Source organism: Pristiophorus japonicus, chromosome 13 (genome assembly GCF_044704955.1).
Source record: "Pristiophorus japonicus isolate sPriJap1 chromosome 13, sPriJap1.hap1, whole genome shotgun sequence".
Classification (NCBI taxonomy): domain Eukaryota; kingdom Metazoa; phylum Chordata; class Chondrichthyes; family Pristiophoridae; genus Pristiophorus; species Pristiophorus japonicus.
The window spans coordinates 22,599,911-22,671,999 of record NC_091989.1 but is presented as its reverse complement, the minus strand read 5'-3'; the positions used below and the strand labels follow the sequence as shown (position 1 = coordinate 22,671,999).

The 72,089-nt window shown below is 45.8% G+C and overlaps 1 protein-coding gene across 1 annotated transcript; it reads left to right on the top strand.

The window, feature by feature from the left end:
• Nucleotides 1-22,622: 22,622 nt before the first annotated feature.
• On the top strand, nt 22,623-63,325 carry LOC139277962 (paired box protein Pax-4-like). The gene is made up of 10 exons (XM_070896600.1): nt 22,623-22,635; nt 24,213-24,343; nt 25,711-25,926; nt 27,301-27,388; nt 30,715-30,846; nt 33,290-33,372; nt 46,161-46,233; nt 47,674-47,771; nt 54,647-54,863; nt 63,051-63,325. The coding sequence occupies exons 1-10, from the start codon at nt 22,623-22,625 to the stop codon at nt 63,323-63,325; spliced, it is 1,326 nt and encodes a 441-aa protein (XP_070752701.1).
• The last annotated feature ends 8,764 nt before the right edge of the window (nt 63,326-72,089 follow it).

The following is a 72,089-nucleotide window of genomic DNA, read 5'->3' as shown; positions in this document are numbered from 1 at the left end:
ACAAGGTATTTCTTTACATATGCATGTTGCGGCCCAATGTCATCATTGAGATCTGACTGTAATTTTAACTCAGGCCTGAGTGGGGAATCCACCTGGAGTTAAAATCAGGACCACAAGCAGCTACCATACAATAGTAAGCAGAGAACAAAGGGAAAAGAAATGTGATGGCTGAAGTATTATTCTTTCAGAAGAATTAATATTGCAGTGATTATATGTCATTATCAAACAACAACAACAACAACTTGTATTTATATAGTGCCTTTAGCGTAGTAAAACGTCCCAAGACGTTTCACAGGAGTATTATAAGGCAACATTTTTGACACTGAGCCACATAAGGTCAAATTAGGGCAGGTTAACAAAAGCCTGGTCAAGGTTTTAAGAAGGGTCTTAAAGGAGGAAAGAGAGGTAGAGAGGGTGAGAGGTTTAGGCAGGGAATTCCAGAGCTTAGGGCCTAGGCAACAGAAGGCACGACCACCGATGGTTGAGCGATTATAATCAAGGATGCTCAAGAGGGCAGATTTAGAGGAGCGCAGATATCTCAGGGGTTGTGGGGCTGGAGGAGATTACAGAGATAGGGAGGGGCGAGATCATGAAGGGATTTGAAAACAAGGATGAGAATTTTAAATTTGAGGCGTTGCTTAACCGGGAGCCAATGTAGATCAGCGAGCACAGGGGTGATGGGTGAACGGGACCTAGTGCAAGTTAGGACAAGTGCAGCTGAGTTTTGGATGACCTCAAGTTTATGTAGGGTAGAACGTGGGAGGCCAGTCAGGAGTGCATTGGAATATTCATGTCTAAAGGTAACAAAGGCACAGATGAGGGTTTCAGCAGCTGATGAGCAGAGGCAAGGGTGGAGACGGGCAATGTTATGGAGGTGGAAATAGATGGTCTTAGTTATGCCACGGATATGTGGTCGGAAGCTCATTTTAGGGTCAAATATGACATTAAGATTGCGAACAGTGTGGTTCAGCCTCAGAGAGATGTTAGGGGGAGGGATGGAGTCAGTGGCTAGTTTGTGGCGGGGACTGAAAACAATAGCTTCAGTCTTCCCAATATTTAATTGGAGAAAATTTTGGCTCATCCAAAACTGGATGTCGGACAAGCAGTCTGACAATTTAGAGACTGTGGAGGGATCGAGGGAAGTGGGATGAGGTAGAGCTGGTTGTCATCAGCGTACATGTGGAAACTGTTTTCGGATGATGTCACCAAGGGGCAGCATGTAGATGAGGAATAGGAGGGGGCTATGGATAGATCCTTGGGGGACACCAGAGATAATGATATCAGTGAAATTGATAAGTAGGTGTCCATGCATATGCAAAAGGAATGGTATGTATCTTACATAATTTGCTAAGCTGCTGTGTGCCACTATTTTCTAGGCTCTGAAATTCCCTTCCTAAGCCTCTTCACCTCTCTATCTCTCCTCCTTTAAGACACTCCTTAAAACCTATCTCTTTGACCAAGCTTTTGGTCACCTGTCCTAACATCTTATGTAGCTTGGTGTCAAATTTTGTTTGATAACATTCCTGTAGTAAGTAGAGAGCTCTATTGCTGTCGTAGCCAAAGAATCTGATAAAATCTATACACTATTGTCAAAAAAAATTAACCCAGCATCCCACTGCCTTTTTCTGTCTGCCTTGTTTGCCTTGGGATATTTTACTATGTTGAGGGCGCTATCTAAGTTGTTGTTGAAGACTGAACATATGCCTTAATTATTAAGGATGCTGAGCTAACCTGTCAATGGGCTAGAACCTCCACTTTTGTGCTATCGCCCAAAAATGGGCATTATTTCCAGTGTGGGCTTTAAAAAAGGGTTTTCAGATCACCGGTTTCTCAGCCATTCTCAAAACACCTAGTTTACATTTTTGAAAATGGGCGTTACCGCGAGCGATATCAAATGGGCCGTAGCATTAACATTTTTTGACCTTCTACCGTAAAGTGTGGCCGTCCTTAGCAACGGCATGGCAATGCTCAATTCCTGCGATTCTGGAGGTCAAGGGTCACCATGACATGCACAGAAGAGGAGGCAGAGAGAGAGGGAACTCAGAGGGACTGAAGGCGTGGCTGGGTGTGGTGTGGCTGCTTTGGGAGGAAAGAGGGAGACTTTAGAGCTTCACAACAAGTAGGCAAACAAAAATTAGCCACATATTTGATCAAATTTGCCCTATAATGGAGAGAGAGGAGGGGGCATCTCAGCACACTGTGGAGACTGACGCTGGAGAGAGCAGTGAAGTGGGAGAGGAGCACATTGGAGGCCACAAAAGAGCCAGGAGGTTCTCGGACGAGGAAAATGCCTACCTCCTGCAGGAGATCGAGTTACGCTGGGGTGATTTTACACAGGGAGGGTGTAGGAAGTCCACCCCAAAGACATACCAGAGGATATGGACCAAGATAGCAGAGGTGATCTCGTCGGTGACCAATGAGGTGCTTGAGGGCAACCAATGCCACAAACAATGGAACGACCTTGTGGGATCCGCAAGAGTAATTATTACATTGATTTACATGTACTTATGTATTTATATAATTTGGTTTGTAACAGTCATGAGTGACTATCAGCAGATGTGAGGTCTTGCACTTTTACCGGGAATGTTTTCATGAATGCGGTCACGGTATACGTCTTTAGGTAAAGAATGAAAATAATCATAATAATCATGATTACATCTGTCGGTTATGTGTTGTATCAGTGTCTGTGACAGTACCTAGCAATGATATCACGCAATGATCTCATGCCACGTCGTCCTGTCACCTTTTACTGAAGAAGCTATCGACGATGAGGTTTGTGCAGAGGCGAACGGGTGGGGGGCCACCAGTCCCCAGCGACATAACTGAGATGGAGGAGCGGGTGCTCGCACTCATGGGGAAGCACCCCCGGACAGCCACGAACACATCTGCAGACCTTGAAGTGATGCCACGTGAGTAAAGCTTACACCACTGCGTCATGTAAATTCTATAGATGCCACACCAATCATATATGATAGATGATTTCTAAAAGTTTCATAGAAATAATGCAGGCCTAATGAAAATCATTGCAATGCACAATGTGTTGATGGTCATGAAATGTGATGTCTGCGATGATTTTGAGAGCGGTAGTGTTTTTGGCGTGCATATGCTGTGTGTAGCGCTGGACTCACCTTGTCACCCTAGCACCTCCTTCTCCTCTAATAACCTCATTTGTGTTTTGCAGCTCAGCCAGCAGCGCGGCCCGAGGCAAAACCACAGAGGCCAGAAGGTGGGGTCGTGGGGCAGGAGTCGGCAGACGATCCTACTACATCTGGTGCTGAGGAGCTCCGATTCTTGCCCGTCAATCTGCTGGGTCTGTTCTCGATGGATGAGAGCGCGGACTTCGAAGAACCTACATCACCACACTGCAGAAGCCATCCCACCCAAGGCCATCTAGTGGTCCTCTGGTCATTCCCGTCTCCACTCTGGAGGTACCGGCCCCAAGCACTTCTCCACAGGGCACTCCATTTGTCCCCAGGATGGCACCGACCCCGTGGAGGCCGCGTGGATGCAGCAGGTCTGTTCCATGAGCGCCATATGACAGTGGAGAGATGGTACAGTTGTCCAGGAGGACTGTAGACATTGGTGACCAGCTCACTGAAGCATTGGGGGGCATATCCCAACAGCTGGTCACCATGACCAAGTACATTCCACGCATGGCGGAGTCCCTGGATGCAATAGCCAGGAACACTGCTGCCACAGGCCTCCCAGTGGTCCCCGAGCATGGCACTCCACCCCTAGGTTCTGCACCACCACTGTGAACGACAGATGAGAGCAAGGACCAAGATCCTGCTTCTGCATCAGAGAATGTTGCCCCCTCGGCATCCCCCGCTCCCGTACCCGTGCAACCACCGCATCTGCCTTCATCCCCCCAATGAGGCACTGCCTGAGGAGCTCCTCAGCCAGGCGCGTGGAATGAGGAGGGGAAGGGGTAGAGGTGGGAAGAAGGAGAGGGGGGAAGGAAAGTGAGGTGCATGTGCGCAGGTGATGACGGTGTTATATCTCCATCTGGGTATATGTAATTTGTTACAATGTGTGGGGGCTGGGGACCACCCTCCTGCTTTGCCTTTGTATTCTGTGTTGCTGGACATGTTGAACATGTGATTTATGTCAATGGTGGAAAAAGTGGGGTGTGGGCAGGAGTTGGGTGTTATTGGCTATGATACTTATGATTTCAGACCAATGTTGGTATTAAACTTTTGTTATTGAACATAACCTTGTTGCGCACTGTCTCAGATAGCTGGACTGTTACACACTGGTGATTCCTTACCATGAAAGGGTTAAATACAACTTAACATCAATCAACGTAAATTTTAATTGGCACCAAGGTGATGGGCACCATTGATGTCTGAGCTGCATACACACAGCACTGTGTCAACATTGTCACTCACATCAGCGCTCTTTCAGGCAAATCTTTCAGATATCAGCTCCTCACGTAAGAGTGGTATTTAACAAATGCCAGCCACATCGCTGGCGTTCGTTTCAGTTAGTTCCACTTTTTGTGGGTGGTTTTTTGAGCGAGCGATATTCTGGGCGATATGTGTGCAAGGTGGTGAAATTGATGATCTCCATGGCCGCTAGTTTGGGTAAATATGCTCTTTACGACAAAAAACAGTGGGTGAGCATTCATATTGAATCTCAGCGTTAATTCCTTGCGGAAAGTAATGCTGGGCGATATTATGGGCGTTGATTTCGCCCATTCTGCTGATTCCGCCCAAAAAAAAGTGGGCAGGCGGTAATATTTTTTCCCGGTATTAAGCACATGGGGAAAATAATGCTCGGCGATAAGTCTCCTAAAAAGCTCATCAGTTTCCATTTTGTGCCAAAGTGGGCGATGTATGTCGTTATACGTCATTTCAGTGGTAAAATGGGCATTAAGTGGGCGTTAAGCATGCAAAAAAAGTGGAGATTCTAGCCCCATGTCTTCCTGAAGTCATTTATAGTTCTCACTGTTTGCCAAACCTCCTACTTTAGTGTCAGCAGAAAATTTGGAGATATTGAACCAGATATATAACTTCCTCAGAAGACAAAAACATTGGGTCATGAGAAACCTTCAACTGTCCTCTTACAGTAACATCTTCAGGGAAGTGTACTTGACACAAATATTTTGCTTGTCTTCATCAGTGACCCTGTAGATGTCATAAAATTGATATTGCTCCCTTTGCCGTTCTCTAAGGACTCAACTGAAAGACAAATGATAAGAAACAGCACAAGCAAACATTGGACAGCAGTTGGACAAATGTTGCTACCTTCAGTGCTGACAAGGCCAAGTCAACAACTCTGTGAAGGAAGATTGGCTGTGATGTTGCTACTCGGTTCAACTCCATCAGCCACATCTACAGGTTAACATCAAGAAAATCAGCTGCAGCAGCACCTCAACTATGTATCCATCCAGAAAGCCTATCCAGAGTACCAGCAATAAAGCGACACACACAATTCCCACCTGCGGAGCTTTTTCCCCATGTTGTCACCTGGAGTCCCATTTGCTGTGTTTGCTACATAGATTTAACCATTACTTGTTGACACAGGATCTTTGGAGTGCACAGCTGGCTATGGGACGTCCACTTGCTACCCAAGTAGACTCTTTTTGTCATCCTGGCATCCTCCAGGGTCAATTTTGTGAGACAATTGACTTTATTAAATCTGTTTCCAGCTGAATCCTCATGTTTTGCCATCTAACATTTAAAAAATAAGCATACACTGATACACACCTATAGTCAAACACATAAAAATTTAACTGACACAGCAAAATCTGAGTCGTGCTAGCTTGTGGTATAGGCACATCCTTGCCAGGAGCAGGGAGGGCCGGTAATGCTCATTTTTGTGAAGCTAGATCCTCTCTCTAATTGCCACATGCTCTGCTCAAGGAAGCTGGCAAGTACTATGATTGACTGGGGAGTGGAGGATGGGTGGGAATCACAAAATCCATCTAGGTGCCAGCTCTTAAAGGGCTACCATTCACCAAAGGCATGGGGCTTTTTATTAACATTATGTGGCGCAGATGTACAGGCACTGTCAGGACAGAGAGTGCTCGGATTTGCTTATTGTGTGCAATGAAGTCATTGAGGAGAATTCCCTCAGTATCAGAGGAATTGTTTCTGCAGGCGCTGCAGCAAAGAACAGTGGCCCTCTTTGAAGCAGCAGGCCACCTTCCTGTGTGGGTGAGGGTAGCACAGCAAGTTATTGCTCTATACCAGGATGTTGGACTTGGGAGCGAGTGCAATAAGAAGTTCACTGACATCAAAGAAATGGCAGACAAATTGAACAAGTACTTTGGTTCGGTATTCACTGAGGAGGACACAAACAATCTTCCGGATATAAAAGGGGTCAGAGGATTTAATAAGAAGGAGGAACTGAGGGAAATCCTTATTAGTCGGGAAATTGTGTTGGGGAAATTGATGGGATTGAAGGCCGATAAATCCCAGGGCCTGATAGTCTGCATCCCAGATTAATTAAGGAAGTGGCCTTGGAAATAGCAGATGCATTGACAGTCATTTTCCAACATTCCATAGACTCTGGATCAGTTCCTATGGAGTGGAGGGTAGCCAATGTAACCCCACTTTTTAAAAAAGGAGGGAGAGAGAAAACAGGGAATTATAGACCGGTCAGCCTGACATCGGTAGTGGGTAAAATGATGGAATCAATTATTAAGGATGTCATAGCAGCGCATTTGGAAAGAGGTGACATGATAGGTCCAAGTCAGCATGGATTTGTGAAAGGGAAATCATGCTTGACAAATCTTCTGGGATTTTTTGAGGATGTTTCCAGTAGAGTGGACAAGGGAGAATCAGTTGATGTGGTATATTTGGACTTTCAGAAGGCTTTCGACAAGGTCCCACACAAGAGATTAATGTGCAAAGTTAAAGCACATGGGTAGTCTGCTGACATGGATTGAGAACTGGTTGTCAGACAGGAAGCAAAAAGTAGGTGTAAATGGGTACTTTTCAGAATGGCAGGCAGTGACTAGTGGGGGTACCGCAAGGTTCTGTGCTGGGGCCCCAGCTGTTTACATTGTACATTAATGATTTGGACGAGGGGATTAAATGTAGTATCTCCAAATTTGCAGATGACACTAAGTTGGGTGGCAGTGTGAGCTGCGAGGAGGATACTATGAGGCTGCAGAGGGACTTGGATAGGTTAGGTGAGTGGGCAAATGCATGGCAGATGAAGTATAATGTGGATAAATGTGAGGTTATCCACTTTGGTGGTAAAAACAGAGAGACAGACTATTATCTGAATGGTGACAGATTAGGAAAAGGGGAGGTGCAACGAGACCTGGGTGTCATGGTACATCAGTCATTGAAGGTTGGCATGCAGGTACAGCAGGCGGTTAAGAAAGCAAATGACATGTTGGCCTTCATAGCGAGGGGATTTGAGTACAGGGGCAGGGAGGTGTTGCTACAGTTGCACAGGGCCTTGGTGAGGCCACACCTGGAGTATTGTGTACAGTTTTGGTCTCCTAACTTGAGGAAGGACATTCTTGCTATTGAGGGAGTGCAGCGAAGGTTCACCAGACTGATTCCCGGGATGGCGGGACTGACATATCAAGAAAGACTGGATCATCTGGGCTTGTATTCACTGGAGTTCAGAAGAATGAGAGGGAATCTCATAGAAATGTTTAAAATTCTGACGGGTTTAGACAGGTTAGATGCAGGAAGAATGTTCCCAATGTTGGGGAAGTCCAGAACCAGGGGTCACAGTCTAAGGATAAGGGGTAAGCCATTTAGGATTGAGATGAGGAGAAACTTCTTCACCCAGAGAGTGGTGAACCTGTGGAATTCTCTACCACAGAAAGTTGTTGAGGCCAATTCACTAAATATATTCAAAAAGATGTAGTCCTTACTACTCGGGGGATCAAGGGGTATGGCGAGAAAGCAGGAATGGGGTACTGAAGTTGCATGTTCAGCCATGAACTCATTGAAAGGCGGTGCAGGCTCGAAGGGCCGAATGGCCTACTCCTGCACCTATTTTCTATGTTTCTATCAGGAATCATGTTTTTGGGTGTGAATCCGTACAGGATGTAGGTCAGAGCAACTTTGTCACCTAACACTTTCTCAATTATCACCATCGTTGGAGCATGATGTCCACTATGGCTTGCACTCTTAACTCTCTGAGAACATTTGATCATTTCTAATTCCTTTTCTCTTCCTATGGGTTCAAACAAGCAAAAGAGCAACTTAACCCAAGGCTGATGGAAGAGGTACTTAACATAGCAGTCACTGATATGAACATCATAGATATGGGTATGTGTCTTCAGAGCAAAGATAAGACCAATCACATATGATGCATGGAGAAGTATGCACACTGTGTAGATCAGGGGCCTACAGGAGAGACAGCACAGAATCAGAGTTACGGGAAACTTGCCCATCACAACTTGCATAAAACTCTCCACTTGCCCCAATGTCTTTGCTCATTTCCTCTAGTCCTGTGATCACAAAATAAATTAAATAATCTGCTAACATCGATATTGAGTTCTCCTTTTAACACCTTAATGACCTGACTAATGTTCCCTCTGATGAGTTGGTTTTACATCCAGAATTATACTGTTTAATCTTTCAAAGGTTGTGCCTTTGGAAGCAGAGCATCCAATACTTTAAATATGGACTATCGTTGAATTTTATGACATTACAACGATCTATTGTGGTGGAGTATCAGGAATCCTCAGGATACTTTTAAACTACTCATGAGTGTTTTGAAAGGTATTCAGTGAATGGTCAAAAATGACATCTTTCCTTTTCTGGCCGAGCAAAAAGGCAGCCACCCCATGTTGCAGTTACCAATATTTACCGTATATTTTTCAGGATTAACTTTCCTCTAGTTTTCCTTGGCCAGCCGCTTCATTTGTCCATATCTTTTTGAATGTTATCAGTCTGCCTTACACTAATTAGCTGACCACAGAAATTAGGTTATCAGTAAATGTATTTGCATATACCCTCCTGCATATTGTTGCTCTTGAATAGGCACAGAGGGTGAGCAACACAACTGATTCCAACTATCAGGAACTTGTTATGAGGAGAAGTTAAAAGAAGTTCAGTTTGTTCTCTTTGGAAGCTGTCCACAATGATGAAGAGGATAGACAATGTTAATCCCGACAAATTGTTCACTTTGCCAGGGAACAGGACATACATTAGAACAATGTGTGGATTAGGTTACCAGATAAATCATCCTCATCATAGGCAGTCCCTCGGTATTGAGGAAGACTTGCTTCCACTCTTAACATGAGTTCTTAGGTGGCTCTATAGTCCAATACGAGAACCACAGTCTCTGTCACAGGTGGGGCAGATAGTCGTTGAGGGAAGGACTGTTTTGCCGCACGCTCTTTCCGCTGCCTGCGCTTGATTTCTGCATGCTCTCGGCGATGAGTCTCGAGGTGCTCAGCGACCTCCCGGATGCACTTCCTCCACTTAGGACGGTCTTTGGCCAGGGTCTCCCAGGTGTCAGTGGGGATATTGTACTTTATCAGGGAGGCTTTGAGGGTGTCCTTGTAATGTTTCCGCTGCCCACCTTTGGCTCATTTGGAGTTCCTAGTAGAGTGGTTGCTTTGGGAGTCTCGTGTCTGGCATGCGGACTATGTGGCCTGCCCAGCAGAGCTGATCATGTGTGGTCAGTGCTTCGATGCTGGGGATGTTGGCCTAGTTGAGGACGCTAATGTTGGTGTGTCTATTCTCCCAGGAGATTTGTAGGATCTTGCGGAGACATCATTGGTGGTATTTCTCCAGCGACTTGAGGTGCCTTCTGAATGTGGTCCATGTTTCTGAGCTATACAAGAGGGCAGGTATTATTACAACCCTGTAGACCATGACCATGGTGACAGTTTTGAGGGACTGGTCTTCAAACACTTTTCCTCAGGCAGCCGAAGGCTGCACTGGCGCACTGGAGGCGGTGTTGGATCTCGTTGTCAATGCCTGCTCTTGTTGATAGGAGGCTCCCGAGATATGGGAAGTGGTCCACGTTGTCCAGGGCCGTGCCGTGGATCTTGATGACTGGGGGGCAGTGCTGTGTGGTAAGGACAGGCTGGTGGAGGACCTTTGGCTTTCTGATGTTTAGCGTAAGGCCCATGCTTTCATACACCTCAGTAAATACGTCGACTATGTCCTGGAATTCAGTCTCTGTATGCATGCAGACGCAGGCGTCGTCTTGTACTGTAGCTTGACGGCAGAGGTTGGGGTCGTCTTGGACCTGGACTGGAGACGGCGAAGGTTGAACAGCTTCCCACTGGTTCTGTAATAGTTTGAACAGGCTTCAAACCTGATCGAGGATGCTACTTAGTCGGTTGAACAGCTTCTCACTGGTTCTGAACCAGATAAAGCCATTGACGTGAGCTGTAAGAGTGGATGGAAGAGGCAATTGGACGTGGGGCTGGAGGGAGAAGGCATTCGGGGATATGGTGAGAAGGTGGGTAAATTAGCTTGAAATTTATCAATAAAAGGATCAGCTCAATGGTCTCAATTATTATTTCCTGTTCCAAAAAAGTCTTATGTTGATTTTGGTCAGAAGAACAAGTATGGAAATGTGATTAATGAATTCAAACAGCCATAACTTAAGTTATTAAAAGTAATAATTATTGCTTCAGCGTCTTGTTTCCTGAATACTTACTCATTTGTATGGTCCCTATAAAGAGTTAAATTATGAGGAACTGTTTTAGGTGTAATCATACTTCCAAAAAACTATCAAAGCCGAATGATTGTGTAGAAGAGTGACTCTATTACAGCGGATTAACGTAACTCTCCCGTCCATTATTCAACATTCACTAACACTGAAGATTTCGTTTTCTGGGGTGTGAACTAAAATTCTAATTTCTATTTGCAGTGTTGGCAATAGCATAAGATATGAGAGAAAGGGAATGGACAGTGCCTGAGAGGGGAAATGAGAATGAACGATAGATCGGGAAATGGGATCAATGAAAACGATACAGGGGAATTGAGGGTAAATGATTGCTTAGGAAATGGAAAGAATGAGAGAGAGAGAGAGAGAGAGAGAGAGAGAGCAAATAGAATGTGAACAAATGAAAGGGAACTGAAAATGAATTAGATAGACAGAATGGGGAGTGACTGAGAGAAGGGGATGGATAGAATGGGAAAAGAGACAAAAGAGAGTAAATGCGAGGGAGAGTCAGAGGAGAGCAAATGCGAAAGGCATAGAAGAGAAGAGGGAATTAAAAGAGAATTGGAAAGAGTTCAAAGAAAAGAGAATGAGATAGGCGATAGAGAATGAGAGAATGGTTTATAAAAGTGGGAGTGAGTGGAAGAGGAATGTAGTAAACGAAGACATGGGTACATAACCGTATATAATGAAACGGTTATGTAATATAGAGTAAAGTAAAAGATTTAGTAAAATAGATGATCGCATAGACTGTGCGGCGGGAGTGTGCGGGGGGCGGGGGGAGGGGGGGGTAGATATATACGCAAGAGAAACATTGAGAGGAGTTTCCAAGATAATGAGAGGGAAGATAAAGGGTTGAATTTTCATTGACGGTACTTTACTGGTAATGCTCCACACTGCCAAACCAACTGACATCCACGAAACCAGGTATTAACCCATAAAAACGAAATCACAACACGGTCAGCATGACATCTATCCGAATGTGACACAGCATTGGAGGTTTGATGGTTCGTCTGTGAAAATTCAGATCACAGGGAAAGATTATTGTATGGTAGGGTGAATCCCATAAAAAACAATGACCATGAGATAACTGGATTCTTACTGTCATTATTACAAGTCATTTAATAATAACAGGACTATCCACTCCGCTCCCGTCTCTCGCTGTCACCCCAGCACTCTGTAACCCTGCACTGACCTTTGCACCGTGACCACCGGCTGGTTTGAGAATGATTTGGTTAGTTATTGATATTTAGATACATTTAAAACATGTTAATGTATTTGAATCACTGGCAATACCTGCTGCATCTCTTAAATATATTTGGACATTGTATATTCAACATGTTTTGCAATGATTGGTGTAAATAGACTGCTAATCATACAATCATATTGAAAGACAGACAAATATGGTCTCAGCCTGATATAACGGGTTATACAAGAATGAAATGTATGTTTTCGGGGATGGGGTGAGAGGGTGCAGTGTCACTTTAAGGAGCCGCCGCGCGATGCTGCCTCTGGTACCCAAGCGCAGTACCAAAGGAGGCTGTGTTTGTCTTTTAATTCCGCGCGGTCCTACAGCCCTTGGGATTCCTCACCCGCCCATTGCACACAGACTGCACACCAACATCAGGGCCAAGCAGACGCGCAATAACGGAACATCTAACCAGCAGAAACCTGTCCGAGCAACAAGTTACTAACAATCACGAACTCGTAGAAGACTTTGTTTTTTTTTACAAACATTTCAGATTTGATTGTGATTTGGAAAAAGAGAAGTGACGTGAAAACGTTTAAAATTTGCGCACTCAACTCATTCATTGTCTGGATCGGAATGAATCGAAATGTATACATTTTATTGCATGTTTTAGAAAAGGAAATTATTGAAAGTGCTAAAGAGACATGCATACATATAATGAAATGAATGTTGAAATATCAACGAAATCGTCCCCAAACAATGAGATGTTATAATGACAGGATGCTGTGTTTTTTCTGGGTGAGACTGGCAGATTGGACGCAGATGGATATGCTGAAGCCTTGAAGATGCAAATGAAACCCAGATCCTCCTGGTTAATGTATAATTTGCAACATATGGTATTTTAAAATCCAGCCCATGCTTTTCTGGAGAGGATAACTCGGTGTACGACTCGCTAATGATCCCCAATTATTCATTAACAGTCTCCAAGACCACATCTCTATGGATTTTCATTTGCTAATATTTGCTCTTCAAATATTTTGTGAAACGTTTACAACATATTTTATCTACAGACTCGGCCGAGAACATCTGTGATCGTTTTCACAGCAACATTTTATTAACAGAGAGCTCAATGGCCCATCCACCATTACCCATATTTACCTCTCATACACACACACACAAAAAACGTAATAAAACGGAATAATAGGAGAGATTTATGATTTTATCCCGTGCAAGTTCACGTGAACATATGGCAAGCGTTGTTTAGGAAAGTTCTGAGCTCTTTATCACTGGAGAGAGGAACAGATCTGAGAGTCAGTTACACTCAACATCAGCCTCTGCAACAAGGATACATCAGTCACGTGACCCGGCCCCTACAGAAGCACAGTGATGCCAATTGCACCATTCCCTTTTAAAACAGTAAGTATAAAATCCCCACCTGCCACAGACGTCCCAAGCACTCGCTAGCACAGACCTCCTCCCCCCCCCCCCTGCCGCGCCCCCACACCCAATGGTGAAATTGCACCTCTCTGGTTTCTGTGCAACGTCAAGGTGATAGATGCAGACTGCAAACTGGGACCAGAGATGCTGAGGTAATAACGGCCCAGGCCTCTGCACATCAAAAGAGGCCCCTTCAGTACCCGGCCCCTTTTATTCATCGTATTTGCTTTTTGATTTGTGACCTAGCTAGATTTGCTTTTTTGTGTGCATGTGATTTATCTGAGCATGTGATTCCACGCACCTTATCCACCGGAGAGGTTTTCGCCCAGCTCTGCGTGCTGTCGCTGCGATATCCAGACTAATGTAAAGAGAGTCTGCCTTTCACTGTTGCTTATCCTGGCTTCTTTACTGGGACATCAGCTCGCCATGAATCTGTCAGCTGTGTCATAACACCTCCTGTTCATCCGCAAATCGAATTCATCATCAGGCATGTTAGCTGCTGCCTCTCAATATAGATAGATATATTATAAGTGAACCACTTTGTTGGGATACTTGTGCTGTACAGACAACCACCTGTGCAATAACATACATTTCTTGCAGAATTATTCTGCTTTAATGTATCACTTTATGATATTATCTAACGCCCTCACGTTAAGTCACACTGTCCAAGATGAAATTCTGGTAACGGTTACATCGCGTTTGGATACCATCGATGAGTTGGTTATTTCTTGAACGATTTTGTGTCAAACCCAATATTCTTTATTGGTCCTGGAACAACAGCTCATTGTCCCTTCCGCCTGTGACCATCTAGTCAAGATCTCCGGCTAGATAGGGAACTATTTCACTCATCGTACATCACTAACAGAACAGATTGGAACCACACTTCTCCACCGGTGAATAAGGAGAGCGCACCGCCAGTGAAACGCTAGGAGTGCGCAGCACATTTCTCAAATGACAGAAGCGCTCGCCTCGCCCGTGAAAAGCAACCTCTCGCTCCCTGAATCCGAGATCAAGACGGGGTGAAGTTACATCCCAGAGTTGCTGGGCACCTCTTGAGGGACCAATTTTAACCTCGGCGCTTTGGTGAGCTGAGCTCCCCCGCCAGGTAGAACACCAATGTGGAAGTTTTATTGAGACACCACACTAGCCCCACATGTTCACAAATCTGCAGGCTGTGAGACATTATTACCCACTTGGAGTTCGCAATGGTACCGAGTTCAACATGCGCCAAATAACGACTAAATTATTTGTGTGGCATCTGCAACTCGGCGAGACCATCGGCCCCTGTCCTTCCGTGTGGTGGCCCAACAGGGCATCTTCCAGAGGAAGAGGGCGACTCGGGATATCTGGGGAACACGCAGCAACTTCACTACTTAAACCCAACCCGTCCAGCTTTCCAAATGGACCCCGATCACTCGCATCACTCATTTCATTCATTTCATTTATTGAAGTGACTCGGTTTATTACTAGAGAATAGCGTTTGATCAGTACGCGCCGACTGTGAATAAAACTTCCATCCAAAGTTCGCCCCTCGCGCTTTTCACAAGTTCACTTTTTGTTTTGGAGAGGGGCGTGGGTTATTTCGTCAATCGGCTTCAATTCCGTTGTATTTAGGGGTTCTGACTTAAGGTAAAAGCGCCGCACACCCTGACACTCCTCGGTGTTCCTGGTCATTGCTTGCAGGCGAGGCGCTCCAGGGACCAGGCAAAGCGCAGTCTGAACGCAAAGCTTCTGCTCCGCAAGGCAGGGCTTGGCTCGGGGTATTGTGCAGTTAAAACAGGGATGATATGAAGAATGCGCTGTTCTGGTTTAAGTTTAAATCCAATATATATATATTTACATCAGACAAGAAACTCCAAAACGGCTAAAGGCAAAAGCAAGAAAAAAATTTAAATGGTGTTTAATTAGGGAAAAATCAATATTGAAACTACACATATATAAATCATTTATCAATTGAAATATTAAACGGCCGTTTTGCTCTCCCAAACATTTGTTTATCTGTGTGGAATTCATAAATTACATTAACAATATAGAAACATACAGCATTTCTACAATTGCGCACTGGGACCAGATCAGAGTTCCAAATGTAACGATCCGTGACTCTGATTTGTATCAATCATCCCCCCGCCACCATATTTTATCCCCGAGGACAATCCAATCCTGGGGCTGTTTGGGGATTGCTGGACCCGGAGTGGGCTACTCCTGTTACAGCCCCTTACACCCTCCACTCCCCGCGGGTAGATCCCGGGCTCTCCCACACTTAACAGCAGCTCCCCTGTGTCATCACACGGGGGTTATCTGCACCAATTTCTTGTGATCAATGATCTTGGCCCGTTGGGAAAGGGTGGGAGCAACACTTTGAGTTCTTATTGATTTTGCTTTCAGGTTCTGCATTGTTTCTGAGAGTAATTTTCTTTCCACACCAATGATTGTACTCATCTCCCTCGGACGATACAAAGATGGGTGGGAAAGCAAATTGTGAGGACACAAAAAATCTGCAAAGGGATATAGACAGGCTAAGTGAGTGGGCAGAAATTTGGCAGATGGAGTACAATGTGGGAAAATGTGAGGTTATCCACTTTGGCAGAAAAAATAGAAAAGCAAATTTTAATTTAAATGGAGAAAAATTGCAAAGTGCTGCAGTACAGAGGGACCTGATGGTCCCTTGTGCATGAAACACAAACAGTTAGTATGCAGGTACAGCAAGTAATCAGGAAGGCAAATGGAATATTGGCCTTTATTGCAAGGGGGATAGAGTATAAAAACAGAGAAGTCCTGCTACAACTGTACAGGGTATTGGTGAGGCCACACCTAGAGTACAGTTTTGGTCTCCGTATTTAAGGAAGGATATACTTGCATTGGAGGCTGTTCAGAGAAGGTTCACTAGGTTGATTCCGGAGATGAGGGCTTGACTTATGAAGATAGGTTGAGTAGGTTGGGCCTATACTCATTGGAGTTCAGAAGAATGAGAGGTGATCTTATTGAAACTTACAAGATAATGAGGGGGCTCGACAAGATGGATGCAGAGAGGATATTTCCACTCAGAGGGGAAACTAAAACTAAGGGGCATATTCTCAGAATAAGGGGCCACCCATTTAAAACTGAGATGAGGAGGAATTTCTTCTCTCACAGGGTCGCAAATCCATGGGATTCTCTGCCTCAAAGAGCAGTGGAGGCTGGGTCATTGAATATATTTAAGGCGGAGATAGACAGATTTTTGATCGATAAGGGAATAAAGGGTTATGGGGAGCAGGCAGGGAAGTGGAGCTGAGTCCATGATCAGATTAGCCATGATGTTATTAAATGGCGGAGCAGGCTGGAGGGGCCAAATGGCCTACTCCTGCTCCTATTTCGTATGTCCTTGCAAGTGGATACCTTCTAAAGTCAAGGGAAGAGGGAGGGGGAGAGGTCCCAGGTCCCAGACCCTGCACCTGGGGGAGGGTTAACCCTAGGGCAGGCGTGCCCAGGGGAGCTCTCTCTTTGTGATCAGTAATCCCCGATCGGAGTCTCCTCCCTCCCAATCTGACCTCGGCTGCGTTCTCCTATCAGTGTCCCCTTGGCTGAGTGTTAAAAGCAACAGGAGGCAGGAACAATAGGCTGAGTTAGTTCAGGACCAGCACGCAGGAGGTTTACAAGAGAGAGAGAGACACACACGTACAGAAAAACGCGCTGAATTCACCCTACACAAGGTAACAATCCTGAACTCGCGGTGTAACTCATTCTGTTTATGTTTATAGTTATATACGCGAGAGAGGAGACGGACAAAGCGAGAGCCTCGGGTTGAAGTTACTCAGTAGATGAACCTGGGTGAACCTGTGAGCGAATTCATTTGGCAAGTTAAGTGATTTAACGTTAAAGGAAAATAAGTTTCCTATTAACGAAAGATTAATTATTTTATAAGTGCATTGGATATAAGCCTTTCAACCTTCCTATTGGTTTGCCCAGGGAGCCGAGACTTGCACCCTTTCATTTCCTTGCCCGGCTGGATATTTCGCGTCTTCTTTTGAACAAGAGCGACCCAGGAGGACCGGTTATTGCGCGAACATAGACACGGGCTCTCGCGCACTTTATAAATCGATTCCAATTACCTTTGAGATTTAGATTCTTTGTATAAAAACACGCAGGGCTGTGAAATTAGAAGGAAAGTGACAGAAATTCTGGGGTGAACTCAAATCAGAATTTAATATAAATTTCGAAGGAGATTGTGGGTCCTTCCCGTGCGCGGGGCTAACAGTTTTAAGACACTCTCACATCCGTCAAACTTCAGTGAAGGGATAATGCGTAATTCTTTAAAGCAGTGGGGTAGATCTTGACTTTGTACGATAGTGTAAAGCAGGTGAAGGCAATGAAAATAAAACCGGGAGAGATGTAAAACCGGCTAACTTTATCATAAATTTGTCGTCACCAGTTTCAATCTGTGGCGTCTTCTCTTGCTTTCATGGTGTGCTATGAAGTGCTTAGCTTTAGCATTTCTATACAGTTTGTACTTCCTATAAGGACTCCTTCATTGCTAAAGGCCCCCAAGTCTTCCCTCCTAACTGAATCTTCTGATCATTGGAGATCAGCCTCGTGGCTTTCTTTGTATGGCCTTGGCTTAAATGTTCCCCTTTTGCCTTGGTGACCAATACTGGTCTGATCGGGGCTCTATACAGCTTCAGCGGGACATGCTCCAACTTAGGCTGCACTGATTCAGCAGTATGTCGCAGAATTCGGATCGCTCTGTTGATTGCAGCTCCATACCCGCTGGACACGTTCGCTGAGCCTATTAACACCTTCTTTCAATGTTGCTGTAAGGTGGCTCAACATGAGCTGGTTCAGTGTGTAGTTGCCCATGTTGTGCTCTTCCAGTGTGCAGGACTTTACACTTATCCATGTTTAATTTCATGTACCACTGTTTCCCCCATTTGTGGATATTATTAACTCCGTCTGCAGGTTGTCTGATCAGGCTTGGTTGCTCTCATAGTTTACCAACGCCCGACGTTGCTAACGATTTGCATTGCGTTTCTAAATCCAAGTCCTCATTTTTTTGGTGCCTGTATATATTACTGATTAGCGCTATATTCGATAGATTATTGCATCCCAAGCTGCTGGTACAGATCATCAAACAGCAATTGGGATTGTTTTCAACTCGGAATGCTGACAGGGATGAAGACATTTGTAAATGTAACCGAGGATATATTTATCATGAGAAAAAGGGAAGTAACCTTGCTCAGTCAGGGTAAAGATGGGAATACTGGACATGGAAATGACACAAGGATGAGAGGGAGCTGCATGAGAAGCTTAAAGGCTTTGCTACCAATGCAAGTGTTCAAATTACAGCACTAAGAGACACATGTAACTGGTGAAAATGCTGACATCACTGATATCACAGGAACTCGCCTAAGAGCAGGAGATGCAGGAGAACTGGAGCTAGGAACAGATAGAATGATTTACAAATAATCTGGTGAAGCGAGTCAGGAAGTAATATTATTGATAAGGGAAGGCGTTTTAACGATCAAAGAGAAATGGTATAACCTGTAATTGGTAATAAGGCAGCAAAGTAGTAACTGGCAACTGTTAACCAAGTTACCAGTTTGACACCACATCGTTTAGGCAAATAAAAAAAAACTGCCCCATCCCCATATGCAAATGTTGCTAAGATTTTGGATGAGGTCAGGGGCCGTGCCGGACTTGCGGTAGAAGTTCCATTCTTGTGCCACTGCGTTTCCAACTCTGGAAAATTTCCCTGGAAGCATCCGCATCTGTCCAGAAACTGAAATTACTGAGAAACAGCTGGAACTTTTAGCTGCCCAAAAGGACTTCATTGTTTGAGAACAATAAATATCCCTGAATCCATGGAGGAACATATGGGAAATTAGAACGTGAAGCGAGGGAACATTTCTCTGAAATGTAGGGATGTGAACCAGACGGGTTCCTGTCCTGGACATGGGTGCCCTGATGGACACCACTGATGGGTCAGGTCTAACGGCACAACAAATCTTGCACATTTCTACACTTACATGGGTAGCTTGATTTGCTGCCCAAGTACCATAGTTTTGTACAAAAAGTCCCGGAGGCAGTGAAAATACTGGTTGCTGAGAGGATATGGGTGGTAACAAATCACTTGCCCTTAATAATATCATTTGCTGTGATGCACAAATGGGCAGAGGGTCCGTACCAAAGAAGACAGAATGGAAACTGAGACTGCAGCACCAACCCAGCGTGGAACGGCCCTGGCCTGTTTCCTGGAGTTACGGCAGGAGTGCGTTCTAAACCTGTGCCTCTCCGGACGCAGATATATAACTCCATCTGGAACAGCTGGCATACAATCTCGCTGAGTATTCTCAGCTTTAAAACACCCAAAGAGATTTTAAAAAGTAAACACATGGATAAAACAAAATAAAGATCACTCGTTCAGAGTTTTCACAGAAAAATGAACGGTCGTGCAATTTAATCTCCAAAACACTTGAAAAATTTGCAAAAAACCATTTAATAAAAATAGAGTGTGCTTTGTTCAGTGGCACTGATGTTATCCCCAAAGCGCCACAACCATTCTTAGAACTTCTGATTCACTGTGAGCAATGCCACTGATATCTGCTAGGCACCAACATCAGTGTCCTCGTCCAGGCGAACATCCCCAGTATTGAAGCACTGACCACACTTGATCAGCTTCGCTGGGCAGGCCACATAATTCGCATGCCAGATAGGAGACTCCCAAAGCAAATGCTTTATGCGGAGCTCCTTCATGGTAAACGAGCCAAAGGAGGACAGCGGAAGCGTTACAAGGACACCCTCAAAGCCTCCCTGGTAACGTGCGACATCACCATTGACACCTGGGAGACCCTGGCCGAAGATCGCCCAAGGTGGAGGAAGTGCATCCGGGAGGGTGTTGAGCTCTTCGACTCTCAATGCAAAGAGTGTGAAGAAGTCAAGCAGACAGCGGAAGGAGCGCACAGCAAACCAGTCCCACCCACCCCTTCCCTCGACGAATGTCTGTCCTACCTGTAGCAGGATCTGTGGCTTTCGTATTGGACTGTTCAGCCACCAGGGAGTGGAAGCAGGTCTTCCTTGATTCCAAGGGACTGCCTATGATGATGATAATCACAGCTCACTGCACAGTGTTGCACTTAGTACCTCAGGGGAGAAGTTTGAGGCATGGCAATGGATAAGCATCTTCCACCAGAGCAATGTACTTTTATATTTGTTTTCAGGATGTAGAGGATGCTGGCAAGGCTGGCATTTATTGCCCATTCCTATTTGCCCTGAGACAGTGGTGGTTGGCCTGCTCCTTGAACCCCTGCAGTCTGTGTGTTAGGCAGGGAAATCCAGGATACCGATGGAGTGATAATGAAGAAATGGCAACATAGGTCCAAGTCAGGACTCAAAGGGAAACTTGGAGGTGATGGTGTTCCCACAATATTGCTGCCCTTCTTCTTCTCAGTGGTATAGGTCACAGGGGAGGGAGTTGACCTCCGTCCCCTCTCCTCCAGAGGCTCGGACCCACTCCACATCCTTGTCACCCCTTGCTGAAAAGTGAATGTAGCTAAGGTCTGAATTTACTAAAGTCAGTGTTCATACCAGAGAGCTGCATATTGCCCAGGAGAAAGAAAGAAAGATTTGCATTTATATAGCACCTTTCCCAAAGCTCTTTACAACCAATACAGTATTTTTGTAGTGTAGTCACTGTTGTAATGTAGGAGAAAGAGCTTGGTTAATGGTCAAAGATGGAGAGGTCAGAGTGGGAAAAGGAAGGGGGAGTTAAAGTGGCAAGAAACAGGAAGGTCAGAGTCACCGGTGTTTGGTCTCCCCACTATAAATGAGTCTGTACTGTTAGCAGCAAATACAGTATACTAAATTGGAGGAAGTACATGTAAATTGCTAACTTCTGGAAAGAGTGTTTGGAGCCTTTGGCAGTGGTGTGGGAGGAGGTAAATTGACAGATGTTGCATCTGCTATGGCTGTGTAGGAAAGTACCAATGAAAGCACATCTGGAAGTTGGAGTGGTGAAAGGGTAAACTAGGGTATCTTGGAAGGATTGGACTCTTTGTAGGGATAGGGAGTGGAAAGGAAGATCTGTTTTGTGGTGAGATCATGTTGTAGGTGGTGGAGATGGCAGAAGATGATCTGGTGAATGTGGAGGTTGCTGGAGAGTCGAGATTGGTGACGGTCTAAGAAATGATGGTTTTGTGTTAATAATGGGACCATGGTGCAGAGTGAGACAGAGGGAGGAGTTGGTGTTCAACCACTGTTCTGTCTGGACCAAGTAGTGGGCTCGTGGCCTGAAACGCCTTTGGAAAGTTTAATCCCTTCCCGCTCAAACTCTTTTTTCTTCACCACCAATCTTCACTTTGTGACATCAGTCTTGAACGTTTCCCATTTGGTATCCAGGTCTCCTTGTCCTACAGTCACAGTTTAGCTGAACAGAATTTGACAGATTCAGGTTTCCCTCCAAATTGTAGTTCCTGCTCCATGCCTTACTTGCAATTCTGACCCGAATGACCAGAATTTAGCCCAACTATATCATAGGGCTTTCTAACATCCATTTAGGCCATCACTTCAAAAGGTCAAGGAGGTTAGTCAGGCAGGAACTGCCCCTTCTGAAACCATGTTGTGTGTCAGTCATTAGATTATTTTCATATAGGCACTCCTCAATTTGAGCTCTTATGGTCAATCCCATTATTTTGATGTAAGATTGTAGTTACATTCATTTGTTTACTCATCTTTCTTGTAAATAGGTAGTACCATGGCTTGCTCACAACCCATTGGCACCACCCCTCTGCCAATTTTATAGATTTTGTCTCATGTCTCACAAAGCCCCCTTAGGTATATATTGTCTGTCCCTTAGGATCTATTGGGCTTAAGCTTTTTAAACCTGTTTATGATAATCGTGCGAGTGCTATCAAAATCATTGGAGGTGAAATTGGCCTTTGGTGAAATCGTGAAAGGGGCGCTAGCTAATGGGGAGACCCTTTTACACCACGCCTGAGTTTCTTTCTCAATGTAGTAAATGGAAAAATAAAATTGGGCTCAATGTTAAAGGGGCTGCCGATTCACTATCGCCCATTTCGCGCTTTTGCCGAAGGCCAATTTGACCCCCATTTAAGTGACTAAAATGGTAATCTCAGAGAAAGTCACGCTGGTGCAGTAGGAGTTCTCTGGGATAGTAGTTAAGGTATATGGTTGGGATAATGTAGTGGGAGCTCGCCCTTCATCTAACCCATGCTATAACTCAACTGGGAGCGCATGGTACTGGTCTGGAAAGTCCTCTTCTCCCCAACACTGACATTCCTCATCTGAAGGAACTCAACAATTCAATCCAAAACAAATGAGCAAGAAGTTGTTATGATTGTTGACTTTCTTACAGAACTCGGACCAGTGATGTCAACTGAGAGAAACTGGAGTTGATGAATCTGAAACAATGTCACATAAAGGTATTTATTTACACCATTTCAATCTTAAAAGCAACAGGAAAAGTGCAATGGTTCAATTTTATTTTTTAATGAATTGCTTTTTCCTAAAGTTAACACAGACGATGCTGGAAACACAGGCGAGGTTCTGAAAGAGAAGATAGGTTAGTGGTTTCGGGTGGGACTTTTCATCTCAGATTGCCAGGAGTAGCAGCTTTTCAATTGACCTCCGCCAATTTTTCAGGTTATTGTCATTCGGTGAGAGAACAGAAAATTCTGAGAATAACTTTACTGCACGAGACTCCGAATTATTGCCGCTGCCCCTGTTAATGCAATCGGGTTCAGTTCTGGTGTGCACTATTTTAACACACGGAAGGAACTGAATCCCTGAATAATATAGTGGCGTGTGAGATGCGTTAGAGAGGTGGTGTAAAGATCTAGGTATCATTCAGTTAAATGAACATTGCTATCGTTGCGGATTCAGGACACACACACTTTTCCGTCCATTGATTTTACAATTATTTGGGCCGTGAATTGATGGCGTACCGCGAGCGCTGTCCATAGTTCTGTACAGAAATGACCGCTGGATCCTCTCAATACTCAGCGGGTGAATGCGCAGTGTGCGTCCTACGTTCAATGTCTGGTCTGTGATGACTTATACAGTCTTGGGGACAGTGACCGGGATAGCACAATTGACTTCAGTGTCATTAGGCTCAGGATGGGACCAGAGCGTCTACTCCTGACTACTACTCAGCCATGGAATCAAATAATCATAGACATTTACAGCACAAAACGGGCCATTCGGCCCATCGTGTCCGTGCCCGCCGACAAAGAGTTATCCAGCCTCCCACTTTCCAGCTCTTGGTCCATAAACTTCAAGTGCATATCCAAGTACTTTTTAAATGCAGTGAGGGTTTCTGCCTCTACAACCCTTTCAGGCAATGAGTTCCAGACCCCCACCACCCTCTGCATGAAAACTTTCCTCTCAAATCCCCACTAAACCTCCTACCAATTACTTTTAATCTATGCCACTCTGCTAAGGGAAATAGGTCTTCCTATGACTCTATCTAGACCCCTCATCAGTTTATACACCTCTGTTCCTGAGAAAACAACCCCTGCCTATCCAATCTTTCCTCATAGCTAAAATTCTCCAGTCCAGGCAAGATCCTACTAAATCTCCTCTGTACCCTCGCTAGTGTAATCACATCTTTCTTGTAATGTGGTGACCAGAATTGCACGCAGTACTCCAGCTGCGGCTTAACTAGTGTTTTATACAGTTCAAGCATGACTTCCCTGCTCTTATAATCTATCCCTCAGCCAATAAAGGCAAGTATCCCATATGCCTTCTTAACCACCTTAGCTACCTGTCCTGTTACTTTCAGGGATCTGTGGGCCTGCACTCCAAGGTCCCTCTGTTCCTATATACTTCTCAGTGCCATACCATGTTTGTATGAATAGTGGATGAGAACAGGATTGGGTGCTTTCCACAGTCAATGGGCTGCTGGTTATTCACTGTCCAGGCTCAGGCATAAAAATTGATTGCTTGGGTGTAAAGACATTTTTTTTCTCTTACTTAGGTTACCCTGCTTCTCTATTTGCAGATGTGGGCTGCGTGAATCAACTGGGAGGGGTCTTTGTGAATGGACGCCCCTTGCCCACCTGTAAGCGAAAGAGGATCATCGAGATGGCAGCAGGTGGCATCCGGGCATGTGACATCTCCAGAATTTTACAGGTAAAGAAGATTTAAATATTGCCTGAGCTCCTTAGGCTTATCAAAATACACGGCAGAAGAACCGTTCTTTCACATCTGGGCCCAGCTATGAATCCAGACCAGATAATGGGATGAATGTCTTCCCTGTCTGCTGGATGTAATGGTCCGAGGTGAAATTAATCTGGTTAACCTCAACTGATCTGCTAATGGGACCAAGTCCATCTCAAAAAACTGTCCACAATTCAAGACCAAATGGTAGTCTTACTCAGAGAGGAACAAAGATAGACCTACATTGTAAGAGCTACATATGACTACCTGAAGACATGGATAAGCCAGAACCTTGATTTGCTGAACATTGGAAAGATCAAAGCCATCCCACTTGGCTCCTACCAAGAACTCTATAAGCTTTCCTCTGACTCCTTCCATGGAACTTCATTCAACCTGAACCAGAAGGTGCACCATTGATGCTGTATTCAAAATTGAACGGAGCTTCAAACCTTATATCCTATCAATTACTAAGACTACTTACTTTCACCTCCACAATATTGTGCAGCTCCCCTGTTACCCCTTCCCCACCACTGAAACCCTTATACATGCTTTCATTACCCCCACACTGGACCTCTCCTGGTCCTCCCCACCAGCTTGTTGAACACCACCCAACATAAATGCCAACTTGTCCAAAACACTGCAGCCCTACCCTATCCTGCACTAAATTACACTCACCTCTCACTCCACAGATGACTCCTCATACCTAGCATGTTAAATTTAAAACCCTCAACCTAGTTTGCAATTCCACCCATCACCTCATCCCACCCTGGCTCTGTAATGTCCTCCAGTCCTACACACCAGCTTGTGATCTTTAGTCCTTGCTGTTCTGGCCTCCTGAATCTCCCATCCCTCTGCTCCACCATGAGTGGCAGAGTCTTCAACCATCTCTGCCCTATTCTCCACAACTCCCTTCCTAAACCTTTGCCACCTCTCTTCCCCACTTTTAAAAGCCACCTCAAAATCTGTCCCCTTAACAATGGTTTCAGCCAGCTCTCCTAACTCTTCAGCTACCAACTTGGAATTGGTTTGGCCTCCATGAAGTGTCCTGGGTCATTAACTATGTTAAAGGTGCTATATAGATTCAGGTTGTTGTCTTCTACATCATCATTGTCTCCTGAGTAGTGATTATTGTACCTTCCGGCACCTTCCTGCACTGTCCAGCACCTTCTGGTGCCTTCTGGCACTTTCCTGCACCTTCCTGCACCTTCCGGCACCTTACAGAACCGTGTTGCGCCTTACAGCACCTTACTGCAAATTACTGGACCTTACTGCGCCTTATTGCACCTTAATGCACATTACTGCACCTTACTGGACCTTACTGCTTCTTCTCTCTATTGCAGGTCTCCAATGGCTGTGTGAGTAAGATTCTGGGCCGATTCTACCAGACGGGCTCTGTCGGTCCAAAAGCTATTGGTGGGAGTAAGCCCCGGCTCTCGACCCCGGAGGTTGTGGCTAAGATCGCTGAGTTTAAATGGAACAATCCATCGATGTTTGCCTGGGAAATCCGTGGAAAGCTGCTGTCGGAGGGAATTTGTACCAGGGACAAAATTCCTAGTGTGAGTTTGCGGTTTAATTCTTTGCTTATACCTGTGAACTCCAGCTTCAAATAAGGACCTGTGACTGGTAGATGGCTAGGACAACATTTACTCACCTCTAAATAGGTTGAAATCATAAAATCTTACAGCACATAAGAATGCCATTTGGCCCATCGTACCTGTGTCAGCTCTTTGAAAGAAATGTAGCTCATATTGATAGGCTGAAAGTCTTCTGTGTCTGTCAGTTGTAAGGGCCCAATGTAACGGGACAGTTTCAGTCCAGTTCGAAGAAGACTTGGGCTCACGGGATAAAAATGCATTTAATTTGGCACTATCAGTAAAAAGCAATCTCACTCAGATTGCATAAGTTTAGCTGTCACTGGTGCAGTGAAAGGCTGTCCCTGGGGTTGGGTTGAGACACTGTTGGGGCAGAGTAGAATGAGCTTTCCCGAGTCTAACCCGCACTCTACCTGACCTTCGTGGGCTTGATGCTAACCGTAGGTGAAGATAAAATCCTGCACCAGTTTTTTTTAGATATACAGGTATTTGCGTCGGTTCTAACTGCATCAATGTACAATTTTCTTACTTTTATCTTTGAAGGAAAAGTTGTATTAGGAACATAGGAACAGGAGTAGGCCATTCATCCCCTCGAGCCTGTTCCACCATTCTTATTAGATCATGGCTGATCTGGACTTCAACACCTTTTGCCCATCATTGCTCTATATTCCATGATACATTTGGCAAACAAAAATCTATCGATGTCAGTCGTGAAATTTTCAATTGACCCAACATCTACGGCCTTTTGTAGGAGAGAGTTACAGATTTCCTTTGTGTGAAAAAAGTGCTTTCAGATTTCACTCCTAAAAGGCCTTGATGTAGTTTTAAGAATCCCCCATCAGAGGAAATAATTTATCCGTATCTACCCTATCAAATCCCTTTATCTTTTTAAAGACCTCAATTAGATCACCCCTCAATGTTCCAAACTCAAGGGAATACAAGCCAAATTTCTGCAACCTGTCCTCATAATTTAAACCTTTCAGCCCCAGTATCATTCTGGTGAATCTGTGTGGCACCCCTTCTCTGGCCAATGTATCTTTCCTGAGGTGCTGTGCCGAGAACTGACCGCAATACTCCAGATGTGGTCTGACCAAGATTCTGAGTGTACCTTCTGGGTGAAGCACCTTGGGACATTCTTCTAAGCTAAAGGGGCTATATAAATGCAAGTTATTGTTGTTGCATCAGCAGACTTTGAATTGAATAACAACAAATCAATACATTTATATTTAGATGGACAGATCTGAAAGTCATGATTGGCAATAGTCTCGACAAAGAGTACACAAATGAATAAGTGTCAATCATGCAGACAATTGTAAAGGTTCTTTGCATCTTTTCTAGGTTTCATCTATTAATCGAGTCCTGCGAAACCTGCACTCTGACCTGCAAATCTCTGCATCTGAGAACACAAGAGACCAATGGACAGGAGGTGGGGCTGCTTCTTATGTGGAAACAATTAGTAAGATAAAATAATAAATTGTAACCGAGGTCAAGCAGCTTGATTGAAGGACAAGACCGTAAGACCCTAAGTTTCAGCCTGTGCAAAGCCTGCCTACTAGCTCATTACTGCAACTCAATTATATTTTAAGAAGCTGAGATTATAAAGATATAGGAACGAGCTTCGACCATTCAGTCCATTAAGCTTGCCTTTTTTTTTAAACCCATGTGGAGGAGTTGCTCAGACCGTAGCCTTCTCCCTGTTGCCTAAGTTTGAGGTCTGTATCCCTCTACTCCTTGTTGAATCAGTGGTGTGTCCAACTCTTCTTCCAACCTAACCATCGTGGGAACACCATCAGCTCACGGACTGCAGCGGTTCAAGGGGAAGGGCCCACCACCACCTTCTCAGGGCAACTAGGGATGGGCAATAAAGACGGCCTTTCCAGAATTGCACAAGAACAAAGATATGATTTTTGCAAATCACTGGTAATCTATTCTGCATGTTAGCAGCTTTAATTGTAAACATAGGAACAGAAGAAGGCCATTCAGTCCCTTAAGCTTGTTCCACCATTCAATTAGATCATGGCTGATCTGTTCCTCAACTTAATTTACCCACCTTTGCTCCATATCAATGTACCCTCTAAATTTTTTTGCCGCTGTGTGGCCCCTTCAAGGGGTTGGGCGGGCTGTTCAAAATACTGCACATGCGCGGTTTTTGCATTGTAAAAGCTGGCAAGCTGGTTGCACAGGGTTCCTGGACGCTGCACAGCCACGCAACTTAAAGGGAATGTTGCCCCATATCCTTTGATGCCCTTACCAAACAAAAATCTATTGATCTCAGTCTTGGAAGCTCTAATTGTCCCAGCATCCACAGCTTTTTGGGAAAGAGAGTTACAGATTTCTATTACCCTTAGTGTGAAATAGTGTTTCCTGATTTCCCTCGTAAAGTTAAGATTATGACCTCTCGTTCTTGATTCCCCCATCAGAGGAAACAGTTTCCTGTCTCTAACCAACAAATTGTACCTACGTTATTGTTTATTCCACACAAGCCTCCTCTCACCTCCCTTCATCTAACCCTATCAGCAGATCCTTCTATTCCTTGTTCTCTCATGTGTTTATTCAGCTTCCCCTTAACTGCATTCATGCCATTTGCCTCGACTACTCCTTGTGGTAGTGATTTCCACATTCTAACCACTCTCTAGGTAGAGAAGTTTATTCTAAATTCTTTATTGGATTTATTAATGATTATCTTACACTTATGGTCCCTAGTTTTGGTGTCCACTACAAGTGGAAACATCTTCTCTGCATCTACCCCATCAAACCCTTCATAATGCTTTACGTCAAGTTGAAAGAGCATCCGAAATACGGCGCTTCTGACAGTGCAGCGCTTCCTCAGTACTGAAGTGTCAGCCTGGATTATTTGCTCAAGTCTCAGGGGTGGGATTTGAACCCACAACCTTCTGACTCATTATAAATATGGCTGGTCTGACAACTGAGAAAAAATATGCTTTTGCAGTTGGAGGTAGTTTTATGAGGATAGAATTAAGGAACATTGTTGAGAGAGTTTAGAAAGAAAGAAAGACTCATACTTATACAGCGCCTTTCACGACCACCAGACATCCCAAAGCACTTTACAACCAATGAAGTACTATTTGAAGTGTGGTCATTGTTGTAATGTAGAAATCATGGCAGCCAATTTGCGCACAGCAAGCTCCCACAAACAGCAATGTGATAAAGACCAGATAATCTGTTTTTTTTATGTTGATTGAGGGATAAATATTGGGAGGAATTCCCCCGTTTGTCTTCGAATTGTGCCATGCAATCTTTTACTGAGGGGGCAGATGGGGCTTTAGTTTACCATCTCTGCTGAAAGGCAGTACTTCCAATAGTGCAGCACTCCCTCAGTACTGTACAATGAGTGTCAGATAAATATTGGGCAGGACACCAGGGCTAACTCCCCTGCTGTTCTTCAAAATAGTGCCATGGGATCTTTTATGTCCAATTGAGAGGGCAGATAGGGCCTCAGTTTAATGTCTCATCTGAAAGACAGCACCTCTCACAGTGCAGCACTCCCTTAGTACATCATCATCATAGGCAGTCCCTTGGAATCGAGGAAGTCGTGCTTCCACTCTTAGCATGAGTTCTTAGGTGACTGAACAGTCCAGTACGAGAACCACAGTCTCAGTCACAGGTGGGACAAACAGTCGTTGAGGGAAGGGATGGGTGGGACTGGTTTGCCACATGCTCTTTCTGCTGCCTGCGCTTGATTTCTGTATGCTCTCGACGATGAGACTCGAGGTGCTCAGCGCCCACCCGGATGCACTTCCTTCACTTAGAGCGGTCTTTGGCCAGGGACTCTCAGGTGTCGGTTGCACTTTATCAGGCAGGCTTTGAGGGTGCCCTTGTAACATTTCCGCTGCCCTCGTTTGGCTCATTTGTCGTGAAGGAGTTCCAAGTAGAGCGCTTGCTTTGGGAGTCTCGCGTCTGGCATGCGGACTATGTGGTCTGCCCAGCAAAGCTGATCAATTGTGGCCTGTGCTTCAATGCTGGGGATGTTGGCCTGGACGAGGACGCTAACGTTGGTGCGTCTGCCCTCCCAGGGGATTTGTAGGATCTTGCGGAGGCATCGATGGTGGTATTTCTCCAGCGACTTGAGGTGTCTACTGTACATGGTCCATGTTTCTGAGCCATATAGGAGGGCGGATATTACTACAGCCCTGTAGACCATGAGCTTGGAGGCAGTTTTGAGGGCCTGGTCTTCAAACATTCTTTTTCTCAGGCGGCCGAAGGCTGCACTGGCGCACTGGAGGCGGTGTTGGATCTCATCGTCAATGCCTGCTCTTGTTGATAGGAGGCTCCCGAGATAAGGGAAGTGGTCCACGTTGTCTAGGGCCGCACCGTGGATCTTGATGACTGGGGGGCAGTGCTGTGCGGTGAGGACAGGCTGGTGGAGGACCTTTGTCTTACTGATGTTTAGCGTAAGGCCCATGCTTTCGTATGCCTCAGTAAATACGTCGACTATAACCTGGAATTCAGCCTCAGTATGTGCGCAGACGCAGGCGTCATCCACATACTGTAGCTCAGTACAGCACTGGGGTGTCAGCTTAGATTGTGTGTTCAATTCTCTGGAGTGGGACTTGAACTCACAACCTTCTAACTCAGGGTTAGAGTGCTACCCACTGAGCCACAGTAAACACACAGAGCTTTACTCTCAGTCAAAGCTGTGCCGTACCATCCCTGCGATTGCTTGATACCAGATGCAAAAAGTATTCTGTTCTGAGCACTGACCTTCTTATTCTTTTTGTGTTCTTCTGTCAGCTTTTGATGAGCAGGAAACAAGTGAAGCTCCGAACATCTTGTTATCTGACTTTGTCGAGGATGTTCAGCCAAACTGCCAGCAAAGGAACCGAACGGTTTTCACACAAGAACAGGCCGAGGAATTAGAGAAAGGTATGGGTTGATAGCAAATAGGACTGGACACTTGCAAGCTGTTGGCCAAAGACCCACAGATTATAAAGAAAAGAACCTGAATTTATATAGCGTCTTTCACGTCCTCAAGACATCCTAAAGCGCTTCATAGCCCATGAAGTACTGTTGTTATATATGCAAATGCAGCAGTCATTTTGAGCACAGTGTGATCCCACAAACAGCAAGTAAATAAATGACCAAGCAATCTGGTTTTGATGGTGTTGGTTTGAGGGAAAGCTCAGGCATCAGAAGAACTCGACAACTCTTCATCCAATAGTTCCATGGGATCTTTTACGTTCACCTGAGAGGGGAGACGGGGCCTCAGTTTAACGTCTTAACCGAAAGACGGCACCTCTGACAGTGCAGCACTGAGGTACCAACCTAGCTTATTTCCTCAAGTCTCTGGAGTGGGGCTTAAACCCACAACCTTTTGATTCAGAGGTGAGAGTGTTACCGCTTTGGCGGAAGTTTGATGGATGTCACTGAGGTTCCCGCGGAACTTATGTCGAAGTTATTGTGGGAAAGAGGGAGAAGACAGGAGGATATTCACCCTCCATGATTCTAAGTAGGAGGCACAGGCTTTAGGGAAAGTGGTGCCCTGAGCAAACTTTTATTTTGGTGCCCGGGCTAGTAAAGCTCCTCGCCCCAGGCAGGCGAGGGCCTCATTGACATTGAAACGTCGGGGTCCGACGACATAGTTCAGACGGCGACAATGTTTTAACAACGATCAGCTTGTGTTCGGCTGCCAGGTGCCAGGTGTGATAGAGCAGCAAGACCAGAAGACTGCATTCCAGTGACTGCAATGGAACTGAATATCATGCGCTGCGCATAACGGGTGCCACCGTTCAAGACGAATTTCTAACGCATAAGGGGAGAAATTCACTATCGCCCCGTTTGGGGTGCTCATTTTTTAAAGTTTGAAAAGCTAGTGCCAGGGACTAACGATTTCAAACTTTAAAAAAAATCACCGTTTGTGCTCCAAGACGGAAATAGAGCGCTAAATCAAGTGCACAACTTCCTTCCTGGAGTGCAATTATCAGCAGGCGGCGCGGTGAGTTCTGCAGCGTTGCACACTGTGTCGTGCAGCGCTGCCCCGTTCAAAGGCTCCTTCCCTCCCTTAAAGGGAAAGGCTATTACTGCAGACTCTGCAAAATATAAAGTACCAACCTGGACCACTACTGCAGCCGCGATCCTACGCCACCAGCCCGGCACTCAAGCACAGTGCCGGGCTGATCGATCGCGGCCAGGAACTCGGCTACCTCACCTTTAAGCATTGCACCCGAAGCAGCCGGCTGCCTGATGCACACCTCCTGCAGCTGCCAGTGTTTTCGGCCGGCACTGCTGCTGGGGATGTAAGTCAATTTCGGGTCCGGGGTGCTAACGGGGCGCTGCAGATAGTGATAACGTCACGATCTCCGGGTGAAGGAGATCGGGGAGCAATGCTGTAGTGCTGCTGCAAAACTCCCATCGAATATGGCTCATGGTGCCCATAAGTTGTAGGCATGATGTACCAGCTGGTCTTTTCCTGTCTGTATTCTTATTTCTGCTGCATGGGATAGGTGTAAGGAGGATTGCCCCATTGTCCCCAGAGGGATCACGGGGAGATTTCGCCCCCAGCATGTTTTAAGTAACCTGGCAAGGTAAGATTAACCAACAGTAGCATGCACGTGCCACAAAGACAGGCCGGTTAGTGCTTCCATGTTGTACTTCATTTAGAAGTATTAATGGGCAAACAGAGGAAGCTTTACTTTGTATTTAATCCGTGCTGTACCTCCCTGGGAGTGTTTGATGGGGCAGTGTAGAGGGAGCTTTACTCTGTATCTAACCCGTGGTGTACCTCCCTGGGAGTGTTTGATGGGGCAGTGTAGAGGGAGCTTTACTCTGTATTTAATCCGTGCTGTACCTCCCTCAGAGTATTTGATGGGGCAGTGTAGAGGGAGCTTTACTCTGTATCTAACCTGTGCTGTGCCTGCCCTGGGAGTACTTGATGGGGCAGTGTAGAGGGAGCTTTACTCTGTATCTAATCCATGCTGTACCTGCCCGGGAAGTGTTTGATGCCAACACTTGAATGCAAAAAGTGTTCATTTCACTTCAGTACCTTTTTGTATGGATAGAGACTCCCTTTTTGATGAATTTCCCTGTTCCCACATCATGGATTTCCCAGGGCCACACAGTGTCCCAGACCAAGAGATTGGGCCACCAGAGCTGGTGCCACACTTGTACCAATGAGAACAGCCTGGGGATGCTTCTTCTGGAAATGTATGTGGGCAGTGGTGCCATTCCACATGGCACGTTCCAATGTGACTAAGTCGAGATTAGCGGACTCAACCCAGGTCCTATAAGTCCCTAGTGCATTGTGTTGGAGATACCATGTTCAATAAAGCGCTTTAACATTTTTTGTGTGATGCTTCTGTTGTGGTTTCAGAATTCAGAAGAACCCAATATCCCGATGTGTTTGCGCGAGAGAAATTGGCTTCAAAAATATTTCTTCCAGAGGCTAGAATCCGGGTAAGGATTTCATCTCTATTTCCAGCAAGCTATCTTCCAATCTCTGCCAATTAACAGGATGCTTCCCTACACAAAATTTCCACGTGCAAGATCCATGATGCCAATAACAACATTTCTATTGACATGTAAAAGCCATTGTTCCCTTTGAGGCTGGTGACTGATACTGGAGCCCAGTTCCACAGGAGTGGGCAAACCCCCTTGTACTTTGCCCAAGTGCTATTCCTCTTGTTTGCGGTGAACGTCAGTAGGTTGTTTGACTCTGGCAGGGATAGGAAGAGGTGATCATTGGGGAACAGTGGTTCCAGAGGGGTCAGTTCTAGGACCTCCGTTCTTCACAGTATTTGTTAATGATAAAGTTGCTGATTGCACAGCGCTATGTGGGCAGGTAATGAGTAAAAAGATGATTGATTGTTTTCAGAGGGTCTTGGAACAATTATATAGATGGCTGGAATACGGCAGGTGGATGAAGGGTGATCTAGAATAATAAATATAGCCAACAATAAGTATGAGAACAACATAAAAGGATCCCCACTGGCAAAATCTGAAAAGGAAAAGGATTTGAGTGTGATCATTTATTATATCCTGACTGTACCTTGTCAGTCCAAGGGTCTTATCAATAAGGCAAATCAGGGCGGGATACACATGAAGGCTATTGGATTACAAGTCAGAACAAATGTTACTTACACTGTACTGATGAATGATGAGTGACTGATTGCTAACAATGACACACAGTTCTGGTCATCCTGCCTTAAAAAGGATATACATGAAAAAAATAAAATTAAAACTTGCATTTATATAGCGTCTTTCACGACCATCGGACATCTCAAATTACTTTACAGCCAATTAACTACTTTTTGGAGTGTAGTCACTGCTGTAATATTGGTAAGTAATTTTTCTTTTTCTTTTTTATATCAGTAAGTAACCTGTAACAGTGTTGTCACCAATTTAAGTGTATCTAAGGGTTAAGTCATGACAGGAGAGCTCAGTCACGTGATATGCTCCTCCTGTACCATGTGGGAACTCAGGGACACTTCCGGTGTCTCTGACGACTACATCTGCGGGAAGTGTATCCGCCTCCAGCTCCTGACGGACCGCGTTGCGGAATTGGAGCTGAGGGTGGATTCACTCTGGAGCATCCACGATGCTGAGAATGACGTGAGTAGCACGTGTAGCGAGTTGGTCTTACCGCAGGAGAAGGGTCCACAGCCAGCTAGGGAATGGAAAACCAACAGGAAGAGTAGTGCAAGGAAGGTAGTGCAGGGGTCCCCTGTGGTCATCCCCCTGCAAAACAGATACACTGCTTTGAGTACTGTTGAGGGGGATGACTCATCAGGGGAGGGCAGCAGCAGCCAAGTTCATGGCACCATGGCTGGCTCTGTTGCACAGGAGGGCAGGAAAAAGAGTGGGAGAGCGATAGTGATAGGAGATTCAATTGTGAGGGGAATAGATAGGCGTTTCTGCGGCCGTAACCGAGACTCCAGGATGGTATGTTGCCTCCCTGGTGCAAGGGTCAAGGATGTCTCGGAGCGGGTGCAGGATATTCTAAAAAGGGAGGGAGAACAGCCAGTTGTCGTGGTGCACATTGGTACCAACGACATAGGTAAAAAAAGGGATGAGGTCCTACGAAACGAATTTAAGGAGCTAGGAGCTAAATTAAAAAGTAGGACCTCAAAAGTAGTAATCTCAGGATTGCTACTAGTGCCATGTGCTAGTCAGAGTAGGAATCACAGGATAGCGCAGATGAATACGTGGCTTGAGCAGTGGTGCAGCAGGGAGGGATTCAAATTCCTGGGGCAATGGAACCGGTTCTGGGGGAGCTGGGACCAGTACAAACCGGACGGTCTGCACCTGGGCAGGACCGGAACCAATGTCCTAGGGGGAGTGTTTGCTAGGGCTGTTGGGGAGGAGTTAAAGTAATATGGCAGGGGGATGGGAACCAATGCAGGGAGACAGAGGGAAACAAAAAGGAGACAAAAGCAAAAGACAGAAAGGAGATGAGGAAAAGTGGAGGGCAGAGAAACACAAGGCAAAGAACAAAAAGGACCACTGTACAGCAAAATTCTAAAAGGACAAAGGGTGTTAAAAAAACAAGCCTGAAGGCTTTGTGTCTTAATGCAAGGAGTATCCGTAATAAGATGGATGAATTAACTGTGCAAATAGAGGTTAACAAATATGATGTGATTGGGATTACGGAGACGTGGCTCCAGGATGATCAGGGCTGGGAACTCAACATCCATGGTTATTCAACATTCAGGAAGGATAGAATAAAAGGAAAAGGAGGTGGGGTAGCATTGCTGGTTAAAAAGGAGATTAATGCAATAGTTAGGAAGGACATTAGCTTGGATGATGTGGAATCTATATGGGTAGAGCTGCAGAACACCAAAGGGCAAAAAACGTTAGTGGGAGTTGTGTACAGACCTCCAAACAGTAGTAGTGATGTTGGGGAGGGCATCAAACAGGAAATTAGGGGCGCATGCAATAAAGGTGCAGCAGTTATAATGGGTGACATTAATATGCACATAGATTGGGCTAACCAAACTGGAAGCAATACGGTGGAGGAGGATTTCCTGGAGTGCATAAGGGATGGTTTTCTAGACCAATATGTCGAGGAACCAACTAGGGGGGAGGCCATCTTGACTGGGTGTTGTGTAATGAGAGAGGATTAATTAGCAATCTCGTTGTGCGAGGCCCCTTGGGGAAGAGTGACCATAATATGGTGGAATTCTGCATTAGGATGGAGAATGAACCAGTTAATTCAAAGACCATGGTCCAGAACTTAAAGAAGGCTAACTTTGAAGGTATGAGGCGTGAATTGGCTAGGATAGATTGGCGAATGATACTTAAGGGGTTAACTGTGGATGGGCAATGGCACACATTTAGAGACCACATGGATGAACTACAACAATTGTACATTCCTGTCTGGCGTAAAAATAAAAAAGGGAAGGTGGCTCAACCGTGGCTATCAAGGGAAATCAGGGATAATATTAAAGCCAAGGAAGTGGCATACTAATTGGCCAGAAATAGCAGTGAACCCAGGGACTGGTAGAAATTTAGAACTCAGCAGAGGAGGACAAAGGGTTTGATTAGGGCAGGGAAAATAGAGTACGAGAGGAAGCTTGCAGGGAACATTAAGACGGACTGCAAAGGTTTCTATAGATATGTAAAGAGAAAAAGGTTAGTAAAGACAAACGTAGGTCCCCTGCAGTCAGAATCAGGGGAAGTCATAATGGGGAACAAAGAAATGGCAGACCAATTGAACAAGTACTTTGGTTCGGTATTCACTAAGGAGGACACAAACAACCTTCCGGATATAAAAGAGGTCAGAGGGCCTAGTAAGGAGGAGGGACTGAGGGAAATCCTTATTAGTCGGGAAAATGTGTTGGGGAAATTGATGGGATTGAAGGCCGATAAATCCCCAAAGCCTGATGGACTGCATCCCAGAGTATTTAAGGAGGTGGCCTTGGAAATAGCGGATGCATTGACAGTCATTTTCCAACATTCCATTGACTCTGGATCAGTTCCTATTGAGTGGAGGGTAGCCAATGTAACCCCACTTTTTAAAAAAGGAGGGAGAGAGAAAACAGGGAATTATAGACCGGTCAGCCTGACCTCAGCAGTGGGTAAAATGATGGAATCAATTATTAAGGATGTCATAGCAGCGCATTTGGAAAGAGGTGACATGATAGGTCCAAGTCAGCATGAATTTGTGAAAGAGAAATCATGCTTGACACATCTTCTGGAATTTTTTGAGGATGTTTCCAGTAGAGTGGACAAGGGAGAACCAGTTGATGTGGTATATTTGGACTTTCAGAAGGCTTTCGACAAGGTCCCACACAAGAGATTAATGTGCAAAGTTAAAGCATATGGGATTGGGGGTAGTGTGCTGACATGGATTGAGAACTGGTTGTCAGACAGGAAGCAAAGAGTAGGAGTAAATGGGTACTTTTCGGAATGGCAGGCCGTGACTAGTGGGGTACCGCAAGGTTCTGTGCTGGGGATCTAGCTGTTTACACTGTACATTAATGATTTAGACGAGGGGATTAAATGTAGTATCTCCAAATTTGCGAATGACACTAAGTTAGGTGGCAGTGTGAGCTGCGAGGAGGATGCTATGAGGCTGCAGAGTGACTTGGATAGGTTAGGTGAGTGGGCAAATGCATGGCAGATGAAGTATAATGTGGATAAATGTCAGGTTATCCACTTTGGTGGTAAAAACAGAGAGACAGACTATTATCTGAATGGTGACAGATTAGGAAAAGGGGAGGTGCAACGAGACCTGGGTGTCATGGTACGTCAGTCATTGAAGGTTGGCATGCAGGTACAGCAGGCGGTTAGGAAAGCAAATGGCATGTTGGCCTTCATAGCGAGGGGATTTGAGTACAGGGGCAGGGAGGTGTTGCTACAGTTGCACAGGGCCTTGGTGAGGCCACACCTGGAGTATTGTGTACAGTTTTAGTATCCTAACTTGAGGAAGGACATTCTTGCTATTGAGGGAGTGCAGCGAAGGTTCACCAGACTGATTCCCGGGATGGCGGGATTGACCTATCAAGAAAGACTGGATCAACTGGGCTTGTATTCACTGGAGTTCAGAAGAATGAGAGGGGATCTCATAGAAACGTTTAAAATTCTGATGGGTTCAGACAGGTTAGATGCAGGAAGAATGTTCCCAATGTTGGGGAAGTCCAGAACCAGGGGTCACAGTCTAAGGATAAGGGGTAAGCCATTTAGGACCGAGATGAGGAGAAACTTCTTCACCCAGAGAGTGGTGAACCTGTGGAATTCTCTACCACAGAAAGTTGTTGAGGCCAATTCACTAAATATATTGAAAAAGGAGTTAGATGAAGTCCTTACTACTAGGGGGATCAAGGGGTATGGCGAGAAAGCAGGAATGGGGTACTGAAGTTGCATGTTCAGCCATGAACTCATTGAATGGCGGTGCAGGCTAGAACAGCTGAATGGCCTACTCCTGCACCTATTTTCTATGTTTCTATGTAATATGGAAAACGCGGCAGCCAATTTTCCCACAACAACTCCCACAAACAGCAATGTGATAATGACCAGATAAACTGGTTATGTTGATTGAGGGATAAATATTGGCCAGGACACCAGGGATAATTCCCTTGCTCTTCTTCGAAATAGTGCCATGGGATCTTTTATGTCCACCCGAGAGAGCTGACAGGGCCTTGGTTTAACGTCCCATCCAAAAGACGGCACCTCCGACAGTGCAGCACTCCCTCAGCACTGCACTGGAGTGTCAGCCTAGGTTTATGTGCTCAAGTCCCTGGAGTGTGACATGCATTAGAAAGGGTTCAGAGAGGAGAGGCCAGGATAAATTCAGTCCTTTGGGGACCAAGTTTTGAAACAAAAAACAACTGAACTTGTTCTCATTGAAGGAAAGAAAACTGTGGGGAGATGTGGAGATGTGGTCCAGGTCTGTAGGATAATGCAAGGCACTGGCAAGGTATTGGTAAATTACTGGTAAAGTACTGGTAATTTACTGGTAAAGTACTGGTAAATTACTCGTAAATTACTGGTGGTAAATTACTGGTAAAGTACTGGTAAATTACTGGTACAGTACTGGGAAATACTGGTAAATTACTGGTAAAGTACTGGTAAATGATACTGGCAAAGTTGAAGCAAGCAAACTATTTAAATTGTACATGGAACAGAGGCCTGGAGGACTCAAGTACAACCATCACAAATATTGAGCAAGGTTTGAGTTGAGAAAAAACCTATTTCTCACAGGATAATGGATGTGGAATAGACTGCCAGAGAAAGCAATTGATTTGGAGACAATTGACACCTTTAAAGAGAGTTGGACTGATATCTGTTCAGAAGGGGCATTGGATTTATAGAGATGCTGGGCAATTTGAAATTTTCAAGACTCAGATGGATAGAATTTTGTTAGGCAAGGGTATCAAGGGATATGGTACAAAGGCGGGTGAATGGCATTGAGATACTGATCAGCCACTTTCCAATAGAATGACGGAACAGGCTAGAAGGGCTAAATAGCCTCATCCTGTTTCTATGCTCCAAAATTCCCAAGTTGAATGCCACGTACCAGTTTGACTCATCACCAACTGCTTCATTTAGATCCTTATGTGAGGGGCCTTTGGCAAAGAGGTGTGTCTGTCGTGAGTGGGCAATGAGTGACAGGTCGGTGCAGATCCAAACCTTCCATCTCTGCAGCCTCTTCTTCCCCTTGGAGTCACGGACCCATCTCACATCGTGATCCTAGATCCCATACACAGGCTGCAGGAAGTCCTTCTGATTCGTGCCTTGGAGTTTGGAACCATGGAGAACAATTTGGATCCATGTCTCACACATTGCCTGTATCAGCACTTTAATGTCACTGAAGAAAGACAAAAGTGTCCCTCACTCCTTCTCGATTTCAAAATTCTCATCCTTATTTTCAAATCACTCCATGGGTTCACCCCTCCCTATCTCTGTAATCTCCTCCAGCCCCACAACTCCCCTCGAGATGTCTGCGCTTCTCTAATTATGCCCTTCTGAGCATCCCTGATTATAATCATTCAACCATTGGTGACTGTGCCTTCTGTTGCATAGGCCCCAAGCTCTGAAACTCCCTGCCTAAACCTCTCTACCTCTCTACCTCTCTTTTCTCCTTCAAGATGCTCCTTAAAACATACCTCTTTCACCTGCACTAATTTCTACTTGTGCGGCTCGGTGTCAAATTTTTAGCGCATAATACTCCTGTGAGGTGCCTTGGGACGTTTTAGCATGTTAAAGGCGCTATATAAATAAAAGTTATTGTTATTGTTCTCATGGTGAACCCAGAGGACCGTGTCCAGGCTCAAGTTGGCATTCAACAGGTCCCCCAGGTATCGATATGAATCGGCTTGAGTTTATAAAGAACCCAAACACCTTGACCACTTTTCAAACCCAGCCTGATACCGTCCTGTTGTTATACCCCGAGCCGTGTCGACACAATTGATGCGAGGCAGCCTCCATGGAGCGGGTCTCAAAACACTGCATTCTGGAGTCAGATTGAGCCCTGACTCTGCAGTTATACTGTCAACTTTTATACTGTCACAGATCCAAAATTCAGTGTGAGAGATTTCAAACGGAGGACAAGAGAAAGTGAGTTGTGAGGCTGCGGGATTCACTTCCAAGGTTGATAGTTGAGGCAGAAACTTTGTCAACACACAAAATTAGACTGGATAGTGGGGGGATGAAGGAAAAGGGTTCGAAGGGTTATGGAACAGGATGGGTAAATATGATTATAAGTATTTGCTCGTGTGGAGGCTAAATGCCAACATGGACTGGTTGGGTCGAATGGCCTACTTCCGTGTTGTAAATTCTGCAAAATCATAGAGTCATAGAATGATACAGCACAGAAGGAAGCCATTTGGTCCACCATGCCTTTGTGGGCTCTTTGGTATCCAACTAGAGCTATCCAACTAGTCCCACTTCCCTGCTCTTTTCCCATATCCCAGTTTCATAGCACTGTCGACGATACTTCCCATCACTTTGCTGATGATTGAGAGTAGACAGATGGGGCGGTAATTGGCCAGAATGGATTTGTTCTACTTTTTGTGGACAGGACATACCTGGGCAGTTTTCCACATTGTCGGATAGATACCAGTGTTGTAGCTGTACTGGAACAACTTGACTAGAGGCGTGGCTAGTTCTGGAGCACAAGTCTTCAGCTCTACAGCCGGGATCAACCTGGTGAATTTATATTAAAATAGCCTTACTCCAAACCCATATCCCTTCACTCTGTGCTGAACCTGGAGGTTATCACTGAGGTATGCCAGCTCATAAGGGGAGATCTTCAGCCTGCCGGCACCATCAGTACTGTACTGTCCGTCGAGGTCAAAGTCATTGCGGCACTGTCATTCTACGTGTCGTGTTCTTTTCAGGCCTCAGCTGGCGACATTTGCGGTCTGTCTCAGCTTGCCACACATTGCTGCATGAGACGGGTCACTGAAGCCCTGTATGCACGCAGGAGGGACTTGATCAGCTTCCCTATGACCAGGGAGGCACAGAGTGAGAGGGCGCTAGGATTCTCCAGAATTGCAAACTTCCCCAAGGGTGCAGGGAAACATAGAAACATAGAAAATAGGTGCAGGAGTAGGCCATTCGGCCGTTCTAGCCTGCACCGCCATTCAATGAGGTCATGGCTGAACATGCAACTTCAGTACCCCATTCCTGCTTTCTCGCCATACCCTTTGATTCCCCCTAGTAGTAAGGACTACATCTAACTCCTTTTTGAATATATTTAGTGAATTGGCCTCAACAACTTTCTGTGGTAGAGAATTCCACAGGTTCACCACTCTCTGGGTGAAGAAGTTTCTCCTCATCTTGGTCCTAAATGGCTTATCCCTTATCCTTAGACTGTGACCCCTGGTTTTGGACATCCCCAACATTGGGAACATTCTTCCTGCATCTAACCTGTCTAAACCCATCAGAATTTTAAACATTTCTATGAGATCCCCTCTCATTCTTCTGAACTCCAGTGAATACAAGCCCAGTTGATCTAGTCTTTCTTGATATGTCATTCCCGCCATCCCGGGAATCAGTCTGGTGAACCTTCGCTGCACTCCCTCAATAGCAAGAATGTCCTTCCTCAAGTTAGGAGACCAAAACTGTACACAATACTCCAGGTGTGGCCTCACCAAGGCCCTGTATAACTGTAGTAACACTTCCCTGCCCCTGTACTCAAATCCCCTCGCTATGAAGGCCAACATGCCATTTGCTTTCTTAACCGCCTGCTGTACCTGCATGCCAACCTTCAGTGACTGATGTACCATGACACCCAGGTCTTGTTGCACCTCCCCTTTTCCTAATCTGTCACCATTCAGATAATAGTCTGTCTCTCTGTTTTTACCACCACAGTGGATAACCTCACATTTATCCACATTATACTTCATCTGCCATGCATTTGCCCACTCACCTAACCTATCCAAGTCACTCTGCAGCCTCATAACATCCTCCTCGCAGCTCACACTGCCATCCAACTTAGTGTCATCCGCAAATTTGGAGATACTACATTTAATCCCCTCGTCTAAATCATTAATGTACAATGTAAACAGCTGGAGCCCCAGCACAGAACCTTGCGGTACCCCACTAGTCACAGCCTGCCATTCTGAAAAGTACCCAGTTAGTCCTACTCTTTGCTTCCTGTCTGACAACCAGTTCTCAATCCACGTCAGCACACTACCCCCAATCCCATGTGCTTTAACTTTGCACATTAATCTCTTGTGTGGGACCTTGTCGAAAGCCTTCTGAAAGTCCAAATATACCACATCAACTGGTTCTCCCTTGTCCACGCTACTGGAAACATCCTCAAAAAATTCCAGAAGATTTGTCAAGCATGATTTTCCTTTCACAAATCCATGCTGACTTGGACCTATCATGTCACCTCTTTCCAAATGCGCTGCTATGACATCCTTAATAATTGATTCCATCATTTTACCCACTACTGAGGTCAGGCTGACCGGTCTATAATTCCCTGTTTTCTCTTTCCCTCCTTTTTTAAAAAGTGGGGTTACATTGGCTACCCTCCACTCCATAGGAACTGATCCAGAGTCTATGGAATGTTGGAAAATGACTGTCAATGCAGCCGCTATTTCCAAGGCCACCTCCTTAAGTACTCTGGGATGCAGTCCATCAGGCCCTGGGGATTTATTGGCCTTCAATCCCATCAATTTCCCGACTAATAAGGATTTCCCTCTGTTCCTCCTTCTTACCAGACACTCTGACCCCTTTTATATCCGGAAGGTTGTTTGTGTCCTCCTTAGTGAATACTGAACGAAAGTACTTGTTCAATTGGTCTGCCATTTCTTTGTTCCCCATTATGACTTCCCCTGATTCTGACTGCAGAGGACCTACGTTTGTCTTTACTAATCTTTTTCTCTTTATATATCTATAGGAACTTTTGCAGTCCATCTTAATGTTCCCTGCAAGCTTCCTCTCGTACTCTATTTTCCCTGCCCTAATCAAACCCTTTGTCCTCCTCTGCTGAGTTCTAAATTTCTCCCAGTCCCCGGGTTCGCTGCTATTTCTGGCCAATTTGTGTGCCACTTCCTTGGCTTTAATGCTATCCCTGATTTCCCTTGATAGCCATGGTTGAGCCACCTTCCCTTTCTTATTTTTACGCCAGACAGGGATGTACAATTGTTGTAGTTCATCCATGTCTAAATGTCTGCCATTGCCCATCCACAGTCAACCCCTTAAGTATCATTCGCCAATCTATCCTAGCCAATTCATGCCTCATACCTTCAAAGTTACCCTTCTTTAAGTTCTGGACCATGATCTCTGAATTAACTGTTTCTTTCTCCATCCTAATGTAGAATTCCACCATATTATGGTCACTCTTTCCCAAGGGGCCTCGCACAACGAGATTGCTAATTAATCCTCTCTCATTACACAACACCCAGTCTAAGATGGCCTCCCCCCCTAGTTAGTTTCTCGACATATTGGTCTCGAAAACCATCCCTTATGCACTCCAGGAAATCCTCCGCCACCGTATTGCTTCCAGTTTGGTTAGCCAAATCTATATGCATATTAAAGTCACCCATGATAACTGCTGCACCTTTATTGCATGCACCCCTAATTTCCTGTTTGATGCCCTCCCCAACATCACTACCTTGTTTGGAGGTCTGTACACAACTCCCACTAACGTCTTTTGCCCTTTGGTGTTCTGCAGCTCTATCCATATAGATTCCACATCATCCAAGCTAATGTCCTTCCTAACTATTGCCTTAATCTCCTCCTTAACCAGCAATGCTACCCCACCTCCTTTTCCTTTTATTCTATCCTTCCTGAATGTTGAATAACCATGGATGTTGAGTTCCCAGCCCTGATAATCCTGGAGCCACGTCTCTGTAATTCCAATCACATCATATCTGTTAACATCTATTTGCACAGTTAATTCATCCAGCTTATTACGGATACTCCTTGCATTAAGACACAAAGCCTTCAGGCTTGTTTTTTTAACACCCTTTGTCCTTTTAGAATTATGATGTAGTGTGGCCCTTTTTATTTCTTGCCCTTGTTTACTCGGCCTTCCACTATTGCTTTTTACCTTTCTACCATCTGTTTCTGACTCCATATTACTTCGCCCTATCTCGCCGCATAGGTTCCCACCCCCCTGCCATATTAGCTTAAACACTCCCGAACTGCATTAACAAATGTTACCCCCAGGACATCAGTTCCAGTCCTGCCCAAGTGCAGACCGTCCCTTTTGTACAGGTCCCACTTTCCCCAATGTCCCAGGAATTTGAATCCCTCCCTCTTGCACCACTGCTCAAGCCACATATTTATTCTAACTATCCTGCTCCCTCTACTCTGATTAGCACATGGCACTGGTAGCAATCCAGAGATTGCTACCTTTGAGGTCCTACTTTTTAATTTAACTCCTAGCTCCCTAAATTCAGCTTGTAGGACCTCTTCCCGCTTATTACCTATATCGTTGGTACCTACATGTACCACGACAACTGGCTGTACGCACAACGCGATGCGGGCACCTTTTCAGAGTGCAGAGGTTTTCAGGAACCGCAAGGGATTCCACTCCCTGAATGTCTAACTCGTTGTCGACCACCAGCAAATTATAATGGCAGTGAATGCTAAATTTCCGGACAGCATCCATGATGCTCACATCCTGCGTGAGAGCGCTGTATCTGACTTGTTTAACAATCAGCTACAAGGTCAATGCTGGATGCTTGGTGACAAAGGATATGGCCTTGCCACCTGGCTGATGAACCCCCCCCCCCCCCACCCCCACGTGACACCCACACCGAAGCCGAGAGGCGATACAACGAGAGCCACAGAGTCACTCGCAATATCGTGGAGAAAACCATTGGAGTGCTTCAGCAGCGCTTTAGATGCCTGTACCACTCAGGAAACGAACTCCAATACCACCCTGGGCAGCTAGCTCCATTCATGCCATAAAAGGTGGCCTGGAGGCCCCTTCAGGGAGCAGTGCGAGCTGGTGCAGGAGGGCGACGGCAGCGAAGAGTGACGTCAGCAAGATCCAGGTCGGTGATTGGAGCGTGGGCAGATACAGCAGGAGCGGCGAGGTCGGGGCGAAGGAGCTGTGAGAGACTGTGAAGGGATGTGATCGGGGCCCAGGGGAGGCATGAGTTCGAGGCCAGGGGCCCAGGGGCAGCACGGGCCAGCCCACACTGCGATATACTTGCGCACTAGGTCCGTGCAGCAGAGCTGGTCTCCAGTTGTCTTGGTTAATCCTTGCCACTGGACCAAGACCTAGCTCTGTCAAGCCCGTGTGGTGGCTGGTGTGCAACGGCCACCACATGTCAAAAAAATCCACGCACAGGCATCTTCCACCCTTGAGGATGTAGTTCGGGTTCTTCATCCGAAACACCTGTGAACTCATCCTTTTTTTTGGCACGGAAGCAAGTCATCCTCCTTTCGAGGGACTGTCTATGATGATGATGAACCTGAAATTGATCCAGTTCCTTTCTGAATGCTGGGAAAGCGTCAGTATTTACTGGCAGTTTATTACATGTATCTTTAACAAGCACCTGCTGAGTTTAGCTTGTGGCTCCCTCAGTGTATAATGGTCTCACACCATGGGAGGGGGCGGCGGTAATATCGCCTTTGGGCGGCAGTGTAAAGCTGGCAATATTGGACCAGCTGCCCGTTTTACAACTCTCCCGATTTTCACTTCCATTGAAGTGAACAGTATATAGGGGCGGATCGCCCGTTTGACACGATCGCCCAGAGTCACAAGGACTACGGGTGGGTGAAGTGAAGCTGAAGCCATTCAGTCACTGATTCACACTTACTTCATCTTCACTTAGGTCTGGTTTTCCAACCGGCGAGCAAAATGGAGGCGAGAGGAGAAGGTGAAAAGCAGACCCGGCTTTTTAAATGGTATGTCTGTCTCACTGGCAATCACACCTTTTACCATCACCCTCTAGTTATCTGCAATCCCTTAAAGAATGAGAGTTATCATCAGGGTCTGTTCTCGCTCAGATATTCTCCCCGATTCTCCTGAAAGTGTTGTTTCATGATCAGGTTCCTTTTCATTAGATGTCAACAGATCTCTGGTGCTTCACTGAAGTCACCGCCCTTCGTGCCTGAGGCTATTCGACTGTAGAAGCACCATTGTCACAAAGTATATGTGTGTGGACATATGGCAAAGACAGAAATGTGCCTCATTGTTAAGTCCCTCAAGATAAAAGAAAGACTTGCATTTATACAGCGCCTTTCACAATTCAAAGTCCCAAAGTGCTTTACAGACAATGAAATACTTTTTTTTTTAAGTATATTCACTAGTGTAATGTAGGAAACGCAGCATTCAATTATCGCACAGCAAGCTCCCACAGACAGCAATGTGATAATGACCAGTTGATCTGTTTTTTGGTGATGTTGGTTGAGGGATAGATATTGGCTAGGACACCAGGGACAATGGAAATGATGGGGTGAAAAATTAGAGAGAAAATCCCATGTTTACGCAAACAGACAACTGAAAGTATAATGAACCAGTCATAAACTGGGTTTGGTGTTATTGCTCATCATTTCACATTTTATCTAAACCTTAGTTCAAGGCTTTGTTCTTCTTCAACACTCCACTCAGCAGGGCGGGGGGTGAACCTCTGGCTCAGTGGTAGCATTCCTGCCTCAGAGTCAGACGGTGCAGGGTTAGAACTTGCTCCAGATAATCCTGGTGAGTGGATGGGTTACAGTGTAAAGCTCCCCCTACACTGTTCCATCAAACACCCCCAGGGCAGGTACAGCACAGGTTAAATACAGAGTAAAGCTCACTCTGCACTGTTCCATCAAACACTCCCAGGGTAGGCACAACACGGGTTAAATACAGAGTAAAGCTCACTCTGCACTGTTCCATCAAACACTCCCAGGGTAGGCACAACACGGGTTAGATACAGAGTAAAGTTCCAGCTCTAAATTGTGGGTTGACATCCAGCGAGTGTGGGTGGAATTTCCTCATCGTATGGGTTGCGGGATCACATAAAACTGTCCTGCCGTATGGGATTAACCCTCCCATCAGTTGGTATACCGATGGTTATGGCCGTGGAAGGAGCGTTCACATCGTGGCTTGACAGACTGTTAATCAGCCTGTAAACCCATCCCCTCCTTCACACTGTTCTCCAAGGGGAGAGTGTGAAGGTATGAAAAATGTACAACTCAGCAGGACTAATCAAGGTGCTAATCAAGTTTTTTGATGAATTGGATCTCTCATTGAACACAGGGGATCCTTAAGTTACAAAGTGCAAACATCTCTTACCATTCTTTTGACCATTCCTTGTTTGGCTTGTCTTCTACTAAGAATGTTCTTCATGTCTCATGTAGGTACCACATGCGGTTTGATGTTGAACCCATTACAAGCCTCACCTCATGGTTTTCCGACTTTTCACCCATCAACAATGATAGATAGTCTGTCTTTGCAGGTAACCTCCACATTTTTCTCCCCTCCTCTCTAAAGGAGCTACCTCACACTGGGATACAATTCCACTAGTGAGGCTGCCCTTGTAAACTTGACAAGGTACAAGCCTAGACAATTTGTCCACAGGTTATGCTCCATGGTAATATCACAACCAAGCACAATATACCAACATACATTCAATAGCGTCACTTGAAAGAGGAAGCTTTACTTTGTATCTAACCCGTGCTGTACCTGCCCTGGTTCTGTTTGATGGGACAATGTGGAGGGAATTTTAATCTAACCCTTGTGCCTCTTTTTTAATTCATTCTGGGATAAGGTCATCACTGGCAAGGCCAGCATTTATTGCCCATCCCTAATTGCCCTTGAGAAGGTAGTGGAGAGACCCCTTCTTGGGCCACTGCAGTCCGTGTGGTGAAGGTACTTCCACAGTGCTGTGAGGGAAGGAGTTCCAGGATTTTGACCCAGTGACGATGAAGGAACGGCAATATATTTCCAAGTCAGGATAGTGTGTGATTTGGAGGGAACTTACAGGTGATGGTGCTCCCATGCGCCTGCTGCCCTTGTCCTTCTAAGTAGCAGAGGTCGCGGGTTTGGGAGGTGCTGCCGAAGAAGCCGTGGTGAGTTGCTGCAGTGCATCTTGTGGATGGTAGACACTGCAGCCACGGTGCACCGGTGGTGGAGGGAGTGAATGTAGAAGGTGGTGGATGGGGTGCCATTCAAGCGGGCTGCTTTGTCCTGGATGGTGTTGAGCTTCTTGAGTGTTGTTGGAGCTGCATTCATCCAGGAAAGTGGGGAGTACTCATCACACTCCTGACTTGTGCCTTGTAGAAAGGCTTTGGGGAGTCAGGAGGTGAGACACCCACTGCATAATACCCAGCCTCTGACCAGCTCTTGTAGCCACAGTATTTATGTGGCTGATCCAGTTAAGTTTCTGGTCAATGGTGACCCCCAGAATGTTGATGGTGGGGGATTCGGCAATGGTAATGATGTTGAATATCAAGGGGAGGTGGTTAGACTTTCACTAGTTGGAGATGGTCATTGCCTGGCACTTACGTGGCGCGAATGTTACTTGCCACTTATTAGCCCAAGCCTGAATGTTGTCCAAGTCTTGTTGCATGTGGGCATGGAGTGCTTCATTTTCTGAGGAGTTGCGAATGGAACTGAACACTGTGCAATCATCAGCGAACATCCCCACTTCTGACCTTATGATGGAGGGAAGGTCATTGATGAAGCAGCTGAAGATGGTTAGGCCTAGGACACCGCCCTGAGGAACTCCTGCAGCGATGTCCTGGGGCTGTGATATTTGACCTCTAACATTCACAGTCATCTTCCTTTTTGCTCGGTATGACTCCAGCCACTGGAGAGTTTCCCCCCTGATTTCCATTGACTTCAGTTTTACCAGGGCTCCTTGATGCCATACTCGGTCAAATGCTGCCTTGATGTCAAGCGCAGTCACTCTCTCATCACTTCTGGAATTCAACTCATGTTTGGACCAAGGCTTTAATGAGGTCTGGAGCCAAGTGGTCCTAGAGGAACCCAAACTGAGTATCAGTGAGCAGGTTATTGGTGAGTAAGTGCCGCTTGATAGCACTGTTGACAACACCTTCCATCAGTTTGCTGATGATAGAGAGTAAACTGATGGGGCTCTGGAAGTGTTTGTTAGGGCAGTGTAGAGGGAGCTTTACTCTCTATCTAACCCGTGCTGTACCTGCCCTGGGAGTATTTGATGGGACAGTGTAGAGGGCGCTTTACTCTATATCTAAGCCATTCTGTACCTGCCCATGAAGTGCTAAATACTGACCCTTGGTGTCCAAAGTAGAAAGTTTTCCATTCCGCAATGTACATATCCCTCAGCTTGTTGATTCTAGAACCTCAGTGAAAAATATTATTTCATAGAAAGAGAATTGGCAACATATTTATGAATGTAGGAATGTTAGGACCAGGAATAGGCCATTCAGTCCACGAGCCTGCTCCACCATTCAATTGGTTCATGGCTGATCTGTACCTTAACTCCATTTTCCCACTATTGCTCCATATTCCTTGATACCCTTACCTAACAATAATGTATCGATCTCAGTCTTGAAAGCTCCAATTGTCCCGCAGTATCCATCGCTTCTTGGGGAGCAAGTTCCAGATTTCTACGCCCCTTTGTATGCAAAAGTGCTTCCTAATGTTGTTCCTGAACGGTCGAGCTCTAATTTTAAGATTATGTCCCCTTGGTTTTGATTCCTCTACCAGAAGAAATAGTTTCTCCATATCTAGCCCGTTGAATCCTTTTAACATTTCACACACCTCAATTGGCTCGCCCCTCACTCATCTACACTCTGACAGATTTGGCCCACACGCAATGCAACATTGGGTGTGTTACGCTCATAATAAAGTAATATAACTGAGTACTGTATGCAATGAGTAAGTGTGACCGTAGCTCCTTTAATTAAACTCCAGAGTGTTGGTACAGCGTGGGAGACCTGCTTATATACAGTGCTCCCAAGGGATGCTGGGATCCCTTGGGACTCCAACAGGCAGGCCCTCTGGTGGTGGTATGATACAGGTTGCCAAGGGTTACATACATAACATCACTCCCTCCCAAAGTCAATAGTACACTTATTTACAGGGTGGGGCTTTTCGCTCCCTTGTCAATCGTCTCGGTACAAATGCAGGTGTGGGTGAGTTGGTTGGTTCTTCGCTGGGCTGCTGGGCAGCTGGCCTTGCCGGGCTGCTGGGGATGGTCAGTTCGGCTTCGTGGTCAACCGTGATGTCAGTTGCCACTTGTGTGTGTGTTGGAGGGTCGAAGTTGATGGTGTCCTCTTTGGGTTGCTCGTGGTTGTTTATGAATCGCAATTTGGTTTGGTCCAAATGCTTTCTGCATGTTAGTCCATTGGCCGTTTTGACCTGAAACACCCTACTCCCTTTGGCTATGAATGTGTCAGCAAGCCATTTGGGACCGTGTTCATAGTTGTGTACAAATACAGGGTCATTGACTTCAATGTCGCGTGACAAGTTTGCGCGATCATGGTACATGCTTTGTTGATGCCGCCTGCCCTTGAAGTGATCATGGAGATCAGGGTGGACAAGAGAGAGCCTTGTTTTGAGTGCCCTTTTCATGTGCAGCTCGGCTGGGGGAACCCCGATGAAGGAGTGGGGTCTGGTGCGGTAGCTGAGCAGGACTCGGGACAGGCGGGTCTGCAGGGAGCCTTCCGAAACACGTTTCAAGCTTTGCTTGATGGTTTGGACTGCCTGTTCTGCCTAGCCATTGGATGCGGACTTGAACGGGGCAGATGTGACGTGCTTGATCCCATTGCAGGTCATGCAGCACTGGTGAAAACACGGCCCATTGTCGCTGACAAGGACATCAGGCAGGCCGTGTGTGGCAAACATGGCTCGTAGGCTTTCGATGGTAGCAGTGGACGTGCTTACAGACATTATTACACATTCAATCCATTTTGAGTAAGCATCCACAACTACCAAGAACATTTTGCCTAGAAATGGGCCCGCAAAGTCAACGTGGATCCTAGACCATGGTTTGGAGGGCCATGACCACCAACTTAGCGGTGCCTCTCTGGGTGCATTGCTCAGTTGAGAGCAAGTGTTGCATTGGTGCACACATGACTCTACATTTGAGTCGATGCTGGGCCACCACACATGGGATCTGGCTATAGCTTTCATCATTATTATGCCTGGGTGGGTACTGTGTAGGTCGCGTATGAACGTTTCCCTGCCTTTCTTAGGCAAAACCACGCGATTACCCCACAAAAGACAGTCCGCCTGTATGGACATTTCGTCATTAGCGCCGCTGGAATGGCTTGATCTCTTCATGCATCTCTGCTGGGACGCTGGACCAGCTCCCATGGAGGACACAATTTTTTTTTACAAGGGACAGTAAAGGATCCTGACTGGTTCAAGATCTGATGTGGTGGGCTGTAGCGGCTGACTTTTCGTTTTCGAATGCATCCATCACCAAGAGCAAGTCTGCAGGCTGTGCCATTTCCATCCCGGTGGTGGGCAATGGTAGCCGACTGAGAGCATCAGCGCAGTTCTCTGTGTCTGGTCTGTGGCGGATTACATAGTTGTATGCAGACAGCATGAGCACCCAGCTTTGGATGCGGGCAGAGGCACTGGTGTTAATCCCTTTGCTCTCTGAGAATGGTGATATGAACGGTTTATGGTCAGTTTCTAACTCAAACTTGAGACCAAACAGTTACTGGTGCATTTTTTTCACCCCGTAAATGCACGCCAGAGCTTCTTTTTCAGTCATGCTGTAGGGCCTTTCGGCCTTGGACAAACTCCTGGTGACTGGTAACGACCGGTTGCAATGTTCCCGATTCGTTAGCCTGTTGTAACACACACCTGTGCCCGTATGACGACGCATCGCAAGCTAGCACTAATCGTTTACATGGGTTATACAGAACAAGCAGTTTGTTGGAACATAACAGATTTCTGGCTTTCTCAAAAGCAGCCTCTTGTGATGTCCCCCATACCCAGTTGTCTCCCTTGCGCAGTAGCACATGTAGGAGTTCTAGCAAGGTGCTTAACCCAGGTAGGAAATGACTGAAATAGTTGAGGAGTCCCAGGAATGACCGCAGCTCTGTCACGTTCTGTGATCTCGGCGCGTTCTTTATGGCCTCCGTCTTGATGTCGGTGGGTCTGATGCCATCTGCTGCGATTCTTCTTCCTAAGAACTCGACCTCTGATGCCAGGAAAACACACTTTGAGCATTTCAACCTGAGCCCCACGCGATCTAGCCGACTTAGAACCTCTTCCAGGTTCTGCAATTGTTCGATGGTGTCCTGACCTGTGACCAGTATGTCGTCCTGGAAGACCACGGTGCGCGGAACCGACTTTAGCAGGCTCTCCATGTTCCGTTGGAAAATTGCTGCCGCCGAACGAATCCCAAACAGGCATCTGTTGTAGATGAACAGACCTTTGTGCGTGTTGATGCAGGTGAGGCCTTTCGAAGATTCCTCCAAGTCCAACTTGGTGAACGTCTTTCCTCCAGCCAGGGTTGCAAATAGGTCGTCTGCCTTGGGTAGCAGGTACTGGTCCTGTGGCGAAAAACGGTTAATTGTTACTTTATAGTCCCCACAAATTCTGACCGTGTCGGCGCCTTTGAGAACCGGAACAATCGGACTGGCCCACTCGTTGAACTCCACCGATGCGATGGTGCCTTCTCGCTGCAGCCTGTCCAGCTCAATTTCCACTTTCTCTCGCATCATATATGGCACCGCCCGTGCCTTGTGGTGGATGGGTGGTGTACCGGGAACCAAGTGGATCTGCACCTTCGCCCCCGAGAAACTTCCAATGTCTGGCTCAAACAACGACGGGAACCTGCTCAGAACCTGGGCACATGAGGCGTCATCGACGGACGAAAGTGCTCACATGTTGTTCCAGTTCCAGCGGATTTTTCCCAGCCAGCTTCTGCCGAACAGTGTGCGGCCATCCCCGGCACAATCCATAGTGGGAGTTCGTGCACTGCTCCATCATAGGAGACTTTTACTTCTGCGCTGCCAATAACAGGGATCAGCTGTTTGGTGTAAGTTCTTAGCTTGGTGTAAATGGGTATAAGCTTGGGCCTGTGTGCCTTGTTGCACCACAGCCTGTTGAAGGCCTTTTTGCTCATGATAGACTGACTTGTACCCGTGCCCAGTTCCATGGATACTGGAATTCCGTTCAGTTCAACTTTTAACATGATCGGTGGACATTTCGTGGTGAAGGTGTATACCCCGTACACTTCTGCCTCCTCGGTTCGAGTCTCTCGTTCAGCCTGATCCACCATGGATCGATCCTCCTCTGTAACGTGGTGGTTTGCTGGGTTTGCAGCTTGTCTGCACATTCGCTGGAGGTGTCCCATTGTTCCACAGCTTTTGCACGCATAGTGTTTGAAGAAGCATTGATGGGCTCGATGATCACCTCCACAGCACCAACAAGGTGTTAACTGCCTCGCATTAATGATTGATGGCGGACTCTGGGTCATCTGAGATCGTGCAGCTGCCGGCGTGTACGTTCTGCCATATGCATTCCTGCCTGAAAACGACGTTACTTTGTGTACAGTACTAGCCAAAACCTCTTTATGCTGCAAAATTTGTTTGGTGTTATCGCTGGTGGACATAAATGCCTGGGCTATCGTTATGGCTTTGCTCAGGTTCGGTGTTTCAACAGTCAATAGTTTGCGAAGGATAACCTCATGGTCAATGCCAAGCACAAAAAAGTCTCTTAGCATTTGCTCAAGGAATCCATCGAATTCGCAATGTCCTGCAAGGCGCCTGAGTTCGGCGACGTAGCTCACCACTTCCTGACCTTCAGATCGTTGACACATGTAGAACCGATACCATGCCATCAAAATGCTTTCCTTCGGATTTAGGTGCTCCCGGACCAGCGTACACAGTTCTTCATAGAATTTGGTTGTTGGTTTTACCGGAGCTAGAAGATTCTTCATGAGGCCATAGGTTGTTGCCCCACAGACAGTGAGGAGGATTGCCCTTTGTTTGGCAGCATTCTCGTCCCCTTCCAGCTCGTTGGCCACGAAGTATTGGTCGAGTCGCTCCACGAAGGCCTTCCAATCGTCCCCTTCTGAGAATTTCTCCAGGGTACCAACAGTTCTTTGCATTTTCGCGTGGTTGTTCGTTATCTTGTCGCCAATTATTACGCTCATAATAAAGTGATACAACTGAGTACTGTATGCAATGAGTAAGTGTGACCTTTAATTAAACTCCAGAGTGTTGGTACAGCATGGGAGGCCTGCTTAGATACAGTGCTCCCAAGGGATGCTGGGATCCCTTGGGACTCCAACATGTGGGCCCTCTGGTGATGGTATGAAACAGGTTGCCAAGGGTTACATACATAACAGGGTGGATAACCGAGTTGCTTTTCTGTGTCTTGCAGCCTCATCAACCACAACCTGTACATCCAACTCGAGCCCTTCTGGTTCCTGAGACGGTGAAGCCGCACGGATATGACTTGTATAGGGCGGCGGAATCACGACTACGCCTGAACACTGCTACAGAGGCTTGGAAGGTACATGGCTTTGATCTGTACAGGACATTGGAGCCGCCGTCATACCTGGGCTCTGGACCAACGTACACCTCAGACATCTCTAACGGTAAGTGTGATTGCATCCAGAAGGGGCTTGTGACATGTCAAGGATGTTAGCTGTTATTTACCAAATCTTCATTGAAGGACAGCAGTTTATTGCTCCAAGGCAACTCACAAATGATCCAAGATGCTGAAAGACAGAGTCATGGGATATGGGCCTGTGCCAGGATTTCTGTACATAATTCTAGAGCCAGGACACTGCCACCATAGAAAAGAAAAATACTGTCCGATCTATCATTTCAGCTGTGGCTCAGTGGATAGCACTCTTGCCTCTGAGTCAAAAGGTTGTGGGTTCAACTCAGAATCCAGAGATTTGGACACATAATCTCGGCTGACACTTACAGTGCAGCACTGAGGGAGTGCTGCACTGTTGGAAATGTTGTCTTTCAGCAGAGATGTTAAACTGAGGCCCCATTTGCCTTCTCAATAAAAGATCGTACAGCACTATTCAAAGAATATTTATCCCTTAACCAACATCACTAAAACTGATTGTCTGGTCATTATCACGTTGCTGTTTGTGGGAGCTTACTGTGCACAAATAAGCTACCGCGTTTCCTACATTACAACAGCGACTACACTTTAAAAGTACTTCATTGGCTGAAAAGTGCTTTGAGATGTCCGATGGTCATGAAGGGTGCTATATAAGTCCAAGTCTTTCTATTTACAATCTATATCAATGACTTAGATGAGAGGACCGAGTGTAATGTATCCATGTTTGCTGATGATACAGAGCTCGGTGGAAAGTTAGCTGTGAGGAGGACGCATTGAGGCTGTAAAGGGATATGGACAGGATAAGTGAGTGGGCAAGAAGGTGGCAGATGGAGTATAATGTGGGGAAATGTGAAATTATCCACTTTGGTAGGAACAATAGAAAAGCTGAATATTTTTTTGAAGGTGAGAAACTATTAAATGTTGATGTTGAGAGGGATTTGGGTGTGCTTATACATGAATCACGGAAGGTTAACATGTGGGTACAGCAAGCAATTAGGAAAGCAAATGGTATGTTAGTCTTTATTGCAAGGGGGTTGCAATATAAGAGTAAGGAAGTCTTGCTGCAATTATATAGGGCCTTGGTGAGACCACACCTGGAGTATTGTATACAGTTTTGTTCTCCTTACCTAAGGAAGGATATACTTGCCTCAGGGGAGGTGCAACGAAGGTTGAAGAGATTGATTCCGAGGATGAGAGGGCTGTCCTATGAGGAGAGACTGAGCAGAATGGGTCTATACTCTCTGGAGTTTTGAAGAATGAGAGGTGATCTCATTTAAATGTATAAAATTCTTAGAGTGCTTGACAGGGTAGATGCTGAGAGGCTGTTTACCCTGGCTGCAGAGTCTAGAACTAGGGGCCACAGTCTCAGGATAAGGGATTGACCATTTAGGACTGAGATTGGAGAAAGTGGTGAATCTTTGGAATTCTCTACCACAGAGGGCTGTTGATTATATGCAAGACTGAGATCGATAGATTTTTTGGGCACTAAAGAGAATCAAGGGATCTGGGGATAGGCGGAAGAGCGGAGCTGATGTAAAAGATCAGCCATGATCTCATTGAATGGTGGAGCAGGCTCGAGGGGCCGTATTGCCTATTCCTTTCTTCTGTTCTCATGAGACAGGGAAATCAGAGGGAGGGTTGGCTGGACAGTAATACTGGGGGATCCTGGAAGCTGAAGGTCATGCAGACACAGCAGGTGCATCACCCACTGAGATCTATATATAAGGTAAAAAGCTAAATGGAAACAAAGGAATGTCTTATATTTATATAGCGGTTTTCACGACGTCATCACTTCACAGCCGGATGTACATTTGAAGTGTAGTCACTGTTGTAATGTAGGCAAACGCGGCAGCCAATTTGCTTCACAGCAAGCTCCCACAAACAGCAATGAGGTAAATAACTACATATACTGTGTTAGTGATGCTAGTTGAGGGATAAATGCTGACTAGGACACTGGGAGAGCTTCCCCTTCAAATAATGCCGTGGGATCTTTTACGTCCACCTGAGAGAGCAGACGGGGCCTGGGTTTAACGTCTCATCCGAAAGACGGCACCTCTGACAGTGCAGCACTCCCTCAGTATCCCATTGGGACTCTATACACTGGAGGTGAATAGAAAGGAGCTTGATCCATTGGAATTCTACGAACAAATGCTGCTTGTTAAATATTTGCTGTGCATATTTCTTTGCACCAGATGGCACCAGAGCTTTGGAAAGGATGCACTGTGCAGTGGAATTGCTGTGCATGTTCGGTGCCAGCAGGCAGCAGTGTTGCACTTAATAGAAGAAATTACAGTTCTGACAAACCAGTTTAAAATTTGAAATGCTGACATTTTGCCTTTGACAGCCCCAGTAGCCAGTGAATGTTTTTTTTATATAGTTTCTTGTTAATTACAATGTACATGTTTATTCAGAGTAGCCTATTTGTTCATTAAAGATACTGTCGAACTAAGGCCCTCTCAGGAATAACTGAATCACAGAATCTTACAGCACAGAAGGAGGCCATTCAGCCCATCGTGCCTGTGCCGGCTCTTTGAAAGAGCTATCCAATTAGTCCCACTCCCCTACTCTTTCCACACAGCCCACCAAATGTTTCCCCTTCAAGTATTGATCCAATTCTCTTTGAAAGTTACTATTGAATCTGCTTCCACCATCCTTTCAGGGAGTGCATTCTATATCACTGCATAAAAAAAGACATTCTTCCTCCCCTCTCTGGTTCTTTTGCCAATTACCTTAAATCTGTGTCCTCTGGTCCTGCTGGGGGAAATCAGTTCTCGATCTGGGGCCCTTCTTGCCCTGGTTGATCGTCTCGGTGTGAAGGCTGGTGTTGTTGAATCATTTGTTGGGCCCTCGCTGGGCTGCTGTGTAGCTGGCCTTGCTGGGCTGTCTGGTGTGTTGGGCCCTGCTGGGCTGCTGTGGATGATGGGTTCTGCTTCGTGGTCAATCATGGTGCCAGTTGCCACTGGTGTGTGTGCTGGGGGATCAAAAAAGGTAGGGTCCCAGGTGGGTTGCTCAGGATAGTCCGTGAATCTGAGTTTGATTTGGTCCAAGTGTTTCCGGTGAATGAGTCCATTTGAAAGTTTGACCCGAAACACCCTGCTCCCCTCTTTGGCCATGACAGTGCCGGGAAGCCACTTGGGCCCTTGTCCATAATTTAATACAAATACAGAATCATTGATTTCAATCTCGCTTGACACATTTGCGCTATCATGGTATGCACTTTGTTGAAGCCGCCTGCTCTCTACGTGTTCATGTAGATCAGGGTGAACTAACAAGAGCCTTGTCTTAAGTGCTCTTTTCATGAGCAGTTCAGCAGGTGAGATCCCAGTGAGTGAGTGGGATCTCGTGCGACAGCTAAGCAGGACTCGGGATAGGCGAGTCTGCAGTGAGCCTTCAGTTACCCTCTTCAAGCCTTCCTTGATGGTTTGTACTGCTCTCTCTGCCTGACCATTGGATGCTGGTTTAAACGGGGCAGATGTGACATGTTTGATCCCGTTACGGATCATGAATTCTTTGAACTCAGCACTGGTAAAACATGGTCCGTTGTCATTCACCAGGACATCAGGTAGGCCATGTGCGTCTACAACCGCAAGGAGCAATTTACCCAAGAACGGTCCTGCATAGTCGACGTGTACCCTAGACCAAGGTTTGGAGGGCCAAGACCATAAACTTAGTGGTGCCTCCCTGGGTACATTGCTTAACTGCGAGCATGTATTACATCTGTGATGCAGGACTCTAAGTCCGCATCGATACCGGGTCACCACACGTGGGATCTGGCTATCGCTTTCATCATTACGATGCCTGGGTGGGTACTGTGGAGGTCATTGATGAAGGTGTCTCTGCCATTATTGGGGACCACAACTTGATTGCCCCACAGAGGGCAGTCTGCCTGTATAGACATTTCATCTTTGCGGCACTGGAACGGCTTTATCTCTTCCTGCATTTCCACTGGGACACTGGACCAGCTCCTGTGAAGCACACAGCTTTTGACTAGAGATAATAAGGGGTCCTGGCTTGTCCAGATTTTGATCAGTGACGGGTGATAGCTCACTCTCAAATGCTTCCATAACCATGGCTAGATCTGCGGGCTGCGTCATTTCCACCATCATGGTGGGCAATGGCAGCCTACTGAGAGCATCGGCGCAGTTTTCTGTGCCTGGCCTGTGGCGGATGGCGTAATTGTACGCAGACAACATGAGCGCCCATCTCTGGATGCGGGCCGATGCGTTGGTATTTATCCCTTTACTCTTGGAGAACAGGGATATAAGTGGCTTATGGTCAGTTTCCAATTCGAATTTTAGCCCAAACAGGTATTGATGTATTTTCTTTACCCCATAGACACACGCTAACGCTTCTTTCTCAATCATGCTGTAGGCTCTCTCAGCCTTAGACAGACTCCTGGATGCATAAGCAACCGGTTGCAAAATCATTAGCTTGTTGCAATACACACCCGATGCCATATGACGACGCATCACATGCTAGTACCAAACGCTTACATGGATCATACAACACAAGCAATTTGTTTGACATAACAATTTTCTCACTTTTACAAAGGCATTTTCTTGGCTTTTGCCCCAACCCATTCGTCCCCTTTTCATAGTAAGACATGCAATGATTCTAATGGTGTGCTGAGACCCGGTAAGAAGTTACCAAAGTAGTTCAGGAGTCGCAGAAACGACCGCAGCTTCGTCACGTTCTGTGGCCTCGTTGCATTCTCGATTGCCTCCGTCTTCACGTTGGTGGGCCTGATGCCATCCGCCACAATCCTCCTTCCCAGGAATACCACTTCAGGCGCCAGGAAAACACACTTCGAGCGTTTTAACCCAAGCCCCACATGGTTGAGTCGACTAAGAACCTCCTCCAAGTTCTGCAGATGCTCGACTGTGTTCCGACCTGTGACCAAGATGTTGTCCTGGAAGACCACGGTGTGCGGGATTGACTTCAGTAAACTTTCCATGTTTCTCTGGAATATCGCCGCCACCGATCAGATTCCAAACGGGCATCTATTATAAACAAAAAGACCTTTGTGCGTGTTGATGTACAGTTCTTGCATCATGTAGGCTGAAGTTAGATCCAGCTTCGTGAACGTCTTTCCTCCCACCAGCATAGTAAAGAGATCGGCGGCTTTTGGTAGTGAGTATTGGTCCTGCAGGGAGAAATGATTGATAGTTACTTTGTAATCGGAACAGATTCTGACAGTGCCATCTCCCTTGAGGACTGGGACGATAGGACTGGCCCACTCGTTGAACTCGATTGGGGAAATGATGCCCTCTGTTTGTAGCCGGTCTAGCTCGATCTCTACCGTTTCTCTCATCATGTACGGTACTGCTCTCGTCTTGTGATGGATGGGTCGCGCCCCCGGAATTAGGTAGATCTGCACTTTTGCTCCTTGGAAATTCCCGATGCCTGGTTCGAACAGCGAAGGAAATTTGTTGAAGATCTTGGCACACGAAGTGTCGTCAGTGGGCGATAGCGCTTGGACGTCATCCCAGTTCCAGCGTATCTTTCCCAGCCAGCTCCTGCCGAGCAGTGTGGGACCATCGCCCGGTACCCCCCAGAGTGGTAGCTCATGCACCGCTCCATCGTAGGAGACTTTTACGGTAGGACTGCCGATTATAGGTATCAGTTCTTTCCTGTAAGTTCTTAGTTTCGTGCGAACTGGAGTTCAGACTGGCCTTGTTGCACCACAACCTTTCAAAAGTCTTTTTGCCCATGATGGACTGGCTCGCGCCCATGTCCAGCTCCATTGACACTGGGAGTCCATTTCGTTCAACATTCAGCATTATCGGGGGACAATTCGTGGTGAATGTGTGCACCCCATGTACCTCTGCCTCCTCGATCTGAGGCTCTGGTTCATCATGATCCTCTGTGGATCTGTTCTCCTCTGCAACATGGTGGTTTGCAGGTTTAACAGGCTTTGCAGCTTGCCTGCACACTTGTTGGAGGTGTCCCATTGTTCCACAGCCCTTGCAAACATACTCTTTGAATCGGCATGAATGGAACCGATGATCACCCCCGCAGCGCCAACAAGGTGTTAATGGCCTTGCATTCATCACCCTTGATGGTGGACTCTGAGACATCTGCGGACGTGTAGCTGCAGGTAATTGTGACCTGCCCTGTACGTTACGATTCGAAAACAACATCACTTTGTTCACAGTACTTGTAGCAGCACTTGTGTGCTGAGAGATTTGCTTCGTATTGTCACTGATGGTAATGAACGCCTGGGCTATCGCTATGGTCTTACTCAAGGTTGGGGTCTCTACAGTCAAAAGTTTGCAAAGTATGGTTTCATGGCCAATGCCAAGTACGAAAAAGTCTCTGAGCATGTGCTCCAAATGTCCTTCAAATTCGCAATGTCCTGCAAAGTGTCTTAACTCGGTGACATAACTCACTACTTCTTGGCCTTCAGACCTTTTTTAGGTGTAGAACTGGTACCTCGCCATCAGAACGCTTTCCTTCGGGTTCAAATGCTCTCGGACCAGTGTACACAAATCGTTGTACAATTTCTCCTTGGGTTTCGCTGGAGTGAGCAGATTCTTCATGAGGCCATACGTTGGTGCCCCACAGACGGTGAGGAGGATCGCCCTTCATTTGGCAGCGTTCTCTTCCCCATCTAGCTCATTGGCCACGAAGTATTGGTCGAGTCGCTCCACAAAAGTTTCCCAATCATCTCCCTCCGAGAATTTCTCCAGGATGCCCACTGTTCACTGCATCTTTGGGTTCGCTATCTGTATCTCATCGCCAGGTGTTGTGTATGGAGAAAGAGTCAGACTGAAGACTGTGAGCTCAAAGTAAAGTGTGACCTTAGTCTTTTATTGCGGGTCTCCAGAGTGCCTCTCCAACTGTGAAGCCTCCTTAAATACCTGTGCTCCCTAGGGATTATGGGATCTCTTGGGACTCCAGGGGATGAGCCCTCTGGTGGCTGTACAGAGTAAATACAAGTATACCTATATAACTAAAACCACTCATGATTTTGAACACCTCTATCAAATCTCCCCTCAATCTTCTCTGCTCTAACGAGAACTAATGCATCTTCTCTCGTCTCGTCACTGCATTAAGCCTGCTCCAAGCCCAGCCATCTAGTAGAGCATATTCATCCCTACGTCCAGTGTAATGATAAAACCTTCTTGCCGCCAGGACTTGGATGATCAACTGACCCAGAAGACAGCAACCCCAGTGGCTCAGTGTCTAAATGCACTGCCCAACACGATGGCTAAACCTAGAGACTTTATTTTATCCCTGGGACCCTGCTATTTTTCTGATCTAAGCTGAGCCAGAAATAGGCTAAGAACATTGGCTTCAGTTTGCCCAGGGTAGGGAGAGGGGGGGATAAATCATCAGGGTTCCTGTTCCTAACCGGTGACTCATTGTAGATGCTTTGCACGTGTGGGCCGCAGCGGAGGGCAGGATCAGGTTCCGCTGTGATGGCCCCCATGGTAAAATAACCTACCAAGACCCACTGTCCAGGTTTCCAACTGATGAGTGGTCAACTGAGGGAGGTAGATGCACTCCCCCTGCACGAGTCATTGTTGAGACTTTGGTGCTTAATGAGAAATAGAACACTTCATATTACTCCAACTGAGCACTGTTTGCGGGAGATATCGGGTCTTGGAAGTGCAGCGACAGGCCAAAAGGTTCATTTGACACCTTGCGGCTTCTCTTCAGGGAACACTTGCGGAGTTTTACCTCCCTGGTAGTTTTCTACCTTTTTTTAATTCGTTCATGGGATGTGGCTGTTGCTTGCAAGGCCAACATTTATTGCCCATCCCTAATTGCCCTTGAGAAGGTGGTGAGCCACCTTCTTGAACCGCTACAGTCCGTGTGCTGATGGTACTCCCACCAGTAGTTACTGTCCTTCATCAGAAGTTTGAAAGGGCAGAATTATATGGAGAGCGCGGATAAACAACATGGCCTTTTTGCATTACGTTACTATGACTTTACATGTTAGGGATTATGGGTATACACAGTACATGTTATTTTTCTGGAGCAAGGATACTGGGGAAGGTTGGTGCTGGCCAACTCAAACATTAAATCCTGGCTCCAGCCTTGACTCCATTGAAGTATAACCATTGTATAAGTGAAATAAGTTATGGCCCTTTGTAATGTTCATACAATGGATGTTAATTTGAGTCTATTGCATTATATTTCCAAGATCAGTCAGATGTGACATTCAGAATGATTAATATTTTTTTTAATGCTTTTCTAGGACAGATTCACACTGGGATTCCACTTCCTGTTCCAGATCATACATCATTGGCGATTTCTGCTGGCACTTTGAGGTCACTTCCTGTCCCTGGCACAGATTTTACATCACTTCCTCGTCCTGCCAGAGAGTGCACATTTCCTGTTTCCATTGGAGCTCATGTGTCACATGCTGTTACGGACAACACCTCAGTACCATTCCCAGTTTCCGGTGCTGGATATTTGCTGGATAACCCACAGCAGTATTTTAACACATCGAGTTGCAATCCTTTATTGTAGCAATCCCTCCTCTCCTGCTATCTTTATCCCTTTTGTAATTCTGTACTTGCAAATGGACAACACCATTTATTGGAATTTTTGAGCATGGCATTTTATTAGTGAGATTGTCACATATTGGCGATAACAGGCACCTCTGGACTGTCCTGAGACTGTATTGTACTCTCCTCCCTTTTCTCTTTCCCTCTCTGGAAGATGCTGCAATGAGGTTCTGAGGACAGCAGCAACAAGCCGCCTTCATTTTGTCAAATTGGCCATTCTTCATGTGCAAGCGCAAGCAGTGAGTGTTGGAGGATTATTCAACCCTGGGGCTCAACACAATCGAGCCCTCAACCAGCATCCAAACAGCTCCATTCCCAACTGTGGTAAAAAGCAAAGCAAGGACTTCGAACCCAGAGCTGGTGCAGTGATATTTAATGTGTTCACGTCATTTTCCTCTCTCTGCTAGTTTGTTAATTATTGCTGTGAAAATAGCGGAGAAGCATTATATACAACACAGCGCATCAAAACACAGGCATAGAAATGACGATTTGTGATACCAATCAGTAGCAACTTAAGTTAAACATATAGTGCAGACATGGAACAAAGTCTAAGTGTGTTTAAGAGGCATTGTTTGATACAGAATGCAGAGCACAAATCCTCATTAAACATTTTGTGCATTAATGGTCGAGGTATTCGGTAAAATTTATCTAATAGCTGGTTGGACGATGGAGGAGAGGAAGTGACAATAAACAAGGGGTTTCATATAAGGACAAAAAATTAAAATGATCCCAGTAACCATTGATGTTGACCTGTCTAATTCTAACCCATGGCAATACTAACCTATGGTAATACTAACTAGTGATGGTACAAATCGGGAATCATTGGGGTTATGCTGCAGTACCATTGCTTTTGTTCTTCAGAGTTTTCTTGTAACCGGATAATAGTCAAGAGCAGGACCCCTGGGTAATTTCCCAGCTTCCCTAGCTGTGGGAAACTGATGTCAGTTGTATCAACTAATCTGCTGCATTGACTGAGATCAATTAACTCAGCACAGACCAGCAGTCGAACCTCACTGGTGGATGGTTTGGGCAGTGCACTTACCCACTGAGCCACCAGGTTCCATTATTGATCAGGGTTCTTGTCTTGGAGCTCACTGGTATATATGACTGAATCTCCATCTGGTGTAAGTTTGAAGATCTACAAAACAATGTTGTCAAACTCACTATAGCTGGATCAGAGCCCTCTGCCACATGAGGACCATCGCTGAAGAAGACAGTACATAGAAACATAGAAACATAGAAAATAGGTGCAGGAGTAGGCCATTCGGACCTTCGAGCCTGCACCGCCATTCAATGAGTTCATGGCTGAACATGCAACTTCAGTACCCCATTCCTGCTTTCTCGCCATACCCTTTGATTCCCTCTAGTAGTAAGGACTACATCTAACTCCTTTTTGAATATATTTAGCGAATTGGCCTCAACAACTTTCTGTGGTAGAGAATTCCACAGGTTCACCACTCTCTGGGTGAAGAAGTTTCTCCTCATCTCGGTCCTAAATGGCTTACCCCTTATCCTTAGACTGTGACCACTGGTTCTGGACTTCCCCAATATCGGGAACATTCTTCCTGCATCTAACCTGTCCAAACCCGTCAGAATTTTAAATATTTCTATGAGATCTCCTCTAATTCTTCTGAACTCCAGTGAATACAAGCCCAGTTGATCCAATCTTTCTTGATATGTCAGTCCCGCCATCCCAGGAATCAGTCTGGTGAACCTTTGCTACATTCCCTCAATAGCAAGAATGTCCTTCCTCAAGGAGACCAAAACTGTACACAATACTCCAAGTGTGGCCTCACCAAGGCCCTGTACAACTGTAATAACACCTCCCTGCCCCTGTACTCAAATCCCCTCGCTATGAAGGCCAACATGCCATTTGCTTTCTAAACCGCCTGCAGTACCTGCATGCCAACCTTCAGTGACTGATGTACCATGACACCCAGGTCTCGTTGCACCTCCCCTTTTCCTAATCTGTCACCATTCAGATAATAGTCTGTCTCTCTGTTTTTACCACCAAAGTGGATAACCTTACATTTATCCACATTATACTTCATCTGCCATGCATTTGCCCACTCACCTAATCTATCCAAGTCACTCTGCAGCCTCATAGCATCCTCCTCGCAGCTCACACTGCCACCCAACTTAGTGTCATCTGCAGACTTGGAGATACATATTTAACCCCCTTGTCTAAATCATTAATGTACAATGTAAACAGCTGGGGCCCCAGCACAGAACCTTGCGGTACCCCCACTAGTCACTGCCTGCCATTCTGAAAAGTACCCATTTACTCCTACTCTTTGCTCCCTGTCTGCCAACCAGTTCTCAATCTACGTCAGCACACTACCCCCAATCCCATGTGCTTTAACTTTGCACATTAGTCTCTTGTGTGGAACCTTGTCGAAAGCCTTCTGAAAGTCCAAATGCACCACATCAACTGGTTCTCCCTTGTCCACTCTACTGGAAACATCCTCAAAAAATTCCAGAAGATTTGTCAAGCATGATTTCCCTTTCACAAATCCATGCTGACTTGGACCTATCATGTCACCTCTTTCCAAATGTGCTGCTATGACATCCTTAATAATTGATTCCATCATTTTACCCACTACCGATGTCAGGCTGACCGGTCTATAATTCCCTGTTTTCTCTCTCCCTCCTTTTTTAAAAAGTGGGGTTACATTGGCTACCCTCCACTCCATAGGAACTGATTCAGAGTCTATGGAATGTTGGAAAATGACTGTCAATGCATCCGCTAATTCCAAGGCCACCTTCTTAAGTACTCTGGGATGCAGACCATCAGGCCCTGGGGATTTATCGGCCTTCAATCCATCAATTTCTCCAACACAATTTCCCTACTAATAAGGATTTCCCTCAGTTCCTCCTTCTTACTAGACCCTCTGACCCCTTTTATATCCGGAGGATTGTTTGTGTCCTCCTTAGTGAATACCGAACCAAAGTATTTGTTCAATTGGTCTGCCATTTCTTTGTTCCCCGTTATGACTTCCCCTGATTCTGACTGCAGGGGACCTACGTTTGTCTTTACCAACCTTTTTCTCTTTACATATCTATAGAAGCTTTTGCAGTCCATTTTAATGTTCCCTGCAAGCTTCCTCTCGTACTCCATTTTCCCTGCCCTAATCAAACCCTTTGTCCTCCTCTGCTGAGTTCTAAATTTCTCCCAGTCCCCGGGTTCGCTGCTATTTCTGGCCAATTTGTATGTCACTTCCTTGGCTTTAATACTATCCCTGATTTCCCTTGATAGCCACGGTTGAGCCACCTTCCCTTTTTTATTTTTACGCCAGACAGGGATGTACAATTGTTGTAGTTCATCCATGCGGTCTCTAAATGTCCGTCATTGCCCATCCACTGTCAACCCCTTAAGTATCATTCGCCAATCTATCCTAGCCAATTCACGCTCATACCGTTAAAGTTACCCTTCTTTAAGTTCTGGACCATGGTCTCTGAATTAACTGTTTCATTCTCCATCCAAATGCAGAATTCCACCATATTATGGTCACTCTTCCCCAAGGGGCCTCGCACAACGAGATTGCTAATTAATCCTCTCTCATTACACAACACCCAGTCTAAGATGGCCTCCCCCCTAGTTGGTTCCTCGACATATTGGTCTAGAAAACCATCCTTTATGCACTCCAGGCAATCCACCTCCACCGTATTGTTTCCAGTTTGGTTAGCCCAATCTATGTGCGTATTAAAGTCACCCATGATAACTGCTGCAGCTTTATTGCATGCACCCCTAATTTCCTGTTTGATGCCCTCCCCAACATCACCAGTACTGTTTGGAGGTCTGTACACAACTCCCACTAGCGTTTTCTGCCCTTTGGTATTCCGTTGCTCCACCCATACCGATTCCACATCATCCAAGCTAATGTCTTTCCTGACAATTGCATTAATTTCCTCTTTAACCAGCAACGCCATCCCGCCTCCTTTTCCTTTCTGTCTATCCTTCCTGAATGTTGAATACCCTTGGATGTTGAGTTCCCAGCCTTGGTCACCCTGGTGCCATGTCTCCGTGATGCCAACCACGTCGTATCCGTTAACTGCTATCTGCGCAGTTAATTCGTCCACCTTATTCCGAATATTCCTCGCATTGAGACACAGAGCCTTCAAGTTTGTTTCCCTCTGTCTCCCTGCATTGGTTCCCATTCCCCTGCCATATTAGTTTAACTCCTCCCCAACAGCACTAGTACAGTGGAGATTGTATAAAATACGGGAGACAGTCACCTCAGACAGCAACGTCTGCAGAACAAGGGGCTTCACTCTCACCTGATTATACAAATATGAAGCCAGGTGACCAATAGCTTGGTTTTAAGGAGCGTCTTGGTTGGTTGGGTGGACACAGATTTGGGTGGGATGGGGTATTGGATGGGCAAGTATAGGGTTGGTTGGTTTGGGTGGGGGCGTTGGATGGTTGCAGAGTTGGGTGGGCGATTGCGAGGTTAGGTGGGCGCGGGGGTGGGTTTGGGTGGGTGGGTGCAGTGTAGGGCAGTTGTTTGGTTGGCTGGGTGTGGGGTTGGGTGGGTATGAGGTTTGTTGTGAGTTTGGGTGGGCGGGTGGGTATGGTTTTGGGTGTGAGTTTGGGTGGATGGGTGCGGGTTTGGGTGGAAGTTTGGGTGGGTGGGTGTGGGGTTGGGCGATTGTGGTGTTGGTTGTGAGTTTGGGTGGATGGGTGCGGGGTTGGACTTTATCATATTGCCCTTATGTGGAGAGATTATAGGATATTGTCATATATCCTTTGCCTTGAATACAAGTTCAAGAATTAGAAAACACTAAAACGTCTGGATAATGCTCTTTATTCAATAAAGTCAAGGGGATAATAAAACACAACCCCATACATGCACTGTACATGAAATATAGATGCCGATTATAAATCACAAACCAAGGGCGCCTCAGAAGATCGCAGTTGTGTTGTTTGTCAGCTTACGCTAACCTCAGCAAGACTACATGGAAGTCCCCAAGGAGCATCAGGGCATTGTATCTTTTGTAGGTTTCATTACATAGGACAAATGTGGGTACAATATGTCATCATGTTCTGTGTATGCTGTTGCCATGTAAGCTTGTCTGGTGGTGAGGTTAGCTGTTATCATTTGTTGTGCGTGCCCATTAATGTCTTCGGTTGTTTATGACACTCCGGATATTCCACATGAGTGCTTGTTGGTTATTTTGAATGTACAGCGGAGGAACCGGCCATTCGGCCCAACTGTTCTATGTTGGTGTTTATGTTCCACATGAGCCCCAACCCACCCTTCTTTATCTAACCCTAACAACATATCCTTCTATTAATTTCTCCCTCATGTGTTTATCTAGCTTCCCCTTAAATGTATCTATGCTATTTGCCTCAACTACACCTATGCAAATTCCACATTTTTACCACTCTCTGGGTAATAAAGTTTCTCCTGAATTCCCTATTGGATTTATTAGTGACTATATTTGTGGCCCCTAGTTTTGGTGTTCCCACAAGTAGAATCATCTTCTCTATTTATGCCTACTTTATCAAATCCCTTCATAATCTTAAAGACCCCTATAGATCACCCCTTCTCAAGAAAAGAGCGCCAGTCTGTTTAATCTTTCCTGATAGTTATACAGTTATACAGGGCCTTGCTGAGACCGCACCTGGAGTATTGTGTGCAGTTTTGGTCTCCTTACCTAAAAAAGGATATACTTGCCACAGGGAGTGCAGCGAAGGTTCACCAGACTGGTTCCTGGGATGGCAGGACTGTCGTATGAGGAGAGATTGGGTCGACTAGGCCTGTATTCACTAGAGTTTAGAAGAACGAGAGGGGATCTCATTGAAACATATAAAATTCTGACTGGGTTGGACAGACTGGATGCAGGGAGGATGATTCCCCTGGCTGGGAAGTCTAGAACAAGGAGTCACAGTCTCAGGATACGGGGTAGGAAATTTAGGACCGAGATGAGAAACTTTTTCACTCAGAGAGTGGTGAACCTGTGGAATTCTCTACCACAGAAGGCTGTGGAGGCCAAGTCACTGAATATATTTAAGAGGGAGATAGATAGATTTCTAGAAACAAAAGGCATGAAAGGGTATGGGGAAAAAGCGGGAATATGGTGTTGAGATAGAGGATTAGCTATGATCATATTGAATGGCGGTGCAGGCTCGAAGGGCCAAATGGCCTACCACTGCTATTTTCTACGTTTCTATGTTATAACCTCTCAGTTCTGGTAAATCTTGTTTGCACCTTCTTCACTGCCTTTATTTCCTTTTTATAATATGACCAGAACTGTGCACAGTACTCCAAGTGTGGTCTAAGAAAGATTTTGACAAGATTCTCTGTAGCATTCAAAGTCTTATCTCTTCCCAGAACATCCGTAACACAAGCCTATTTATACCAGACTACTCCCCTACTGTCCCCTAACTATCTGGTTGTGTTTCTTGTACCTTCTCATGGACAGTTAATGAGGTAATGTCTCCTATACTCCAGCCCAGAGTCAATGTGGGACGAGTCCTTAATATGCAGATATATATTGTAAAAGCTTACTATGGCTCTACCACCTGGTACACCCTTACTTACATAATGCACAATATTGCCATGGACCAATAGGAACAGGAATTCTACCCATGATTTTGCATAGAGTGAACAGGCAGATAGGGCGTCGCTTTAACGTCCCATTCAGAGGATGGAACCTCGGACACTGCCGCACTTCCTCAGTCTCCCCAGATTGTAGCAGAGGGCTTCAATGGTGAGACTCGCACTGGTACAGACATGAGCAGCTTCGCAGTGGTGGCTGGTGTGCAACAGTCACCACATGTTAAAAAAATCCACGCACAGGCATCTTCCACCCTTTAACATGTAGTTCAGGACCTGGAATATTAGGTCCTTCATTGAAACACCTATGAATTCATCCCTTTTTGACGTAGAAGCAAGTCATCCTCGTTTCAAGGGACTACCTATGATGATGGGTCTCTCTCGGCACTGCAGTTTCTCAGGTTTTATATGTCAAATGTTTTCAACTTGTTGGTAGGTTGTTGATACCCCATTCTTCTTCCCATTCCCAGGGCTTTTATCTGCAGGTACAACAGTGTAGTGGTTATACTACTGGACTGGCAATCAAGAGGCTGAGATTCATAACCCAGAGAATATGAGTTCAAATCCCACCATGTTTGAGAACTTCAATTCAGTTCAGTCTGGGTGTACATCTGGTCTCAGTAAAAGTGACCACGATGTTATCGGATTGTTGTAAAAACCCAAATGCTTCACTCATGTCCTTTAGGGAAGGAAATCTGCCGTCCTTGCCCGGTCTGGCCTATATGTGACTCCAGGCCCACACCAACGTGGTTGACTCTGAAATGGCTAAGCAAGCCACTCAGTTAGCCAATCACAGGGTGATAAATGCCTTCCTTACCTCTGATGCCCACAACCCACAAGAATGAATTGAAAAAAAAAGGTCATATCCCCTGCTGGGGGCCCAGCTCTCCCGACACAGGAAAGGAGAGGGAAAAAGGAAGCATTGCGGACTGTGCTGCTGTCGGAGTGGGATTGGCAGTTGTCTGGAAGCACCAGCACTTGCCTGTCTCCCACCCCCCAACACTTTCTTCCTTCACCATTGATGCTGCACCAGTTACTCACGAAGACCAAATTCGGGAAAAAAGGGAAATTAGAAAAAGACAACGTGTTCCCCTTAATATTTCACCTACCCAAAATAAGGAAGAGCTCAGCCCATATTATCCAGGAGATATAGGAATCACTTTAGATACAGGCTTAACATTGAACAGAAATTCTTAGATAGACAGCACAGCTTCCTCAACCACCTTCTTCATCATCGAGGGGTGCAGTTTGTCGAGTTGCACCCTGGACTGTTGGTCCCATATTCCTCTGAATCTCTCTGTCTCACCTGAATATACGAAGGAGAATTGAGTTAGAATAATCAGCTACTGCTGCCTCCCTCCCGCCCCCCACATAGCCTAGAAGTTTAATAAAAAGGGGTGTCGGTAGAAAATGCTGGGGAGCAGGGATTTCGTTTCACACTGGCTGAATAAGTCAAATTCAGTTTTTTTGACATGGGCTTACAAAGTTTCCCAGGCTTTTTAACCTGGGTTTGGGGATCCCATTCTGAAATTCCACCTGTTTATAATATAGCCCATTGGCTTACAGTGATTGAATAAGTCACATTTTTTTAATTAAATGGGACTGTTGGTTTTTACTGGTGATTTTAACTGTGTTACCCGATTTGCTGAAGTGGCACTGGGGATGAAGGAATTCAGTTATGTGGAGAGACTGGAGAAGCTGCGGTTGTCCTTAGTGCAGAGGTGGTTAAGGGGAGATTTAATTGAGGTTTTTTAAATGATGATGTGTTCTGATAGAGTAAATAAGGAGAAACTGTTTCCAGTGGCAGGAAGGTTGGTAACCAGAGGGCACAGATTTAAGGTAATTGGCAAAAAAGCCAGGGGGAGAGGAGATGAATTATTTTTACGCAACGAGTTGTTATGATCTGGAATGCACTGCCTGACAGGGCGGTGGAAACAGATTCAATGGCAATACTGCAAAAGAAAATTGAATAAATACTTGGGGAAAAATTGGATAGCTCTTTCAAAGAGCTGGGACAGGCACGATGGGCTGAATGGCTTCCTTCTATGCTCTATGATTCAATCGATGGTCCTGATTATTTATGCCAGTGCCCTGTTATGATCAGTTGCTCCTTCGGACATTTGTAGGTGGCTGGTCAGTGTGGGTGGAATTGGATTGCTCATCGGT

Excerpts from the sequence above, each read along its gene's own strand:
- LOC139277962 (XM_070896600.1), top strand. Across the intron at positions 24,344-25,710 it reads ACATCTCCAGAATTTTACAG|GTCTCCAATGGCTGTGTGAG; the intron begins GTAAAGAAGATT and ends TCTCTATTGCAG. Across the intron at positions 54,864-63,050 it reads CACCTCAGACATCTCTAACG|GACAGATTCACACTGGGATT; the intron begins GTAAGTGTGATT and ends ATGCTTTTCTAG.